The sequence below is a fragment of the Camelus ferus genome, chromosome 1, assembly GCF_009834535.1.
Source record: "Camelus ferus isolate YT-003-E chromosome 1, BCGSAC_Cfer_1.0, whole genome shotgun sequence".
Lineage (NCBI taxonomy): Eukaryota > Metazoa > Chordata > Mammalia > Artiodactyla > Camelidae > Camelus > Camelus ferus.
In genome coordinates, this window is record NC_045696.1 from 89,296,325 (window position 1) to 89,360,002 (window position 63,678).

A 63,678-nucleotide genomic window follows, 5' to 3' on the forward strand; every position below is an offset into this window, starting at 1 on the left:
AGATCCACTTTTTTTTTTTTTTCTTTTGCAAGGAAGCCGAAGTTGAGAAAGTTAAATGACTTGCTCAGATTTCCATAGCTAGAAGACGAGCTGGGGTTGGGACACAGGCTCATCTGGAAGCCACAGTTCTTGTGAATAAGTAACACACTAGCCTGGCTCCCCACAAACCCACATGAACATGAACCCCAGCTCTCCACTGATGGCTGGGCAGCCCTGTGTAAGTTTGAGTTCCCTAGTTCTATGGAACTCTGTGTGAACCCCAATTAGCTTATATGTGAAAAGGGTATGTCTACCTTCTGCTATTATTGTGATGATTAAGATAAGTGGTTTTTAATGCTCCCTTGCCAAAGAACACTCGGAATACACCTATAGTTAAACAAGTTGACTTTATTGCTCATTGGAGTGAGGGAAATGCACATCATGGTAAATCCTGGGGGTGTGTCAGTGAGAAGGTATCAGAGGATATTAAGAAAGGATTTGGGGTTTTGTTAGTTGATTGCGGGATATTATGAAAGGATTTGGGGTTTTGTTAGTTGATTGGGGGAAGGCATAGGAAGGCAGGGGTAATTCTATGAATGTGCATCTTCATAAATCTTATCCATAGAAGGGCAGACTAGAGAGAGGCTAAGGCAGTGGTCACTCTAATTGGCCAGGATAGCTGTGTGTCCATCGTGGCTTGGACAATGTTCATGTTTTGTCTGTGTTCAGACATGATTCAGGAGTAGTCTTGTTTTTGTCTTCATCCATCGTGGTCACAGAGGGGCCTTTTCTGATGATATTCTGTGAAGTTATTTGTGTTTATGTTCAACAGAAGAATATTGAGGCCCAGTGATTGTACCAGGCCAGTTCTTCCCTGAATATAAAGTATCTTATCATAGTCTTGGACTCAGGGGTGTGCCATCCATGGGGTTGTGACTTTTATTGTAGTCACCCACACTGCCAAGTGCTGGTCCTTTGAGTCATAGTGAGGCAGGTAGGGGAATTCTCGGGCGGAGACATCTGGAAGCATCTAAAAGACAGATACCCTTTCAAGCTGCAATGATCCATTTTCTTCTGCAGCATCAGGCATACAGGAAGCCATCGCCCTGAGGTCAAGGGTTTTTCAGCCTGTGGAGTATTTCAGAAAGAGCAAACAGGGGGCTGCAAGTTAGAGGACACATTCTGGACTCTGCCTTTGCCTCCTTCCTGCAGTAAATGCATACTGAGCACCTACTGTGAGCTAGATCTGGGCTAGATGCTGTGTGACATCCACCACCTCATGGAAAAGACAGACAAGCAATCAAGTTGAAAAACTGGGTGAAAGAAAACTATACAATGTGGGCCACCAATAGTCTAAGCAGTGGCTCTCAAACTTTCTTGAATATTGGAATCACCTGGGATCTTTAAAAATACTGAATCCCATTGTACTAAGTTAATCGGTCTGGGATGCCACTCAGGGCATGGAGATTTGAAAAACTCCCTGGGTGATTTAATATGTAGCAAAGTTTGGGAACCACTGGTTTAGTACATCCATCCTTACAGTTTGGGGTGGGGGTGGGGGTGTCACACAGCTGTCTAATCATTTGAAAGCTGTGGTCCCTCATTCCAGATATTTGTATGTAGATGCAAAATTTGGAAGAGAATTTCAGGGAGCTGATAGATCCTAAGAAGCGAATCTGGGAATTCCTTGCGCGGGGGCGGGGCTAAGGAGGGCCTCGTGAAAAATCCCCAGATACAGAAGGATCCAATCCCAATCAGGGTGACATGAGCTCTCCGTGTCCCCTCCAGAATGGCTCTGGCCCTTCTCTTTCACAGAAGCCTCGGCGTTAATGTCACCAAACCTAGTTCCCGCAGGGCGGTAAACAACCACCAAGCGGCCGCTGTGCGCACGTGTGCCAGTGTGCACGCTAGTGTACACGCCAGCGTGCACGCGCGGGGCCGCGGGCGAGCGTGCGTTTCCGTTAGGGAGTCCTGAACGCCTCCGGCAGCCGCTGCAGCAGCGCGCCCGGCACCCCCTCCCGCCCAGTCCCCTCCCCCGGTGGCTCTTGGTCGCCCTCTTCCCTCCCCCCCGGCAGCGTCGATCGCCTCCGGGTGCGCGGGGCAGCGCTCTGCACGCGAACCCCTCCTGCAGGCGCCCAGGCGCGAGCCAAGCGCCGATCTCCGGGCGCGTTTGGCGCCCCCTCCCAGCCACCGGGCGACGATGAGCGGAGGCGCGGGGGTCGCGGAGAGCAGGTGAGCCCAGCCGCCGGGCTGGGGGCCGGGGGGTTCGGAAAGAGAAAGGGCAGAGTGGGGGTGGGGGTGGGCCAGCTGGACCCAGCATCGCCGCCTGGGGAAAGGGCTTTGCCCCCTTCAGCACCCTCCACCGAGGGCTCTGCTTTGCCCTTTCTTGGGTGGGGCGAGGGCTCCACTCCCGCCCTGGCATCCCCGCTCTGGCCGCACAAACAAAGCGCCCTTCCGCGGCGGCGCCTGCCCCGCGCGAGCACGGAGCCTGGGAGGAGACGCGCCCGCCATCCCTGACTCCGACCCCCTACCCGGGGCGGGGACGGGGCCCAGGCGGCTGCACTTGGGTTTGGTAGGTGGCACCGGGGTCGCGCGCAGGTGCTGGCGCGGGAGGCGGCGGCGCGCAGCTTGGAGGCCCCGCGCGCCCGGCCCGGAGGCGGGGCTACGGGCGGTGCTGCTGCCCCCTGCCGCCACCGCCTCCCTGCCGCTGCTCCCGGGCAGCGCGGCGGCGGCGGCTGCAGGTGGGCCCACATCCTCCAGGAAGCAGCTGCGGGCGGCGGGTGGGTGTGGAGGAGGGCAGGTCGCCCTGCGGCTCCCGCTTTGCTTTCCGCAAATGGACTGGCGCTGTTTCCGCCTCCTCGGTTGACTCCCTGCCCCCAAGGCCCGTCTTCTGCTGTCCTCGTCTGCCCCCAGCCCTCCAGCTTCAGCCCTCTGGAGCGTCTGCGTCCTCCGCACCTGGAGGATTTGGGAGGTTTCTCTGAACACCATGGGCTCTTTGGCCCCTCTGCTCTCAGGCTGTGTTGAGAGCAGGATTATTTCCCCTCTTTGGCCATGTGTGGAGCCCTCCCCCGCTGCCCGCTGGTCAGCCACTCTACTCCCCTAAGGGGTTGCTCACGAGATAAACATTGCTTGGAGGGTTTCTGCTATTACTGTAACTGCAGCCAATGCCTCTGTCTTCAGCGCCCCACAGACTTTTAAAAACAGCTACTTTTTACGTGGGTATGTCTTTTAAGAGCTGGTTTGGGGATGCTCTAACGAGTTTTCCAGAGGTCCCCACTGTCATCTGCAAAAGTAGGCTTTTAGCATTGGATATAATATTTCAGCCGAAGACACGTGATAGATTGTTTGTGAAATACATCCTTTAGGTAATCCTCTCATTGCGGTAGGTGCTTGCAGGAAGTCCACCCAGAGCAGTGCGGAAACGCTCAGCAAAGATTTGAGACTCAGCAGAGAACTTACTTATGGGACAGTAACTGCAAAATAAATTTTCCACAGTAACAACTAGGGGAAGAAGAGAATGCCGAGGGTTAAAAAGTTCATAATTTTTTTTCGTGAATCATTGAACATTAGGCTCAGCTTCTCTCAGGGAAGAAGAAGGGTTTTTGTTTGTTTTGTCTTTTTGAGTTTTTTCTTGTCTATTCTTTAAAGCACTGTTGCAGTCAGGAAGACAGCCTAGGAAAGTCTGTTGCAGATAGGTTTTGCGGTTTAATTTCTTGAAGTTAGAGCATGAATAAAACCACACTAGGACCCCCCACCATGGAATATCAAAAACATTTCTTTAGAGATGGTCACTTAACAGCAACACTTGCAAATGACTGTTAAAGAGAACTTCGAATCAAATTATGGCTAAAGTTAAGTTTTGTTCTTCAAAACAAACAACAACAAAAAAGAGGAAGTGAATTGAAATATAGTGTGTGAAATTAGCAGTTATTTATATAGACAGAGCTAACTAAACTCAGCTGCCCCGCCCCCTGTCCCCAGAACTACCAGCCTTCCTAGTATTACTCTAAGATATGGCCCCTCCTCACCCCGCGAAAACTCGTTAGTCCACCATCCCAGATCTTTCTGGCCTCTTCAGAGAGCTTGTTGCTAATGTGTCATTTACACATTTCAGTGTGGCAACAAAGTCCATAGCATTTTGTGTCAAACAACAAAGGAGGTGCAATTCTCAGTAAATTGTAAAGCACCCTACGGATGTTTGCTACTGTTGCTTGTGATTTCTAGTAGCTGCACAGTATGACACTCTTGATACTTAGCCATTCCCACATTTTTGGCCATTTAAGCTGTTACTACAGGTTTTTAAGTACTGAGGAAGTCTCTAACTTATATCTAATTATCACATTCTTTCTGTCATTTATTTGTCCAATGAACATTCTTTTCTCCTTGCAAACAGTGCGTAGATGCTGGGAATGTGGAATCCTTGGCTGCAGGTGCGCGAGTGCACACACACACACACACTCACACACACTCACTCACAGTCCTCTTATTCCTTTAGTTCCCAGGGGTGACAGGCTTATAAACAAAGCACAGCAGAGAAGTGCAATAAAACCATGAACCTGGATGTATATCTGACACTGCTCACTCAGGGAGGGGAGTAGAGAAGAGATCCCTTCTACTGGGCTGTCATGGGAATTCTCACCTCCCCCACCCACCATCCCCACCCCAGGCCAGCTCTCCTTCTTGTCCACCCTGGGCATTTCCGATTGCTTTCTTGTCCCCCTTCTTCCTCTCCTTCCTCTCCTTCTCCTCCCCTCACTGCTGGAAGTATTCCAGCTGCCTCCTTTCTCCCTTAAACCAGTTTAGTTCCAGCCCTTTTCCCTCTTGACCCCACTTTCCTCTGGAGTACATCATACAGAGGTTTCATTGGCCGTTAGTTACAAGGAAGAAGGAGGGAGTAAACCTTGAAACTGTTCCCCCTAATCCCTGCCACCCCACAGCTGCCTTTTGGGCCATAGCCCCCAATGTGGTCACCTCTTCACCTTGCCCCCTACCCCCGAGGGTCATTCTCCAGTCCCATCCATGGGCTGCAAAGCTAAGGCCCTGGATACTTTTCCTTTCCAAGATGCTGAAAACCCTTCTTTTGTATGTCTATTCAGTCGTACCGAAAACTTAGCATCTTAAGTATACAGCTTGATGAATTAGTACAAAGTGAGCACATCTGTGTAACCCCGACCCAGGTCAACCAGAAGCCCCCTCGTAGTCCTCTTACTGTCATGTCTGTCTTCCCCAAAGGAACCAGAAGTTGGTTTTCCTTGTTTGTAAACTTAATAAAAATAGAATCATACAGCATATACCCTTTTGTGTCTGTCTTCTCTTGTGCCGTTATGCTTGTGAGATTATCATCCCATTATGTTTGTGAGGTTAGCCCTCGTGCTTGCGTGTGAGCAGTTTTTCATTCTCATGGCCCACAGGGTTCCATTATATGACTATGTCACCTTTTATTCACCCATTCTCCTTTTGATGAGCACAGTAATTGTTTCCAGGTTTTGCCTATTACACATAATGATGCAGTGAATTCTTTGGCCTTTTGGTACCCAAAGACCTACCTGTTTCACCTTTTTTTTTTTTTTTTTAATTAATGGTGTAACTGAAAAAAGGAACTGAGAGGCCAGCTGAAGGAGTCAGCTGGAGAGCCGGGCTTGTGCATTTTTTATCTTTGTTGGCACTAAGTGTTTCTGAAGCATAGGAGATGGTGCTCTCATTCAGGGACCTGAACACAGAAGAAAAAAAAGCGGTGGGATGGCTTCCGTCCCGGGCAAGCTGACTGCAGGTGGTGTTCTTTGGGATGCTTAGAACAAAAGAAACCAGCCTGGCTTGGGAAGTGTCCTCTGGGGGCACTGACACTGGCACTCATGGTGCCCACATCTGTCCTACCCCACCACCTGTTTACACCCCTCTTCACCTTGCAGAGTCCCTGATCCTCCCCAGGGCCTGAAGTCCTTCTGTCCCAGCCGGTCTGAAAGGGGCTGTGTTGTTTGTTGGCTTTCAGAGCTTGATTCTGAATGAAGGCAGTTTCCTTGGAGTGTGCTTTAAAGTTACCTAGTTCCCTGAGGGGGTTTTGTCATTCAGCACCAGGACTTCTTGGAATTCTTGGTCTGGCTTTTGTGACCTGGGGCCCTGAGATTCTCTTTAGGAAGATGCTTGGGCCTTTTGGACTCCATGCAGCCAGTGTCCGACCTGTGGCACAGGGTCAGGCAGTCCCCGTGTAAGAAGTTGAAGACAGCAGATTCTGGGACCCTGCATTGTTGACTTCCTCCTGGGCTCTCAAGCTTCAGATTTCTCCTAAAGTGGAAATACAGAGACTACTCAGCGAACTGAGTGATCGCCACTCAGTGTCCCAGGATTGCCGTCATTTTGGTTACAGAGTGAAAGTTTCTCCACCCCCCCCCCCCCCCGTCTCTCTTCATCTCCTGCCTCTCTTTCCTTGACCACACTTACTTTTCTTCCGTTTCTGGACCTTGATCAACTCCTTCCTGTCTCATACAGAGCTGTGTACCACCCCTTACTCCCACCCCCACCTTCATCCTTACTCTCTTGTCCATTCCTGCTTATCCTTTGTGGCTCAGTTTAAATGTCACTTCCCCAGGAAGCCCTCCCCAATTCCTCAATCTCAGACAAGTGTTCTTGGAGCACTTCCTGTCTCAGATACAAGAAGACGGTCTTCCCAGTTGCTCAAAGGCACAGACCCAGTTGCTTTGTTCACTCTCGCCTAGCGCATAACCCGTTCATGTTTGGCAAATGAATCAATTGGTAGGTAAACCAAGAGGCCTGAGACAAGTTGTAAAGTTGTCTCTGTAACTTGCTGTGTGGTCTTGGATATTTATTAACCTGACTTCTCCTAAAGTCCATATCCCCGTCTGTAAAATAATGCGTCGGGCTGGCAGATCTTGTAGGCTCCTTTCCGTTTCATTTTTTGCTGAGTCTAGCGGTTAGGTCCTGTTTGAGGGATGGTAGCACTCTTTGAAAGTGCAAGCTGGCCTTAGCTTCATGTCTTAACCGGCCTTAGTTTCATGCCTGTGTTCTTAGCGTAAGAGCTCTGTTCTTCCCAGTTCATCACAGCCCGCTGTGGGCTGGAACTTTAGCTTATATTTGCTTTTACTTTGCTCTTCCTGCATCATATATGTTTATTTTCTGATCTGTCTCCCCTTCCTTGGAGGCAAGGTTCATGTGTCACATGTTAACTTTTATATCCCCTCTGCCTAGCACAGCACCTATGAGGTAATTTCAGTTGATGAAAAGAGATCTGTATTAAAGCAAATGTTACTTCCGTTGAGGTTATGCTCTGGGAAGTATAGCTACTTCGTGAGTATGCAGAGTAACTCTTGTTTGTGACTGACATAAACTTTTCTACTTTCTTTTACCCATTTAACTTCTGGCCCATTTCCTAGGTTGATAGGGGCTAAAATAAGTAAAACACTGCTTGGTTTAATTCTGGTGGAAAGTTAAAGGAGGATTTGGGGCTCATTATGGATTTAATTATGCCTAATAACTTCATATTAGTTACTGTAAGGCTATAGTTGAGAATACCTTCACAGACGGTAGGAACCTTAGGAAGAGAGACTGGTAAGTAAGGTTTGTCGTTATCTGCTTGGCAGAATTTTAGGCTTTTTGTTGTGAAATGGGTTCTGCAGTCCACCCAAGATGGACAAGGTTCTTGGATAAGTTACCCAAGGCCTCTGAGCCTTATTTCCTCATCTGTGAAATGGGGATAATATTAGTTCAGTGTCAGGTGCTAAAAAGGTTGTTGCAGTGAGCCCACTGATGCACATGAGGCCCTTGGCTTGAGTTCAGCCACACAGTAAATATTTAATAAATATTAACTATTATATTGTGGTTTTATTTTTACTTCAACAATTGTTAGATCTTTACCTGGAGAATTATTACTTATAGAGCCAGATTTGAGTGAAATCCTCCTGGCACCTACTATCCACCTGTCCTGGCTGCAGTCTGGCTGGGGTACAGAGAGGTGGGAGGGAGAAAGAACCCCTCAGGTCAGATTTTACTGCACCAAGATGCGGGGTTTTTCTCCTCCCACTAAGGGAGAGGGGCCTGTAACAGGTGGGGCCTGGGAGCTGATAGGCATGAGGCAGCATTGAAATTACACTTAGTCATCCTGGTTGAGTCCAATCAAAATGTAAGGAATTTTAGTTGCCACTAAGTAAGTGTCCATGCCCTTTCCCTACTGATTTTCAGCCCCTAAGTTACATGGTGAACTTTGGAATGAAGGCCTTCTTCTCCATGGTGGCTGTGGTTTTCCTTGTAACAGACCACATGGGAAAAGCAGAATGGAGGAGGATGTGGGGAACTGGCATCCATGCAGTGTGTCAGGCAGGAAGAAAAACTTTCCCTACCTTTCTAGGTTCTTCTGAGTGGTGTAAGAATTAAATTGATGCGAGACAGATTAATAAAGGAGAAAATCACACAAAAGTTTAATAACAGGTATACATGGGAGAGACCCAGAAAAACTTGAGTAACTCTCCAAAGTTGCCAAAGCCCTCACCTTAAATTCCATCCTCAGCTAAAGGCTTTGAGCATGGGAGAGTTAGTGGTGGGAGGTTACCAGGAAGAGCTGGGTAAACTGGTAAGGTTGTTATGCAGATTGAAGTCACTGCCTTCTCCCCATTGATAAGAGTACAGATTCAGACACCCTTACAAATGGAGATTTCCCTTACAGATGTAAATGCTGTAGGGTACAGAAGGGTAACTCCTACTTGGTTTTCAGAGCTTTCCCCTTGCCTGCTGTTTCTTAGAAAAAACCAGGATAAAGTAACATGCCAAAGAGATGTATTTTTAGGATGGCAAATTCTGCTGTACTACAAGCAGCTAGGGCCCTGTGATTCCCCTGGGGTTGCTCCCTCCACCTGGCTGTAACCCTGCGGCTGCCCTGTGGGTGGACTTCTCCCCCTCCTCGGATCAAAGCCTCTTCCCCCATAACTGTTCGGAGTTTTGGTACAGAGAGCTGGCCTGCTACCGTGCAGCCTCAGTACATGGAAAAAATAAAGGTTTTCCATGAAGGTTTTCTGGGCTTTAGCAGTTCTGCTATCTAGGCAGATGTACACACATCTGGAAATAAAGATAAGCAGCTGTAGAGAGGGGAATACGAAAGGGCCAGTTAAGAGAAAAATGCATTTTTGTCTCAACACAGAAGTGGATTTTTGGCAGACATGTTTTGTATAATAAGAATGGCTAACTCTGAATACGTGTTCTCATAATTATTTTAAAATTGAAAGGTGGGACTGCCTTTTAATTTTAAAGAGGTACAAGTCTGGAGAAAAAAGATGCAGTGGTTGGCCAGTTCTTTTATGCATTTCATTGGGAACCATATTTTAGCCTTTCTTAGTGTCTTGAAACATTTCCTGATTTGGGGTTCACTACCACTCTCTGACCTCTTGAACTGAAGTTTAGGATTATGAAACAAGAGGATTCAGGTCTGAAAATGAGAATATATGTTTTTTCCTAGAATCATGGAGCTTGGGAAATACCAAATACTTGGGAATGGTTTACCAGAAAAAATCTTCAGTCAAGAAGGTCTTCAAAATCTGGAGGCTCTGGACTTACTTGGGTGAAGAAGAGAAAGGAAAGAGCAAGCAGTTGGTCTCCTGCTTTTGTGCTCTTCTTCCTCAGTTTGCTTTCACTACCAGGTTTGGGATTTGGGGGTGAAGTGATGGAGAGTGAAGGGAGACACAGTACCAGGCAGCTATGGGGCTTTGAAGTCATAATGGCCTAGAGTCAAGTGTTCCTCTTCTGTTTGTTAGCTGTGTGATCTTGAGGAAGTTAATGAACCTCTCTGAGCCTCAGTTTGCATTTGTAAAATGGCCTTCATAGGCTTATTGGGTTGATTCAGTGAGAAGATACAGAAAGGTTTTAAATATCCGTAAGTGCAAATAACACCATTGTTGTTTTCTTCCCGCCTTTTCATTTATTCATCAAAGATTCTGATTCAGAGGGCCCAGAAAAACAGTTTTCAGAAGGCATCCTATGGAATTCTAATGTCCTCAGTCCATGCCTTGAGAAATGCTGTTCATAAAGGATGACTAGTGGTTTGGGCATCAAGGGAGAGGGCAGGGCTGTCACTTACATGCACACACAACACCAGGGGGTACCCCAACATCACAGTACATGTGCATGGAGTGCACATGGTTGGAATGCGTGACCTGCAAGTCCACAGGCAGTGACCCTTTTCGGGGGAGGGTTCAGAGAATAGTGTGTGTGTATGTGTCTATGTGTGTGTGTGATGCAGGGTGTCCTTGGGACACTGAAGAGCTTTCACTCTGGGGAAGCACACAGAGTGGGAAACAAGGGAGCCAGGTGGAGGTCGTTGGGTGCCAAGCCAGGGAATTTAGGCTTCAGCCAGGAAGTGGTGAGAAGCCACAAAGGGGTCTCTGCAAAGACATGACCAGCTCATGCAAATCAAGGTCACATGAGGGATGAACCGATAAACCAAGAGTAAGATGGTGATTAGGAGAATATAATCAGCCAGCCAGATGAGAGGCAGAGAGAGCTTGAACTGAAGCAGAAATAGTGGACTTGGAGGAGGGGACAGGTTTGAGAAATGTGTAGGAGAAGGCTTAGGAGGACACGATTGCTGGCTGGGAAAGAGGAAGCAGGACCTAGTGATGACTTGGAGGTTCTAGTCTGGTGACCTGGTGTTGTGATTCTCTGCAAAGGCAGGTCAGGAGGAGCAGGTTTGCATGGAAAGGGAGGGCAGTGATTAGTTAAGTGCTGATAGTATTTCATTTAAAGTGTTGACATGACCCCCTCTCCCCACCGTGCCCCCAGGCCTTGGGCACCTGGGACTCAGGGAAGAGGCCTGGGAAGGGGGTAAAGATTTAGGACTTGAAGCCTTGACATGAAAAGCAAGCACTGGGGCATCCTGAGGAGGGTGCAGTGAAGTGGTTCTGGGACACATCCATTGCTGGGAGGCTGAGGCCAATGGGGCACGTGGAGAGGGGAGAGGCTATGGAGACAGGGGAGGGGGTGAGGGGGGAGCAGACCAGGTGAGAGGGACTGGAAGCCATGGGGGAGCCTGTCACCTGCTTCATCTAAAGAGATAGCGGCCACTAAGGACGGAGAGGGCCCGATGGGTCTGTCGGGCAGCAGTCCTGGATGGCTCTCGCTCAGTGGTTTTGGTAACGTGAGAGAGCAGAAGCCAGGTGGCTTAGGGTCTGGGAGAGGCTGGGGAGTGGGAAGCCGCGACTGTAGGCCCTCCTGTGAGACCAGCATGAGGAGGGCGAAAGGAGGCTAGGTGGTCGGTCGTGAGGATGGAACGTTCCGTAGGCGAGGGGAGGACCGCCCATTGAATTGAACGGGAGCTGTGGGAGCCCTTCCTTTCTCAGGCGCGCTGGATCTGGGGGAGGGGCCGCAGGGGCCGGAGGGGCCGGGTGAGAAGACCTGGGAGCCGGAGGAGGATGCACAGAGGGAGCCGGCTGGAGGGAGGGGCTGGAGGCCCGCGCCGAGTGGGCGACGACGATGGATTGCAGAAGGCGCGGCAGAGCCAGGCCGCGTGGCGGGGCACGGAGGTGCCACATCGTGAAACTGTGAAAGTGTGTGCTGGCGTTTCCGGGGGTGTGACGGGACAAGAAGGGGTTCAAGTGCACGCTTGGTAAGTTCCATCTATCCGGGTGGTTTGGAATCAGGCGGCAGGTGGAGATGAGGGGCAGGCGGAGGATTGAGGAGGGAGAGCGTTGTTTAACGGGTAACATTTCTGGAGAAACATAGTATGATCATTTTGAAGACTTTCATAATTATTTTGTATAAAATTAGTATCCATTTATAAAACTGTTTTTCTGTTCTTGTTCTAGTGATGATCACAGTGCCTCTTCAGAAGAAAAAGGTATGGTACTCCAAGTCAGTGCTGAGTCATCCAAAACCTTAACCTGTACTGCGAGAAACATTTGTGTCTTTAGAAAATGATTTCTTTATTCATTTTATATGTTGGCTGCAATTGCTTTATTGCATTCAGGCATTCACCGACTTATAGAAATGAGTTGAAATAATCAATAGGCTAGGATGATGGAATAATGGCAACTTTTCAGAATTTTCTCTAAGATTATCTTTTCAAGAGGTATTCAAAGTGAAATGTAAAGAATTGGGTGGGGCCTTTGTAGTTTTTTACAACTTAAGAATAGAAAATAAATGCTCTTACATCTCTCTCCTTTTAAACTCTAGTTCTAATGTTCTTTTTAACTTTATTTTAAATTCAGTAAAGTAAGATTAGAGAAGCATTGTCACCTGAATTCAATCAACGTTCCATGCACAGTGACTAGGTCTTTTCTTTAATGCTTGAGTGTGGTAAGTCTGTAACCGTGTGTAGAGATGGATTTCTTGCTCTGGCTTGTTCTCTTTATCCTGCACTGCATGCACAGCTAGCCCAGTGTCTTACTGGGGGGTGGTTCTGAGGTCACTTTGGGCATTGACCTGTGTCACTTGGCTGCAGAGTGGCTTAGAAACTCCTCAGCTCGTCTCTGGGCCACTGTCTTACTTTTGCAAGTTTCATATCCCTCCTGTGGTTCATTTTTCCAGAGCAGAATAATGACAACCTGCCTAAGAAAAGTATTATGATGAAAATTTAAAAGTTTTTGTAAAGTGTGTCTGGAACGTGTGGTGTAAGGGGATGACGTGAATCTGTCACGAATGGGGTTGGATCTGGCGGGCTTTCTGCTTCACGATGCTGACCTAAACCTCCCCCATCCCTCTCTTTGCTTTTGCCTGTTTCTGTCTGGCTGAGATGCCTCTCCCTTCCCAACATTTAACTTCCAAGTGTGTTTCAGATCAACCAGATTCAAAGACTAGTGCTGAATCCCTCACATTCAGTGAGTGGTCTCAGCTTCTCTCTTGGACCAGCAAAATATCAGCCTCACTTCATTTTGTATTGTCTTGATTTCTTTCTCTATCTAATGCATGGCTACTCCTTGTCCTCACAATCTCATTAACCCATAGACTCTTTGCTGGGGTGTGGATTTTCTCCGAATTTCTACAGAATGCCCACCACACAGTGGACACTAAGTCAATGTTCATTAAATTGAAGGGACAGTAGTCTCTGACTGTGCCCTGGGGGAATCAGTCAACCAGTAACTAAGCCTCTGTTGTTCACCAGCCCAGTGGGGGTTGATGGATATTCCAAACAAACAAGTGGAAGAGTGCTAGGTCCAGGTCTAGAGCAGTCTACTTGAGCAGAACATAAATAACAGACAAGGGGTATGGTAACTGAGGAGCAGTCCATCCCTGCACAGGAATGCCCTTGCTCTATTTAACACTGTTGGTAACCTCTGCGAGTTACCCCTTCTTCTCCTTTATCTCTAATGTCTCCATTTCCCCGGCACCCACACTGGCCTGGACTCTCACCACTTCATACCTGGATCTCTGCAGTGGCCTCTTAATGCCAGGCTCCCTGAAGTCTTGTGCATCCTGATCATCAGTAACCCCCAGTGTCCACCAACATCTTGGGGAACACCAAGGCCCACTCCAGCTTGAAGCGCTCATGTAATTCTGTGTCTCCATGTCATTGCCTGTAGGAGAACCATCCCCCCAGTCCAGCTCTTCCTAATTGCATTCAAGGTCCTCCCTGGTCTGATCCCACCTTATCTGGCCAACTTCATGTCCTTACTGTCAACTCATTTGGGTCATTTCACTAAATTGTTGACAGTTGTTTTCCTGAATTGACTGTTGATTGGGGAGGACATGGATTCTTTGGTGTAGTAATACCACTGTCTGCCTTTCAGTTACAAAATCTAAAACCAGGTTTGTTTTTGTTTTTTTTTTCCCCTTTCTGGTGTCAAGTTACTTAATTGCCAGGGATGTTTTTAGGGAGCTGCTGAGTTGATCAAACAAAGAAACAATGCCACTCCTTTGGTACAAAATAGAGACTGCCAGGGACCCAACGAAATGTAATGAAAAGTTTGTTGGCTTTTCTGTTTGCCTTCTATTGGAAAAGGCTTAAGGTTTCTTTGTCTAAATCTTGTCTCCCCTGAGACTATGGCGTTGTTTCCCATTGCTCACGGGGCGTCAGTTTGACATGCAAGACTGCTTTGGGTCTAACGTGGTCGTTGAATGGCACAAAGGGCTTCTGTTATTTGGGACTTAGCTTTTACAAAAATGAGCATAATCTTCTATTTTATCCTTGTGTTTATCCTATTAAACTTTATTTCTTTCTCAAAATTTAGATTGCCCTAGCCCCAACCTAGATACTTCAGAGGACTCTAAATCAGGTAAGGGATATGATTAATATTGATAAATGCCCAAATGAAATTTTTACAAAATAACCAATTCATAGCAAGGTAAATTACAATTTATTTATTTATTTAGTACTGTTTTACTTCAAACAATCTGAGTGAAAGGTAGGGACTTTCATCTTTCTATTTGAAAGGGCTGAATAAATTTTAAGCTTTCATGATTACCTAGCTTAGTGAAATCAGTGACTTTAAAAAGTTTGATGATAAACGCGGTACTTAGTGAAACTGAGAATTTATCTTTGGCTGGGGTAGTCCCAGGAGGCTTCTCTGAGGAGATGATGGCTGGATTGAACTCTGAAAGATGAACTGGGGTCACAGGGCAAAGGCCAGGAGAAGAGTCGTCTCAGTTCAGAAGACTCACAGGTGTAAAGGGCTGAGTGAGGGAGAGTGTAAGTGCTTGTTCGCAGAGACTGAAGGGCAGATGGCTGGGGTGCGGGAGTGAGGGGAAGGGTGACGGGGCCAGAGTGCGTCTGCAGGGACAGGCGGGGGCTAGATGATATAGGGTTAAAAAACAGATTCTCCAGAGAAGATGTACAAATGGCCAAAAAACACATGAAAGATGCTCCGTATATTTCAAGGAAATGCAAACCAAAACCACAGCAAGTTACTACTTCACACCCTCTAGGATGGCTGTAATGAAAAAGGGAGGTGACAACAAGTGCTGACAAGGATGTGGAGAAGTTAGAGCCCTCATTCACTGCTGATGAGAACGTAGAATGGCACAGCCCCCTGGCGACACAGTTTGCCAGTCCTCAAGTGGCTACACATAGTTACCATTTGACCCAGCATTTCCTCTCCTCTTATATACCTCAAAGAAGTGGAAACATATCTCCACACAACCAGAGGGAAGGTGACTTGAAGGGGTTGCCCCAGCCAGGCTCCATCTCCCAGGGACCTGAGGCAGAGGGTGGGCCTCACCTGGGGCTGGTCCAGGCAGAATTACAGCCCTGCAGAGGTCCCAGACTGCCAGAGGGAACCGACAGGATAAAGAGGGGCCTTGGTAGGGGCTGCATGGTTCTTTAAAGCTGGGCAAAGCATTCATTCATTCACACTTTCATTCATTCATTGAGCATCTGTGTTGGGACGGGTGGCGGAGGGTCAGGTGATGAGACAGTCCTCCCGGGCTCACAGACCAGCAGCTAAAAAAGCTGTTTGGCGGAGGGGTGAATGGGGCAGGATGGAACACAAAGGAGGCACAGCTAGCCTGACTCGGTGGGGCGGAGGGAGATTGTCAACAGGAGTGACTTTTGGGCTGGCTCTTACTGGATACCTAGGAGCTCTGGAGGTGGAGTCTGGGGGAAGGATTTCCAGGCAATGGGATGGCATCTGTAAAGGCATGGAGGAAGGAGTGGGATGATTCTAGTCCAGGGGTTCTCAACCCTGGCTGTGCTTTTCCGTCATCTGGGGACCTTTAAGAATATACTGCTGTTCAGGTCCCACCCGAGATCAGTTAAATCAAAACTTCCAAGGAAGGGCCGAGTCCCAGGCAGGGGTGTGTTTAGGAAGCTCCCTAGGTGATATTGGTGTGCAGCCAAGGTTGAGAACACTGCTCTCTGCTTCCAGCCCTGCAGGACCAAGTCCATGTCTTATTGCCTTTATTTCCCAGCACCTGTTCCTACAGAAGCATGGCCTCGCCCTCCACCCAGGCACTTCTCATGCAGGAACCTGCCTCCTGCTCCCCCTCTCCCTCCACATCCAGACAGTCACCAGCTCCTGGGCCTGGAATTGCTGAAGTCACAAGAAGCATGTTTGCAAATGTAACAACACGGTTAAGCGTGCAAATTCGGGCCAGCCTGCCCAAGTGGAAATCTTAGCCCCAGACTTCCTGGGCAGCGGGTAGTAGGGTGCTGGTGGTCTTGCGTAAGTAAATTCACTGACCTCAGCTTACCTCACTGGGAAGTCATGAGGGCTAGTGTGTAAATGTATGTAAAGCTCTTACATAAATATATGTGAAGTGTGTATATATATATGTAAAATGAGTAAATAAATGTAAATGAGTGAATACGTGTAAATGAGTAAGTATGTGTACAGCGCCTGGCACAGTGAACACTCAGAGAAAACTGCTATTAGCTGCTATATTACTGTTCTCATTTTTATTCTCAAATCCTTTCATTCCTCCATGGAAGTATTGCACGTCCTTGGTTTTGGTCGTCAGCAGTTGTGTGTAGGGAGGGATGCTGTTAGGATAATACCAATAGCTTTCTGTGTGTTTACTCAGGGAACCCCGGGCCTGGGTGTGGTGAAGCTGGGGGAGCAGTGGCGGCGCGGGGTGGAGGGTGAACTTGGCCGGGTGGACTACCTGGGCGCGTCTCTGGTCGGCCAGGGCAGGTCCAGGGCGGCCCTGGAGGTGGAAGTCGACGTGCCCCCCCAGGGCTCTCAAGGTGTTCGTAGTTGGGGGTGCGGGGATGGAGAGGAGCGGAAGGCCCGTGGAGGGCACTTGGAGAGGCAGGAGGAGAACCAGGACAGACACCAGGGGAGGGCACCGGCAGGAGGGGATGGTCCGTGTCTTTCCCTGGGGGAGTCATGGGACTCGGGGTTAGCGGGTCTTTGGGGCCATGAAAGAAAGGATTCCAAATTCTGTGGGAACAGAAGCCTGATTGCAGTGGGTGAAGGTGCTGATGTCGGGGTGTGGGAGGGCAGGGAGCATTCCTGGGGACCACTCTTTCCAGAAGCAGTTGAACAATATAGACTGTCCTCTGCTTTGGGAAATGGCAGTTACACTGCAGAATTCTGCCCTGTTGTATGATTGAATTTGTGCATGGAATCTCCTAGATGCACAAGTGCAGGGCAAGATGGGAGCAGCAGGGGGCAGGTCAGGCCTGGTGGGACTTGGGTGACACCCAAATAAAATGATTATTGCAGCCAGAGTGTGATTTGAGCTCTTATTTAAACAATTAAATTATGTTTTGTTCAGTTCCAAAGAAGGATAAGCCCTCTATGTAAACCAGACTAGATTTGGACTCAGTGAGAACGGATTATAAGAAGAAGTTAGTTGAGTTTGGATCTGTTTTATTATGTGTATAATTTAAGAAAATAGTTCCCACTTCCTTTTCATTGTGTGCTTCTCCCGGCATATGCTCTTTTTTAGGCGAGGACAGCTGTTCTGAGAGCAGCTCTGAAAGCGAATCAGGTGAGTTATCTATGTGTGTGTTTCTTTAATTACAGAATCCTAGGTAAACATAGAAACCTTTATTTTTATTTTAAAGTAATGGCCACATCGGTTATATTGCTTGAGGACACGTTAATTGCCAGAGTCTTTTGTGTGGAATACTGAAAAAGTACGTACATGGTAAATAATTTCTGGTTGGCAAGCAAAGTGGCAAAACAGGATGAGCTGAAGAAGAAAGACAGGAAATGGTTGCTATTGGTGAGGAACAAACATTTTACCTGCTCTCCCATTAGCCTGTGTTTTCTCTTAGTTGTCACATGAATCTGATTTAGACCTTTTTTTTTTTTTTGTAGATAATGAGGAGCCAAAACCAAAACAAACAAGTGAGTGTATCCTTCCTTCCTCTGTCATCTTTTGTGTTGTTGAAAGGAAGAAAAAAGGGTAGGCTTTGAGATTTTTAAGTTGCAAGTTGCTTGTTTCATGATCTTTTTTTTCATGGAAAATTGAGTTAAGCTTTAGGAAACAAATAAGCATTTTGAAAATTTGAGTTCAGTACACTCGGGATAAAAGGGGCGTGTTCTTGATCTGCACTGATGCCAAGGTTCTGCATGAGCTGTTCTGCTCTGAGGATTCCCAGAGGAGAAGAGATTGAGAGATGGCCGAAATCTGCAATGTCGCCACGGCCACAGCCTCGGCTTCCTTCCGTAGTGGTCGCCGCTCACAGTTCATCACAGGGTGAACAGTTTGCTGCTGAAAGTGTTTTACCATTTGTGGTTTAAAGTTTCTGCCTTGCTGTCCTGGCTGTTTGTGAACCACTTGAGTATGAAGCCACCACAGAGACATGGATCCTAAATATAAATTTGATTCGGGTCTAAAGTTTTGTGAAAAACTTAAAAAAAAGTGAGTGACTAAGCTTATATTTTAACTGAGTTTATTTTACTGTAGGATTCCACCCCTGCCCCCCACCCAGTTCTTAGAATATGATCTGCCCACGAACACAAATACTATAGCAAGGCAGTCAGAGGGTGCCTTTGTAATATTTTAAAATAAATGAAGTCTCTTCACTGAGAAGTCTTGTATTTAATTTAATTCTCTGCAGTTTCCCAGTGGGGAACCCGGGAAGGTAATTGTAAGCTCCTTGCAATCATGTTATGTATTGATAAGAACCTATAATTATTTCTGTATCACACTCGTGGAGTAGATGTCACATTCTGATAGCCATAAGGGAAAAATGTACACCAGCCCTCCTCCCAGTCCACTTTGTACATTAAGGATTAGTTCATCTTGCAAAATGTGATCAGGAGTCCAGCCTCTGTGGATTAGATTGGGATAGAAATTAAATCAGAAAGCTGTGTATTGGGATCCAGTCTTTGCTGTTCCTGGTTAACAACTGAGTAAATGGCCATAGGGACACAGAGTCCAGAGGCAGGGCCCTCAGGGTCCTGGAAGCCAGGCCTGGGCTTCCAGGTCCTCGCCAGGGTAGCACCCAGGTGGAAGGCATTCTGAGTCAGTGAGGCTCAGGACAGGCTCAGCATTGGTGGGAGGCTGGGGTCAGTGTGGTGAGACAGGGCATGTGCAGGGCAGGGACTTGCTGGGCCTGGCCCTCAGCCGAATTAGGCACCTGGATGTTCTCTGGCAGCGACAGTGAGTAGGCTGAGCATGCTTGTCCTTGGAGCCCAGGGCATCCAAGGGGCCCTGCCTTCCCCCAGGTTTATTCTCTTTGTTAAAAGACATTTTACCCTCTGTGTTGTGGGTGAGATCAAAGAGGCACTCCCCATTCACTTCCATCCGCAGGTCTGATAGAAGGACCAGGCAGACCACCCTGGCTCGCTTGCTTCTCTGGGCTGGCTGGTGATGCAGGCCCACCCGTTGTGCTCATGATTGGATATGCCTTCTACTCATAGGCATGGGCTTGGGGTCACCTCTCTTGTATGGACTAAAGAGAAGCTGTGGTTTATGTGTTGGAGAGAACTGTATCGGTCCTTCTGCTGGGAAGACCCGTAGACTCTATCTGCTGGGCGGTTAGGATTCTCTAACCTCTTTCCCTTTCTCTGTTCCCAAGGCAAAGGGCAAGACATAGAAACATGGGATGTGGATGCAGTGCAATGTGGATGACAGCCATTAAATAATCTAGAATTTTACAGTGCTTTTTAGGACAGCGGCTGAGGAAATATGATTGAAGGATTTTGTGGTGTAGGACTTGGGTCAGTATTTCAGAACCTTCGGCTTTATAGTATTCTGAGTCCAGAATTCTGAATACTTTTAGTCTCTACTTGCCATTTCATCTTAATGCTGTTTTTTTAAAAGCTGGTTCTCTCTTGCAACCCCTGGTCCCTGTATAATGCCCTAACAGCAGGCAGCTTGTGTAGCCGGGGCTGGAGCACCATCCTGGGGGAGAGCCTGCACCTTCTGGGTGGTATTGGTGGCCTAGGACCTTCTACATGTGTTGAAGATGCCTGTCTCAACAACAGGCTGACCCTCCCAAAGGCTGTTCAGATCTTTAACATATAAAACCAAACACTTAACACATTAGGTTTTACCCCATGTGAAGGGTTATTGTTTACTTTAGAATTCCTGAATTTTTTAATGAGTCCCACCATCGCCCTAGCAAAATAATATTTCATAACAGTTCGCTAGTACTCACTGAGTGCTTGCTGAGTGCCAGGCACAATCCTTGCCTGTAATTTAATTTTCTATCTTTCTAGGGGTGGTATTATGCTAATCTCCATTTAATAGATGAGGAAAGTAATGGACAGAGAGATTTAGTACATAACTAGAGAGCCCAAGCTCATGAGCTAGTGGCCAAGGCAGGTAATAGGAAAATTCATTGCTGTTCTCGTTCATAATTCATTTTGTAGAATTCTAGTCATTCAGAAAATGAACACTGACTAGGCCCTGGGGTTATAGTCCTCATGAAGCTTACATTCTAATGGGGAGAGAAACAGGAATCAGAAAGACTCAGCCAAATAGTGTGTGAGGTTGTGGGGAGTGCCCTGAAGGAAATGAAAGGGGAAGAGAATGTGTCAGGCAGGCCCTGCTGTCAGGAAATCCTCTCTGATAAGGTGATCTTTGAGCAGAGACTGCAAGGATGTGAGGGAGTGAGCAACGTGAATATTTGTTGTGAGTATTTGTTTGAGGAGACAGTGCAAAGGCCCTGAGGCAGGAGCATGTGGAGAATGGCTCAGAGTGACTGGAGGGTTGTAAGTGCAGGGAGATGCAGTAATGAGGAGCCAGCGGAAGGAGTCTACATGTTAAGTCAGAGATAGTTCTGGTTTAAATGTGCCCAAAACCAGATGTTAATTACTCTCTTAAGTCCAAGCTAATCTCTAACTTGAAAGTCACCTGGGGGGCTGATGCTGATCAATCACTGTCTTGGGGATAATGACTCCAGCTTAGGTGTCCCAACTCCGGGCCGCCACGAAGGGCTCCTCCTTGGGGGCTGCAGCTGTCCAGATGGAACGCTGGCCTAGGTGGGGAGTAACCAGTGAAGAGGTTGTTTATGACCACCTGAGCCCTTCTTGTCTTCATAGATGGGGAGCTAGGAGAGTCTTCCACCGAGGAGGCGTCCACTCAGGGTAAGAGCGAGGCAGTGCCCTTGCCATCTTGTTTTCTCGGATCCATCCTGTTCTCCCTGTGCCTGTGGTGTGGGAGGAGGATGTGAGGATCAGGCTGAAGGATGGTGAGACAGCAGTTGCTTCTACATAAAAAGATCAGCTAAAGACCTATGTGCCAAAATGAGCTGCGTGGAAACTTAAGCTTGTTTTCATGCCCCACCCAGCCCTACAACAGGACTCACAAATGTGATAACGGGTCATGTGTCTCTAAGTCCAGTGATGGAGATGTTTAAATAAAGTTCCTGTTGGCTGTGAAGCTGGAGGTGGGGGCTTAGGTGATTTACCCTGTGATTAACTTATGCCAATTCACGAATGATTGTATCTTTCACAGTTGAAGAATGGGAGGATAAAGGATTGCCCACAAATCATTTTAATTCAGGTATGAACTTAATATATTCCTTTAAATATTGTTGCTAAGGGGCTTGTACCTTTGAATTTTGTAATCTGGTCATATCATATATATTTATTAAACATTTTTTGTCTGAAAATGCCAATCACATTCCTATAAGTAAAACTTTTTCTCTGTCATTTAGAATTTAATAAAATCCAATCTCACTGTGAACACTGTAAAGCTGAAAATGTAAGTCTCTTTTAATTATAAAGTATGATTCTTTAATTTGCTTGATTTAAGGAAACAACATTTACTTATATATCATATATGTGCTTTTTCTCCAGAAACACAATGAACCAGTGACCCCCAGGCTCCTTTCCCGGGGACAGTTTTTGTAAGTCATTGTGGATACAGAAGACGACATATTGTTCATCCTTTTAATTTTCTATATAAAAATAACCCTGAGTAGGGGAAGCACAAAACAGCATAACTTAACTTCACACATTTTATGTAATTCCTTGGATTGTTTTCTTTGATACTGATGTTGCTTCAAAATGTTACTGAGTTCTCTTTGTGCTTTTGAATGAAATTAAAAACAAATAATTGCAAGAAGTCCTCTCCTACCCAAGCAGCAGGACTGAACAGGTGCTCTTATCTGTCCAATGCAGACTGAAGGTGGACACGGAGGGCATTTACCAGTGCACGGAAACTGGTCTGATATTTGAAGTTAACAGAAAAGTTGACATCAAGTATTGTGTCTTGTCCTGGAGCAAATATGCGGACCTGGTTGTTAAGCCCTGGGTTGTCGGTGGACCCTTGTTTGATGTTAAATGTGACCCTACCTGTCTTACCTCCATTCAGTTTCCACATTCCCTCTGCTTGGGTCGTAAGTACTAATTTGCTAACAGTTTAATCTGTGCGTGTGTGTGAGAGAGAGAGAGAGAGAATGTGTGCAACCCATACAATGCCTGGAACACTGACGCACCTTCATGTCTTCACAGACTGCGACACCAACATGATGTTCAAAGTCTTGCATGTTAAAAGTACTGGGGCCTCGTTAGAATACACCGTGGACCACTCTGCAACCCATGTCAAATGGCGCGTGAGCTCTCTTTCTCCTGTGGGACCTGTTATTCAAAGCGAAGAAACGGTGTTCCACCACGGGGCCGTGATTCTGTACAAAGCCATTGACCATAATCCATCCTTGTCTTTTCGAGTGTACATAGCAACCAATAATGAGTCCTTCATCAAGGTAAAGCCAATGAAATGAATACTAAATGTTGAATACTTTGTTTTCAGACATGACACGACATCTGGGTGGGTCCTGTCCCTGTTGCTTTGTGTCCCCCCTCAGCGGCGGGTCTGATTTGGTGCTCCCACAGAGGTCGTAAAGTCCGTGGCTGGTGTGTGTGTGCTGAGTCCTCAGATCCAGGGAGTATGATTGTTTGTACATGTAAACAGTGTTGTGAAGATAACAAATGGGGAAAGAGCTCTTCAGAGCTGGGGCTGGCCCAGGCAAGCAGGCCTGGCCTTGGAGGAGATTGCCTGGTGGACAGCCTAGGCCATCTGTTTTCTACAGCCTTTTTGCTGGGGACCAGGGACCAGGGGCCAGAGTGGTGACATCAGCAGGGAGCTCGTTACAGTGCCAAGTCTCAGCCCCACCCAGCCCTGCAGACTCAGAGGTGACTGGTGTGCACGTGGAGCTGGAGAAGCACCGGCCCTGGGATGCACTGGGCATCGAGGGTAGGGTGACCGAAGGTTTCTTCTGGGCCTAAAGCTCCACCAGTAAGATGGGCCTCTCAGGGTAACTCACTGCAGAACAATTTTTTGGATAAAAAATTGACCCATTGTTCATGGGTTCAACATTCTGGTTTTTGAAGCAACAAATATTCATGAAGCACCTCATGTGTTTAAGGCAGCCTGGCCTGAGGGAAAGGGTTTAGATATTCACCATGGAACCAGTTTTCCAGAACACCGAATAAGGCTGTGACGTTCAGCCCATTTTCCAAACAGTATTGTTTAGAACAAAGGGAACCGAATCTCCTTTCATAGCCCGACTTAGAGGTCGGCTGAAATATAGCAGATAAAGCAGTGACACAAGATTATACTTTCAGATTCGAAATCAGGGTTTGACAGAAGTTAAATGAGCATTAGAGCTGTAATAAAGTGTGCTAATTTAAGAGTTGTAATTTGAGCTACAGAATCTCTATCAAACGATCTACTCCCAGTGGTCTTTGGTTGTAGTATTTTCACACTTTAAAAATGTTATACTGATTATAATTAGCCATATGTATTAAAGTATAAAAACTTTATTAAGTAATGGGTTTTTAGTTTCTTCCTAAGAAGGTAAAACATGCTTCCTGTAATCTCATTAAGGTAATACTTTCAGTTGGGAAAGTAATCTTCAAAATGGTATGAGAATAATTTAAAGTATAATTAGCATAGATTTGGAATAAGTACTGTTGTTTAATGAACTTTATATTTTTTTAAGTAAATTCAGTTATTAAAAGGGGATTACCCCTCTTCCTAGGAAGCTGGGGTGGGGGCTGATTACATCAGCACATGTAGAGACGTTTGCCGCCAGAACAATGGGGAGCGTGGCACTGGTAAGGCAGGATGTCCTTCCTGGCTGATGTTTTATTTTTACACTTTTCTTCATGGGTTGATTTTTTTTCCCCCTAAGTAGAGAAAGATTTCCTTGAATTCTGCCTCAGGAAACCTAAATTTCATGTTCAGCTGTGACAGCTGCTTTACCAAGGGAGCCTGGGCCAACGCTTACTTTAACCTCTTGGGGGCATTTGAACAATACATGTAAAGTCAGCGCCCCCCGTAGGCCCACGTCAAAGGGGTAGTTGTGAAAATAAGGATGGAAACATATAAAGTGTGGGACAGAGACACACTGAGTAAGCTGGAACCCTGTAGAGTAAAGTAGCTGCCTTCTGTCCACAGGTGCACTGCTAGTGCTAACTGAACTCACATCCTTCAGGAGCAAATGGTCGGTGCCACACAGGGTAGAAGGGTTGCTTTTGGCCGTAGTGCTTTTGCAGAAAGATGTTTGGCGATCTGGGAGCCTGAAGTACAGATCAAAGGCGCCTCAAGCCTCTGTGGCCTTTTTTCCCCCTTGTGAGCACTGTGAAAGCTACTTCAGGGCTGTCACTTTGTAGTCAGAAGTGAAGATAATGCAGGCTGGCACGTGCCCTGCCTATAATCTGACATTTCTTACTGTTGTTGCTGATGGATTTCAAAACCAAAACCTGTTTCCACCTTTAGGATATTTCCAAGTCTATAAAGCACTCCTCTAAGAAATTCATGAAAGTCGACAAGCCTCCTGTTTGCCTGAAGTTGTTGCAGAATGGGAAGAAGTACAGACTGATTAGTGAGCCGGAAGCCGAAATCACCCCAGAGGTAGAGCTCTTAAAACCACCTCAGAGGGGCAGCGGGGATGTGGATCTCTTAGCTGTGGTGTTTTGCAGATACTACAAATAATGTATTTTGTTCTCATTTTTTTATTTCCCACCTTCTAAGAAAGCAATTGTGTTTTTCTCATCTTGTAGCTTATTTCAAAGATCCTGTTGAATTTTAGGATGCTGCAGTCATTGGGAAAATAGACTCCCCAGTCTCTTTCCCTTTCAAAAGGTTTTCCATTTTCTTGAATTTTTAATTAAACTCTTCAAACAGTGTTAGCTTCAAAGGAATACAAACCTTAAGTTTAATTTGAAGTCACACAGAGCATTAAAGGTTAATGGAAGGGAGTTGCTAACAAGGGATATTGGGCTTTTCTTACTGGAAGGCATTTGAAAAATAGAGGACAGATTGTCATCAAATTTGTCTGTAAACACCATGACATTTGTAAAGTGACTTTGATTTCTCAGAAATGACTTGGTTATTTTGAAAACTTATTTTCACAGTGTGCTCTGAGCATATATGCCACAGCTTGTCGAGCCTGGACCTCTGTGTGCAAATTCCTTTGTATGCCTCCTTTTGTTTGTCTGTTTATTTTATAGTTTATGAAAAGCTGAAAACATGTTTTGATTCCATTAAGTTAAGATGGGAGGCAAGAGAGCTAATTGCAGTGGGGTCCATGTTGCATCATTTTATTGTATCATCAAGGCACCCAGTGCCCTGTAGAAGCAATCACAAACCCTGATCAAGCTGTCGAGTTGATCAGACAGTCTTCTATTACCTTCCTTTCTGGTTTTAAAGGGTCTCTTCGCACCCTTTGAATTATTTAAGCCTTACAGCTACATGGCTGAGGAAACTGATGCAGGCGGGCAGTCTGCCCAGGCCACATACCCGGGCAGCGGCAAGTTCGGCCCAGAGCCCCAGCTGCCTTTGGCTTCTAAAGCCGCCGTCTTCCCACTGGGATCTGAGAGGTTAATTCTTGGCCCTCCCAAGCTGATCAAGCCCTGGCCGATGGTACAGCAAGACAATCACAAGAAGCAAACTGCAGCCTTGTCTGGGAAGTGGAATTAAATTAGAAGAGTTTGCTTAGAGCAGTGATTCTTGGCCTTTGCTGCAATGGAATCCCCTGGGGAGCTTTAAAAAAAAATTCTGTGGCCTGGGTCCCACCTCCAGGGACGCTGACTTAATTGGTCTGGGAAAGGCCTGGGCATTGGGTTTGTTAAAGCTCCCAGGTGCCTGTAATGTGTTGCCAAGTTAAAGAACCACTAGGAGAGGGAATAATACCTATTGAATAGGTGAATCTGTCCAGGAAGAGACCAAGGTGGTCCCAGGAGTTCTTTTTCACAAAAGATGTTGATAGCTGGGGGACTTTAAATAATCTGTGTTTTACGACTCACTGTGTGCTCTCTCTCTCAACCAAATCTCTGGCCTATAAGATGGGAATAATCTCCCAGGTTTTCTGTAAAGATCATACAAAGTGATGGTTTGTGGGTACTCTGAAAATTTTTAACACTCTGTGTAACTATAAGGTGTTCTTTTCAGTTTTATACCATTAATGATTTGTTTAACTGACATTGATCAGGAGTGCCTATTACAAGTCAGCCTGGGATGAGAGCTAAGAGTTAAAAAAGAAGTAAGTCACAGGCTTTTTTTTTTCCCCGTGGGGGTACTGGGGATTAAACCCAGGACCTGGTGCGTGCTAAGCATATGCTCTACCACTGAGCTATCCCGCCGCCCCTAGTAAGTCACAGTCTTTTCCCTCAAAGATGCCAGTGTAGTGAGGGAAGTACTCCATTCATGCAAAGAAATAATTTTAACGTAATGTGGTATTACTATAGAGATGGGCAGGAGGTACAGTGGGCTTTTCCAGGGAGGCTTTTCACATGGGGGAAGTTTGCCTGGGTTTGCAGATGCCTGAGAGGTGACAGGAATGTGCGGCTGGGCTGGAGGCCCCCGGGAGGCTTTGGGGAATGGGAACGTGGAGGACTTTGGGAGGACTGGGGCCAGGGGAAGGAGTTGTCTCAGCATTATGGACCCTAGTGTGTGACCCCTGGAAGGTTGTGAGGATAATGCTAGTGACTTGGAGCAGAAAGAGAGGGGGGCAGGTTAAGACCACCGGTTTGGGGGGTGATGCCCAGTGCAGTTCAGTGTTATTTATTAAGAATGTACTTCTCAGCCAGGCTTGCTAGCCAGTCTGGAGAGGAGCAGAGGAGGTGGGAGGAGGAGGCAGTCCATGTAGAGGTTAAGAGCTCACACTCTGGAGTCAAAAGATGTGGATTCAAATTCTGGTTTCATCACTTCCTGCATGTGGACTTGGGCAAGTTCATTTGCTTCTCTGGGATTCTTTATCCATGAAATAGTCATAAAAGGATTTGTCCAATGAGGAACTATGGGTAAAACCCTCCACATAGTTCTGTGAATGTTGAGTCAGTCGCAGATTGGAGCATGCTCCAAGGAGAGGATGGTGAGGAGTTTAAAAGCACCTGGGAAAGGGTGGCTGATGGGTGAGCCCACGTTCCATCTGAAGAATCAGGAAAGGGCTGACAGATGGGGCCAAGGGACTAGAAAGGAAGCTTCAGTAAGGTAGAAATGCAGTTTGGAGTAAGAGTGGGAAGGTCTAGAAGGAAGAGAGTAAGAGGACAAGTGATTGAGTGGTGGGATTTCCAAGGTCACGATTTCAGTGGGGTGGTCCAGCAAGCACTAACCCTTTTAATGGTCATTATTCTTTATCTGACATTTTATGTTGTTCATTAGTGCAACTTTTAAATGTAAGAATGTCACTTTTTTTTTTTTAAAGGAAATTGAATTTGTGGATGGTTCACTTTTAAAATTGAAAAGTTATATTGAAGTGTATTTGGAGCAACCGGTGGAGTTTAAGTTACTTTTGGTGGAGATGGATTCCGAGGAAATTGTATGGAAAGCAAAACTGAGAGAGTGTGAGTGTTTCATGTTTTGCATCTTGAGTTAAAACTCTGGTTTGGTGGGGTTGGGGCGGGGCGGGGCGGGGCGGGGTGGGGAGGTGGGCAGGCAGACGGGGCAGTCGTCCATCCCATCACTGGGACGTGACAAACTTCGATTAAAAGAAACGAAGGCCCCAGCCACTGGGACAAAAGTGCCGGCTCGGGTTCTCAGGCCCTCACCGTCCAAGTCCCCAGAGAGCGGGTGCCTAGAGCCCATATTTGCTCTCACGTCTTTCTCCTCCAGATGCGACACCCAGTCAGATCGGTTTGGATTTCTGTCCTAGTCCAAGAAGGAAGCTTTTCTATGGGTGTGATTCTTATTGTCAGTATTAGACCCTTAAATTAGCCTTTCATCCAAACTACAGTTACTTAGCCGGGAAGAGTCCTAGGCGGGACTCTGCATTGGGGGTTGTATTATTTTTCTCTTGGTATTCATTAATTTGTCAAACAAGTGAACCTGAAAGATGTTACTTTTTAATCACAGCAAATGCCACAGTAATGAAGGTATTTAACATGTCGCCACCCGAACAACTGATGTTCTTCTAGACTGAGTCTCTCTCGGGGTAGTTTTAGAGACCACTTTATAAGGCCTCTTTGTAACCTTGTGTAATCACAGTCTGCATGCTAAGGTGGCCCTGGTCTGCATTATCTGGGGGCTCTATCCTACTGGTTAGCAGCACCTGCTCATCACTTTTCAGGCGCCTTCACTCCAGAGACCTATCAAAGGCCTCCTGAGACGTCGGCACGTCAGAACGGGGGCTGAATTTCACACACGGCAGGTGCTGTCCAGTCAGAATGAAGTATCCAGAAAGAATTCCCAAAGTACAGGGTTTTCCAAACTACAGAAGGCTAATATATATGTATGAGATTCTTTTACGTGGAGAAAAATAAACTTAAAATGTTTATTTTTACGGCTTCCTTGTCCACCTGGCACACAATGCCAGTGTTCTGATCGCAGTAGTTCTAGATTTGAAGAAATGCAGAAGAAATGACATTTCACCTGGCATGTGGGTAGGGCACGTATCATGACGGTGGTTTGCAGATGACTGAGGTTTGGGAAACACTTGTCTCACAAGACATGTTGGAAGGAGTCCTTGTGATTTATCTCAAGAGTCCAAGCCCAGTGCATTTGCGTACGTACCAAGTTAAAACTCCACACTCATATTTGAACTTTAGGGAGATTGCCAAGACCCTAGGGCTTCCGTGTTTTCACAAATCGATTGCTTTAATTCAAATTTCATACCACTTTTTCCAGTTGATGCTTATGGTACTTTCACAGGTGACTGGATTCAGCAAGATCGGAATCGGAACATTTCGAAAAGCAGCACAAGTGGTGAGTGCTCATAACTGGACATTAAACTTCTGTTCTTTCCATCCACTAGAATTTTAATTTTGCTGTGCAAATACGGTAACATCAAGGATCTGTTAAGTGTTCCATAACTCTTAAATAGTCTAAACACCTCTGAATCCATTTTCAATTGGTTTCTATTTGTATGATGATTTTTTTAAATCCATTTTGAAGATGGGTGGATACTAACAACCATAAGGGAAAGCCAATTTGTTGCTGTTGTTTTTTAAAGGTAACAGGCGTCGAAAAATGAGTAGCAGCTTACCTGATGAAGTGGTCTATGATAAAAGAATGAAGCAGATTGACACTTCAGGTTTGTAAAAATGTCATCAGTGGCTCTAAATCATTTTCCCTGGTCTCCCGCCTTGACATTCATCCAGCACATGTGCTTCTCGGGTCAGTCTTCCTGGAACACATCCCAGATGTGCCTCCCAGATACCTTCTCCCTGTGTCCCAGCTTCTCAGGCCTGGGTAAGGGTCCCCTTTGGTCTGCCCCAGCCTACTTTTCCAGCTTGACTGCCCGCTCCTCCCCTTCACTCAGTGGGATGAGAACGGGAGGAGGGGAAGCTCCTGCAGCCCCTAGGGGCAGGACCACGGCCTGGCCATCTGTGCATTTCCCATAGCACTGAGCGTGCAGCCTTTTATGCAGAAGATAATGAATGTGCATGTGTGCAGTCACCGGTTTCACAGTTATTAGCTACATTTAGGGGAGGGAGCCGCCAGCTCAATTATTGGAGACTAGAGTCAACCTAATTTTTTCCAATTAAATGGCAGAGACCAAAGCTCGATAGTTGTGAAAATACAATAGAGATTTAGACACGTAACAATGGTGCTCTGAGGAGCCAGAAGATGGAGTATGTGCCTCAGAATTCAAGTCCAGAACTCACAAATTTGAGTTTTAAAAACCCAAACTCAAATTATATGAGACAAGGTCTCAAGGCTTTGGGAGCCTCATGTAACTCCCCAGATTAAATCTTTTCAACAAAATACCCTTTATTTTACTATTGTAAGAAAGTGTGAATCTCTAAAAGCAGATAAACTCTCTCTATAGACTGAAATAAGATCTTTCACTTCCTAGAGCAGGCGGTGGTGAGGATGACACGTGTCTGATTTTACTGCGTGTCACTAGAGACTTTTTTTTTAATTTTTATTAAGTGAACATCAGAATAAGTGAGGCTCTGGAATTATTTTGCCTTAACTTAACTTACTTAACAGTTATTTTAACTTAACCAATTTACTTAACCAAATTGGGATATAATATTTTTCCAGTTTTATTGAGATATAATTGACAAATAAAATTGTATAGATTTAAAGTATAAAGGTGATGTTTTGATGTATGTATACATCGTGAAATATTTACCAATCAAGTTAATTAGCACATCTACCACCTCACATAGTCACCTTTTTTTTTTGGTGGTAGTGAGAATGCATAAAACCTACTCTCTGAGCAAGTTTCAAGTATGCAATACAGTATTATTAACTAGAGTCACTGTGCTATAGATTAGATCTTCAGGACTTACTCATTTATAACTGAATGGGACACAATTTTGTATTAAATTGATACATAGGAAAAGTTTTCTTTTCTTGAAATTATTTGGCTGTTTTGAAATTAGCTCCAATAACAAGTAGCTAGAAATAGAATTCAAATGATCAGATGCTACCTAGAAAGATTAAGGATTTCTAACCACTTTAGAGTTGACAATATGATGTCAAATAAATTAATAAAGATTTACTTTTGTTTAGGCATTTCTGCAACATGTTTTGAGCTGTTGAGTCTCTATCTTGGTGTATCAGGCTCAGCATATCACCATGTTGCTTTTTAAAATATGGTCAGCTCTCTTGGGAAGGGTGTAGCTCAGTGGTGGGGAGGGTGTAGCTCAATGGTAGAGTGCGTGCCTAGCATACACAAGGTCCTGGGTTCAATCCTCAGTACGTCTATTAAAATAAATAAATAAATAGTAAAATAAAAACCTAATTACCTCCCCCTTACAAAAAAAAATTTCCCCTCAAAAAAATAAAATAATATTCAATATCTTGTAATAATCTTTAATGAAAAAGAATATGCAGATGAATATATGTATGTATATGCATGACTGGGACATTATGCTGTACACCAGAAGTCAACACATTGTAACTGACCATACTTCAATTAAAAATATTAAAAAGTAAAAAATTTGAAAAATATGGTCAACTCTCAACCTTAACAGAATCACTTTGAGATCTTGTTAAGTTTAGGTTAAGAGTCTGATGTGGTAGTTTCGGGGACAGCCCAAGGACTGGCCTTGTTAATAGACTCCCTGGGGAGTTTTCCTGGCAGCAGGCCGAGAGGTGCACTCGTCTAGGCACCGGGAAACCTCTAGAGGGCAGGGGCACCCCTTTAGAACCCATCCTCCAGTCTAGAAGGCTGGAGAGGAAACTGTGAAGTGGGTTAGGGTCTAATATGTATGTTTGGTTTACATGAATAGACTGTTGGCTGTAGATGAGCGAAAGTGTTGTGGTCATGGGAGAGGGGCAGAAGGGACTCTTCCCTCTCTCTGCCTTCCACTGTCACCTCCAAGTGTTTGTAAGACCTTGAGGATCCTTAAAGGAGACTCAGCAGCCAGTGAGCTTTGCTTCACCATAGCACAAACCAGCTAAAACACGTGAACGTAGAAAATCTGTCTTACCGACAGGGCTAATATTTTTATGGAGCCAATAGTTTGCACTGGCAAACGTATATCCTTCCAAGATTATGACCCTGTTTCTTAGCAACAGATAGTACAGATACCCTCCTGTGACTTTTCTGTGGATTGTGCTTTTCCCCCCAATGCCAGGAGATGGCAGAACGGAGACTACAGGTCATCTCCCTTCCTGCCTCTTTAGTGACCACTTAAAGGTAGCATTTTGTATGTGGCTTTAACACTTAAAGACACAGAGGTGGGCAAGGGTAACAGCTGTATATTTTTCTTTTTGAGCCACATAAATTATTTTCGGTGTCTTGATTTTTTTTTTTAACTCCAACCTAATCTGTGCTGCTTTGTAAAACAATTTCATTCCCTGAATTATTGAATTATCATTGTGAGCAAGCACTGTGCCCCAGTTTCATGTTATAGGAAATTGTTCCCTTCTGTCTTTAAAAATAGTTTGGAAAGCAAGAATTTTTTTGTCACTTAAATATATCTTAAAAGCAGTTATTAAATTTTCAAATTGTGGTTTCTTTTTTTATATAAAGAGAATGTATTTTCATTGTGAATTCTTCATCTGCTTTTAGATGGGGCAAAGACTAAAGCCTTGTTAACAGACACTCAGCTGATAAGCCTTGCTGAGAAGCTGGGGCAGGAGTGGGTAAAAATCGCCATTGCCAACCTGAAGTTGAAAATTAGCGATATTGATGCTATCATGGAGAAGAAAGAAGACGTTACAATGAATAAGTTTCGGATGCTGAAGAAGTGGCAAGAAAAGGAGCAGAGTAACGCCACAGCTCAGAATTTATGTAACTGCTTGAAAAATGTCGATTCGGTTGAGGTCCAAGATGTGCTGAGAGGTAAGCAGGAAATTATCTTTAATTAGCCACTTTCTTGGAATCTAGCTATGTCTTTGCAAATAGCATATTTCTACCATAGAATGTGTTGCTTGCTTATTTATAAGCTTGGGTCCACATAATTCTGCAAATGCAGCAGTAAGCACGTGGGTGACCATAATCTTACTAAAGGTGGTTTGTGCATGGAGTCAGGGAGCGTTTAAATCTCATCTCAAGTGCTGGCTAGGTTTGTGACTAAGCAAATTCTTTTTTTTTAATTGAAGAGAAGTTAATGTACAAAATTATATAAGTTACAGGTGCACAATATAGTGATTCACAATTTTTACAGGCTATGCTCCATTTATAGTTATAAAGTCTTGGCTATTTTCCCTGTGTTGTACAATATATCCATGACTAAGCAAATTCTTTACCTAACTTTAAGCCTCTATGTGCCTATCTGTGAAATGGATGTAAAACCCTCACTGCCCTGTTGTGAGACTGAAAAGAGGTAATGCAGGTAAAGTTCCAGGCAGGTAGTGAGACGCAGCAAGGGGTAGATAATGTCCCTAATGGAGACCTAGCCGGTCGCATTGGGCCGTCTGTGGTGCTGAAGCAATGCTCGGGGAGGCCACAGGGTGGCACTAGTGAACCTTCAGTAGCCAAGAAGGAAAGGGGAAGAGCAGAGCCCCAGAGAGGGCTAGACGGAGTTGTTTCTGGTCTCGATCCAGAAAACCGCACGGTTCCTTCCTTTGTTTTTAAGCACTTCTTTTTTTGTGTGGCTTGACTTAGCACATTGTTATACCCGTGGTCAAACCAATTCACAACTTTGATTATTGTATATTGTTATCACGATTAACAAATGTGGTGTTACTTCTCAGAAGTCTCGGCAAGTCAGAGAGATTTTTATTTGGAATTCTATTCAGACTTTTTATTCCTTAAAGCACGCAAAAGTGTGTCTGTGCCCTAAAAGGTTATACAAAAAGTACAAGCGTGCGCTGACCTCTCAGGAGGCTGTCCAGCGTGGTGGGCGAGCTTTCTGAACTCCTACACCAGAGTTTGGGTGCAGAAGCTGCAAGCAAATAGAATAGCCAGTTTCAATATCAAATTTTTTTTATTCTCTTTCTTAGATGTGTTGAAATTATGTAAATCACTGAGGCCCACATTTGGAAATCTACTGATTTACACACAGGCACATCTGCCTTTTGACAGCAATGGCTGCTGTGCTGTGATAAAGAATTATCACAGCCTTGTCCGTCAGAGGAAGGCTTGGAGCTCTGACTCCCTCCCAAACCCTGTAGAATGTATTGTTATTGTTTTGTTTTGTTTTTATCTGCTCCTGACCTCACCAGACACTTGACATGAAACTGTAAAAGGATTTGCGACTTTGTTTTTAACAGTAAAAAGGATCATAAAAGTTTAGTATCCCCTAATTAAATAGGAAAAAAAATCTTCTTAGTTAAAAACAAACAAACAAACACCAAAATTTACCAGTGTTTGATGCCCTCATGTAGCCGAAATATCTGGTTAATTGGCTGAATTTTGTACTTTTATCGGGATGTTTCAGTGTCTTGTAACCACAGCCTTTGAAAACCGCATAGGTATCTTCAGCTCAGGAAAACCCGGCCACTTCTAGGAGTTCCTTTTTGAAATGGATGAGTAGTTTTCTTTAAAAGCATGAACCTCACCCCCCACCCCCAACAAAGAATCCCTGAATTTGTTTCTCTGTTTTGTTAGGTTTCTTGCAGGAAACGTGAAGTTTGGAAGACGAGCTGGAGAAGGAAACCTCTGGAACTTTCAACTGCAAAGACCATTTCTGTGGTAATTGGGTGTAGAGTTGATGGGACCTGGAACTTCACAGCCTGTGGGAGTAGCTCCTTTCACAGGCAGCCGCCCTCAGCTCACATTATTCAGGGGCAAAGGGAATGTGGAATATTTTGAAACCTGAAGAAAGAAAAAAAACTCTATAATATCAAGGGTTTTTTTGGGTTTTTTTTGCACCTCCTGTTCACACATCCCACCTGGCTTCCCCACCCATAAAGGGTGCTTAAAATGACTCAACTCAGTCAGGTGAGAAATGTGGTAATTTTCCTTTTGTAGTCCGTGAACTATGAAACTCATATCAAGTGTTTGAAATGTTTTTAGCAATTAAGTAGTGGAGTACTTAAATTGCACCAATTTAGTTTAGCTTTTTTCATAACGACATAATAACGAGAGAGGTTCCTGTGCTTCTGGCGCCCACGCAGACAGACATTCACGTGCTGCTGGTGCAATATGTCTTTTTATGTGGGATGTGATTTCTGTATCTCACAGTACTAACCAGTCTCGCTAGTGGTCTGTTAAACCATGAAACCAATCACGTTACCGAGTCCTAGAGTGATTAGAAAGGAGTGTAATCCTCTCCCCATCAGTGTTGGTGCAAACGCTCAGAAGTGATGGCCTCATCTCACTGGGGAAGTTCTGGATCCATCATCAGAGTCCCTGCAAGTTTCATCAGCCTCTGAAATCACCGGGCCGGACACTGCATTTTTTGACTTTGACCCTGGATCATTTATTTTGGGGAGGGTGGGGGTGTGGAAATGCCATTCAGAAAGAGCCTTAGCCGGGACCAAGGGAAAACTGTCATCTCTTCTCAAAGAGGACTTGTCCCAGGGAATAATGGGCCACATTGGCTCTTGTTAATGGGTAAAATTTCTTTTTTTGTGTATATATAGACATTGTCACTCTCCCAGAATCATGCATGTGGTGATTAACATCTTGGCTATGTTTTGTTAACTTATTTGAGGAAACTATAAATTACCATTAGTCTTCTGTAGACATTAGCTGGAGAGTAAATGAAATCTCAATGAATTAATCAGAGAAATGTACTTTATAGCTTCGCCTGTGAAGAACAAATTCACTTTATAGGGAAGAATGTATTTCTAATTGTCAGGGATACTGTGGAATTCAAATCAGTGTCACTTCATGAGTTTTTTTTTTTTAATAGTTCTATATTTTAGGAAACAGACTTTTAACACTCAGAAGTGTAAAATACTTAAAGGACTTTGAATTTTTTAAATGTTTATTATTTTTTATAAGTTGTTTCCCAAAGAAAAGCATAGTTTCAGAGGTGCTTTGATATAAGCTGGGTTCCTAACAATTTTCAACCTTTTTCCTACTGTAGGTAAAGGGAAGAACAATAAATCCGCATCTGTACAGTGCTCATGTGATTTCTTTTTATTATTATTTACTTACAAATTACTTTTAAAGCATCATATCCTTTGATTGCTCTTACCTTGGCTGTCTGGGCGTGAGTTAGTTTTGCTCCCAGTCCTCTGGTTCTTGGACTGAGGCCGAGTGCATGTAAACCCGGGCAGACTAACCCGGGAGTTGGCACAGACACAGGGGAACCCTTCTCGCTCTAGGAACGATTTAGACTTTCCTCCTGCTGGTTATGGGAAGGTACGTTTTTATTTAAAACCAGATGGATTCGTATTAGTTCCTTCCCCAAAGCATCTCCGTAGCGGGATTTTCCTGCACGTTTGGGACACATTTTGTTACTGTTTTGAAATGCTTTGGGGGACGAGCTTTCTCCCCTGCTTTGTCATGTGGAAGTGTGTTTTCACTCCTTTTTATGAAGAGGCCACACTATTTGCTGATTTGCAAGTGTGTCCTCATGAGGACAGTGGTTTTCAGCAGTCGGCCCAGGCTGTCACCGTTGCTGGAAGTCCCTTCTGGGGAGAAGCAGTGCAGTGCTTGCTGATGGGTGGGATCCCCCCCCGGGTAGCCCGGGTCTCACTGCTGGGATTGCGCCTTTTCCAGCCCACGTATCAGGATTTGAGCATTTCTGACAATCACCCTGTGGCTCCTGATATGAAAACAGAGGCCCTGGGGTTGAATTCTGAGTGCAGGCTTCTTCCTGCTTTCTGACGGGGAGGGCCAGCCTGGAGCTGCCAGTGCATTTAGATCCAGTTTATTCCAATCATGATGTCATTCGTAGTTTGATCTTTAGAAGAGGGGAGGTGATCTTTGCCTTTATAGCAAATTGGGAAGTCTAACAGATGGTTTTTTTACTTGTAAAAACTTAAGTTCCGTGGGGCCTCGGGGGAGTTCAGTTTTTTCCCTAACTGTGGGAGCCTTTTGTGAAAGGAAATCTCACCTGGAACCTGCACTGGTAGAGCGTTCAGCAGTGGAGCTGCTCTGGTCGGGGGTTTCTGAGGGCTAATGGGTTATCGGGGCGCCTGCTGGACCCCTGACCTGCTCCTGTCAGGGGCAGTGTGGGAACCAGCAGGTGAAACGACTGCTTGGGTCTCTTGGAGCTACTGTCCAGGAATTTTCTTCTAGGACATCTGCCCCGGGAAGTAAACCTCTTTCCAGTTCATCAGTGTGGTGCGTTTTGATGGTACAATGCTTCTGAAGGATCACATCATCCCAAACCACAAATATGCAAATTGTTTAAGTCAGCAGGCAGGCTTGCGGAGGCCTTGCAGTGCTGCTTGCCCTCTGCAGTGAGGACAGCCAGCTGACAGCCGGTGCTCCCTGAGCCTGGCTTCCGGAAGAGGACAGTGACTGCAGAGCCCCCACCTGATCGCAAGGGGCACGTGCCTTGAGCAAGAGATAAATCTTTGGGAAGACAGGCGAAGGGATAAATTAGGAGTCTGGGATGAACAGATACACACTACTATATGTAAAATGGGAGGTGGAGTGGGTATAGCTCAGCAGTAGGGCGCATGCTTAGCGTGCATGAGGTCCGGGTTCAGTCCCCGGTGCTGCCAGTAAAATAAATAAATATAGAACTTTAATTACCTATCCCCCACAAAAATTTTAAAAAATAGATAAACAGGGACCTACTGTATAGCACAGGGAACTATATTCAATACCTTGTAATAACCTATAATGGAAAAGAATCTGAAAAAAAAGTATAACTGAATCACTTTGCTGCACACCTGAAACTAACACAACATTGTAAATCAACTATACTTCAATTTAAAAATTGAAAAAAATAAGGAAATTAACCTTTGTTTTAAGCCAAAAACCAAACAAAATAGGCTTACGAATTTTGGATTTGCCTCTGTTGTAAGTATGTGTAATTGTTTTTGGCCAAGCAAGTATGTGCATTTTATAGTTTTTAACTTTTTTTGGTTATTGGGAAAATTTGATCTTTAAATACTAAAGACTTTCTTATTTTTCCTGGAGTAGGAGAAGAAATGAGAAACATGGGAGCCCATGAAGATTTGCCTTTCCCTCTCTACCACTTTTGAGTGCCAGGGCCTGAGAACACACGTACACGGGCAACATGGTGTTTCCTATATTTGAGGCTCTCACAAGGGAGTGTGGGGGAGAGGGGGAGCAGAAAGAACTGTGATGCTGTTTGCAGGGTGATGACGAAAGTGACCCTTGACTCACTGTGACCTTAGCACGAGAGGCGAAATTGTACCGTGGTTGCGTGCACGGGCCGGAAGCAGGGCACCTGGGTTCAAGTCATCTATCACTTTATTGTGTAAGCTTATACGGTTTCTTGTTTCCTCTATAAAAAGGGGAAGAGTTGTTGGGAGGATTCTGTGCATTTGTGGTAAACAGTTGTAGAAACGTGCACAGCCCTTGGTAAGCGGGGAGTAAGCATTAGCTCCTGTCGCGTCTAAAACAGGTTACGTGAGTGTATTATCTTTGATGTTTCATGTCTCAATTTACACTCATAATTTTAATATCATACTCAAAGGTACATGTGTGTAAATAAAGCTTTTGACCCATTCTTACCAAATACATCGCAACCAAAAAGTTGATACAACTCAATGTTTGAAAATTGTGGTTGGTTTTTTTCCCCTTTCATTTAAGACAATATTCTTAGCTCCATTTGTGACAACAAAATACCGTGGACTGGCTGCTTAAACAGCAGACGTGGGTCTCTCACAGTTCTGGAGGCTGGGAAGCCTCAGATCAGGGCGCCGGCGGGTTTGGTGTCTGGTGAGGGCTCTCTTCCTGGTTTGCAGCAGGCCACCTTGTCACTGTGTCCTCACATGGGGGTTGGGGGAAGATCTCGCCAAATTTCTGCTTATATGAGGCCACTAATCCCATTATGAAGGCTCTACACTTAGGACCTAACCTCCCAAAGGCCCCATCTAATACCATCCCACTGGGGATCAGGGCTTCATTCAACACATGCATTTTAGGGGAACACAAACGTTCAGTCTATGACAATATTGTAATGCGCTTTACCTTAAATTAGGAAGCCAAAATTATGCTAGCTAGAACAACTGTCCTCAAACAAGGACAACAACTGCATAGCCCAGGGTGAAATGGCCAAGGGGACTTCCAGCTTCTGCCCGTGCTGGTCTCAGACAAAGATGGTTTTCTTCCTTTTTATTTCCATGTTTTCTTTCCTCCTTAGGATGTCGGAGGCCCATGTGCATCTCTTGAGTTGTCCAATACCCACCTTTGATGTCTGGTGAGACCACTCCCCAGAACTGGCCTTTTCCCCCAAGCTCTGGGCCCTTAGTGTGGAAACGGTCTGCTGCTTTTCATGTTAGTTCTCTGATTCAGTCATTCTTAGGTGTGGGAAATACTTTCACTGTTTATTTCCTTTTTTAAAAAGTAATTTGTTATCAAATGCCTCTAGTAGGCTAGCACTGGGAGCTATTTTTAGGAGGACCTCAGTCTTACTACTTACTTACTTTGCTCCCACTCTCTGTTCTGTGAAGACAGGACCCTGCCTTTTGTTTTTTTAATTGAAGTCTAGTCAGTTTACAATGTTGTGTCAATTTCTGGTGTACAGCACAATACTTCAGTCATACATATACATGCATATATTTGTTTTCATATTCTTTTTCATCATAGGTTACAACAAGATACTGAATATAGTTCCCTGTGCTATACAGTAGAAACTTGTTTATCTATTTTGTGTATAGTAGTTAGTATCTGCAAATCTCGAACTCCCAATTTATCCCTTCCCACCCCCTTTCCCCTTGGTAACAATAAGTTTGTTTTTTATGTCTGTGAGTCTGTTTCTGTTTTGTAAATAAGTTCATTTATGTCTTTTTTTCCCCTTAGATTCCACATATAAGTGGTATCGTATGGTATTTTTCTTTCTCTTTCTGGCTTACTTCACTTAGAATAACAATCTCCATGGTTTCCCCCAGTCCATCCATGTTGCTGCAAATGGCATTATTGTATTCTTTTTTTTATAGCTAAGTAGTATTCTAGTGTATAAATATACCACAACTTCTTTATCCAGTCATCTGTCAATGGACATTAGGTTGCTTCCATGTCTTGGCTATTGTAAATAGTGCGGCTGTGAACATTGGGATGCATGTATCTTTTTGATTCAGAGCGTCCTCTGGATATATGCCCAGGAGTGTGGGCCCTGCCTTTTGTCATCGTGTCTTGCACCAGATGGCCTCCTCTGCTGAAAACACACAATGTGCTGAGTGCCATGGAGGGACAGGGCGTCACTGAGGTCTTCAAGCAAACAATATAACAATTAAAAGAAAGTGCTGTTGAGCATTGACTAGATGCCCTGTCATTTAATCCTCACAACAGCACTGTGAAATAGGGGCTACAGTTTTCTGTATTTCGCAGATAAGAAAATAGCGAAGAACGTTCAACCAATTTGTCCTGGTCACCAAACCCAAAGGCTAATAATGTTCAAAAACTGCTCACGTTTATCGTGTACATTCTGTGTGTCCAGTGCAATGCTGGTGCTTTGCAGGACTGTTCCATTTAAACTTGTGCTGATCCTTTGAGACAGGGTCTAATATTATCTTTACCTCTTAGAGGAAGAAACAGGTAGGAAGAGGTCAAAACAAGGTGGTCATGTCACACAAGCTGGAAATTGCAGACCCAGGCTGAAAAGAAAAAAATGGAAAACTGACCTTGTAGTGAAGAAAGGGATTGGTTGTGAAGCTGTTTCTTGGGCCAGTCATGTTTTTGCAGCACATGTCATGGTAATTTCTAGAACCAAAGTGACGCCTGCTTTCCTTTGTATCAACCCAGCCCACAGCCTAGACAGTCGGCTTGCCTCTCCTTGTTGGGCACAGACAACAGACAAGTGCCATCCACGGGGAGGGGGTGGTGGCAACTCTGCAGCCCAGCCCCATCAAGCCATCAAGCATTTCTCATCCTGAACCTGATGCTTCAGGGCAACAGGCTCCTGTCTGAATCACTTGCTGGTCATTCAAGCTTGGGCAGGAATCCCTAAAGAAAAGGAGGAATGTGAGGGGTTCCAGCTTCTGTCTAATTGTACATCAAGTCAGGTGAGACTGAAAAACTAGGGTTTCCACACGGATGAGGACCTGATCACGTGCACCGCCCCCTACAGGTCACAGAAGGACTGAGAGCTGGTGGGAGAGGAGTCACATGAGGAAAGCCGGGGTGGGAAGGAGTCTGAAGAGTTCATTCCTTATGGCCTTTTCGTATTAAGGAGGAATGTGATTATCAGTGCGGTAAAATTACATGGCATTCTGTCAGGTGACTCTTAAAATTCATGTGGTTTCAAGAGTTAAAAAGATGGAATTTAATATTTGGGTCATTAAAAACACATCTCTTAAGCCAAAGCAAGGCAATTATCCAAGTGGTTCACAGAAGTTCTACACAATTTAAAGCAAATAGAGTTTTTCTTATTGTAATTGAGAAACAACTTCCCCCTGAGGGCCCAAAGGGTCACAAAAATTAGAATAATTTAACTAGAAGGCCTCTTAACGATGTTTTTCCCAGTTGGAAGATTTTACTATTTGTCTAATGCACAGTATGTTATGGGGCTGTGGTTAATAAGGAAAAACATTTTTATGGATTTTACTTTTAGATTCAGATGTTGAACAAAAATAATAAAGTGAACTTTCAAAAAATAATTCATTCAGTGGCCTCAGTATTAAGGCAGGTCTAAGTCTTACGAGTCTCCCTTTAAAATATGAGATTGAAGGAACTAGAAAAAGGGTAGGGTATAGCTCAGTGACAGAGCGTGTGCTTAGCATGCACAAGGTCCTGGGTTCAATCCCCAGTATCTCCATTAAGTAAGTAAATAAATAAACCTAATTATCTTCCCCCCAAATTAAAAAAAAAAAGAAAAAAAAACTACAATTAAAAAATAAAAGGAACTAGGAAACGGGTATGGATATTGCTGCATTCTTTCCAAGGTGATTCTGTTCAAATTTTATCACTTTTCAGTTTTCCCACAACGTGTATTTTAACACTCAAAGTATTCCAATCACATTAGAAAAATACGAGAATTACTTTAATTCAGTCGTTTTATTTTGAGAACAACATAAGGTATATCTCAAATCCACTTGACAATAAATATTTTAATAAATATGACATAAATAAATATAAGTTAGTTCACATGCTTTTATGAACACAAAATTATATAAATAAATATTTTAAAATAAATTATGCTTAGAGTGGTTTTTTTCCTACAGACACTTGGGTACTGAAATAGCTTATAAATTCTTGTTCTTCTATTAAAGGAAAAAAAAGAAAAACATGCCCTTTGAGGACATTTCCCCTCCTTAGTAATTTGCTCATAAAAACTTACCCCTAGGAAATATGAAATATATTCGGTCAAAGGAATTACGCGGGTAGAACGATCACACCCTTCACATTTGGGATGCTGACCGATGTAGACAAGCATGAGAACTCCTGCACCAGCCTAAGTGGGACCAGGTCCAGCCACCCCCACCCCAGATCTTAACCCACACCCTTTAGCATTTCTGTGGTTCCGATTTTTATAAAAATGACTGAGGCTGGGAGAGACCTCCAGTTTCTAGGAAGAATTCAGATAGCTCATCATTCTGTCGATGGTCACTGCACGAATTCTGAAGGCATGAAGAAGTATGCAGAGCTTGATTTTGGTCTTATAAAAATCCGGCTCTTCCAGGGAGGGTTTCTGTGGCACAGTCTCACTGCTGACATTCAGGGCCTAGGAGGATAAATATTGCATGTGACATAGACAGTATTCCGAAATTAAAACGTTCATCCGTAAAAGTGGGTGAAGCCAATACATGTCTCAGAGCCTGCAATCCACTCCCTCATTACATCTCCTGAACCCAGCACAAATCTACTCCCAGCCAGATGGCCAGGCAGAACCTGAGAGAAGAAATACTCATTATCCAAGCACATGTATCTTCTGCAAGCTCTGAAAAGACCTTTAGAGCTATTTAGAAAATCATCAGTGGGAGTTGCATTTTAGAAAGGAACGATTCTGTTAAGATGACATCTGCTGTGATATCTAATTAATTTTTATATGTCACATTAAGAAGCTACGACCTTTTTAGAACAGGAAGGTGATGGATTGCTATTGATTGGAAACTCTGTCAGTATCAGACCTGTTGACTAAAGACACCCATTCATGTGACCTGGCAACAAGTCTCCCAGCTTTAGCCCTTTACTTTGATAACACAATGCAAGACCCCACATTTGCACAATGATTAGTACTTCTGCTTGTTCCTCACAAAAAGCCTAAAAGAAAGGTAGGGCGGAGAAAGTCATTTTAAAGAGGAAGAAATTGAGGGGCAAATGGTCTGGGCATAGTTGTCTGATTACTGGTAGAACTGATTCTACTCTCAGTCCTGAAAATGAAATGTCATCTACATCTACAACTCCAGCTGGTGACATTCTTTGATACTTAACATGACGTTCACTGCCTTTCAAACAAGATTTGGAGCAACAACAATAAAAAGTGAATGAAATAAAAATAAATTTCTTTTTAGACAGTAATTTTTGACACCAGGTTTTTATCCCACGCTCTGGCCACTATAGTACTTACTCAGCTCTTCCTTAAGTGACTATTTCTATGTGGTATATTTGCATCATGTGCTATTGTGATTCAGAAAATTACAAAGCAAGTTCTTGTCTATGAGTAACATCGTGGAGGTGATAGGCCATTCTTTGATTTCATGGACATTTTGGTTCAGGATGGCTCATACCCAGGCACTAGCCCCGCTTATTTTCTCTAGCAGTATTTGCAGACATGCATGCCAGCCCTTCACATCCACATTTTACAGACTTTAGAGGAGGGTAGTGGAATTCCTTTGATGGGGGTTTAAATCCTGGCTCCACCACTTACAAGCTATGGGACCTCAGACAAGGGGCTAACCCTCTAAGCATGGGTTTCCTCCTTTGTATAGACCCCATGTGGTTGCTGCAGGAACCACATAAGGAAATGTATGAAGACCTTTGCTGAGAGCCTGGTGTAGACCACGTGGTCAACCAACAGGAGGCTGCTCTTCTTAATGTGACCGGCTCATAATGCCCTCTCTCTAGGGGGCGCCCTCAAGTCTGTCTCCCCCAAAGTGGAGCTGGCTTTAGAAGGGGGCATTTCAGGCCTCCCCTACTCCAGGAAGGGCTGATTGTATACCCCTTCATTGGGGACCCCGCTGGCTGCCTCAGCAGGAAGGCGTTCTCACTGATGGGAAGAGGCCTTACCTGCATCAGCTCAGCAATGGCTACCAGCATGTTCTGATCCAGAAAGATCTGCCTCTTAGGGTCCATCAGAAGCTTTGCATTCATGGCCTGGAACTCCATATGGTACATCTTCAAGTCCTCATAGATGCTGCTAAGGCACAGGGTCTGTGTAACATGACAAAATGAGGACAGAACCATTGAGATGGGCCAAAAACATGCCCCACCCCGTCCTTCCCCCACCATTGCTTTTGAGGAAAGAGTTTTATGTCTTACCGTCATAAAAGGGGTCTTTCCGGAAGCCAGGCAACTCCCATGCTAGAAGAAAGAAATAATTATATATCAATGGCATGAATTCATAATATGAACTGAAACCTATTTAATGTTTTTACTTACAGTTATTAAAGAGGTCTCTCTGGAAGCCAGGCAACTCTCATTCTAGAGAAAGAAAATCACACATCAAAGACATTAACCCTTAATATAAATTTTTCTGACTTTTCTTCTCAAACATATGTATTTTTTTTTCTCCTGGTAAAAAAATACACATAAAATTTACCATCTTAACTATTTTTAAGCGTACAGGTCAGTAGTGTTAAGTATATTCATACTGTTCTGGAAAACCACACCTGTTTTTTAAATTAATTTATTTGGGGCGGGTAGGGGAGGTAATTAGGTTTATTTATTTGTTTACTAATGGAGGTACTGGGGATTGAACCCAGGACCTCGTGCATGCTAAGCACGTGCTATACCACTGAGCTATACCCTCCCCCCACATCTGTTTTTATACATTTATTTTTTTCAAATCAAACTTCTGCTGTGGGACCTGTTAAAGTCCCATGATGATGGACCCCAGAAGCATGCACAGTTTGGGAAGAAGATGAGGTCTGATGCACAGCTCTTAACTGTATTACAAGCTTTGGGAGGAAAATCCTTTATACCGTGGCTAATTCCAGTGGTAAGCAGGCCTCCACTGTGCTGGTTTTATCTTTGGTGATATCTTCATGGTCAATCTCTTCAGAAGTGCAAGAGTAAAATTCTAGGGTTTGTCTGGCCTGTGAAACATAAAGAGAAACCCAGTTTATGGTAACAGTTAACATGGCACCCGGCTCCCCATGGTGGGGGGGGGGCGCCAGAGTGCCCGCTGCCCTTGACTCCATCTCTGACTTGTAGGAAATTCAGGGTTTTCATCAGACAACAGGTCATTTACAGTCTCTCTCCCTCCTTGCCTCTCTCCCTCCTCTCCTTTTGCTTAGGACATGTTTCTCTGGACGATGTTTTTCCATTATGTAAACACTATAAATCATTTCAACAGGCTGTGCTAACCAGCATCTACACCACGCTGTGACACTTGCTTCTGGTGAAAACTGTTGTTTTCCTTTTGCCAAAGCGCCTGTGTTTTATGAATACCTTCTTCAAGTATAATTTCTGCAGGGGGACTTTTAAGGCCACTACTTGATGGATATAACAAACAGGCAACCCTAAAGACAGGTGGAGATTTAATGTGCGGCATACACACACACACACACACACACACACACACACACACACACACACACACACAGATAATTGTCTTACAAGCATGTTGGAAAGCATTGTTGAATATAATTAAGAAATTTCTCTTAAGAAGTTGAGGACTTTTTGACTGAAGATCAAGACCATTTTTCCATTCAAGAAGCCTGATGTGTGCCAGGCACTACGCTGGGTACTAAGGAATGTGACAAGGAAGGAGATGATGTTATGCGCCCCCAGGATTCCAAGTTCAGCAGTGGAGACAGCCAAGCGCCCAAGTGACTAGGAGACAAGCTGGCAGGTGAGGGAGGCTGAGAAGGGTCAGAGGGCTCTGAGAAGGTAGTGGAGAAGGAGGCAAGGGCGTCCCCAGAGATGGGACATCTGCATCCACAGGATTAGAATGTTGACAGGCAGAGGAGGGGGAATTTCAGGCAGAGGGAAGCCATGAGTCAAGGCTTGAGAGTACAGAACATGCTGGGGAACAAGCGGTCAGATCCCCGTGTGTGGCAGGCGGAACAGCGCCCCCACCAAAAGACAGCCACCGCCCATCCCTGGAACCTGGGGGTCTGTTACATTACAGGGCAAAGGGGAATTCAGGTTGCTGATGAAATTAAGGTCGCTGACCAGCTGACTTTAAAATAAAGAGGTTATCTGGGAGTATCCGGGTGGGTCCAGTGTAATCACTCGGTCCTTATAAGTGGAAGGGGGGGCAGGAGAGTCAAGGTCAGAGTGATGCAGCACAAGACTCATCTGTTGGCTTTGAAGATGGAAGGGGCCCCCTCTACAAGCTGGAGGAGGCAAGAAAATGAATTGTCCCCTACAGCCTCCAGAAAGGGATACAGCTCTGCTGACACCTTGATTTTAGCCCAGTGAGACCCATTTTGGATTTTTGGCCTCCAAGGCTGTAAGATAATACATTTGTGTGGTTTAAAGCCACTTAGTTTGTAGTCACTTGTTACAACAATGATAGAAAATGAATACACTGTTCCTGGAGGGGTTTTAGCAGACTGAGGCAGCCACTATCCTGAGCAGGTTGTAAAAAGTTAGACTTGGAAATCTGGGCCCGCTGTTATAGTTCTTCAGGTCTTTTCAAGAGAAGCTGGAAAACTGGATTCTTATATGAAAGGTCTATTTTTTCAATGGCATCCAACTCAAACATCAAAATGAAATACAAACGACATGGACCAAACTCTACAGATCTGTGGGCTAGATCTGGCCTGCGAATCTCATGCATTTGCTACGTCTGTTTTCTGTGCAGCAGCCAGCTGATGTGTTCTGGCACATCTGACACACGAATCATATTTTTAAAAAATCAAATTGAGTTCTGCAATCTTTTGACCTTTGGTGCTGCATCTGGGAGTAGAAGAGTGAGCTTTTTCACATAAAGCATCTACGTAAATCGGAGCTGCTAGATTTTATCCATCTTGAACCTTTCTTCAGGAATCAAAGCGTTTATCTCTGCAGTTTCCACCTGGTGAGCTGCCTTTTTAATTAAAATTGATAGACCTGAAGAAGCAACTGGCAGCCCATTATGAAAGATTAGAAGGGGGAAAAAGAGTTCTTTAAGAAGGACTCATGGCACTGAGCTTACTTTAAGATATTCATAAAGCAACAAGATAGAAGTATTCCAGAAAGATTTACTAGGGAGCAGGAAGGCAAAAGGACATCTTTTCAAACATCAGTCTTTGGCAATTGCAGCAAAAGCAAGAGATGCTGGAGTGCTTTTAAAAGGCAAAAAAAATTTTTTTGCATTACAATATGAAAGCTAAAAAAATGGCTGAAGCTGTAAATAAAATTAGAAAACTCTCTCCCTAGAGAATGAAGCCTGGCCATGCACCGATCACAAGTTTTCTGAAATGTGTTGCTCCAACAACGAACCGAGTCACCAGACTGAAGGCTGGCCAGGAGTGTGAGGGGCAAAGCTAATTCATCTCTGTAGCCCCTGAGCACAGAGGCCGCCCCGAATAACAGTTTCCTGGATTGATAAGTGTGTCAGAGAAACAGTGTGGGCCTGACACAATTCCATCTGAGTTGGCAGGCTACAGGGAACACTGTAAATATCCACTTTCCTCTGTGTAGACACAGCCAAAACGAATGTCATTATAATTTATTACCACCCCTGCCTTCTCTGGAGACACAATTTCATTGAGACGCTTTAGCTAATAGTTGGACCATTTGTAAAGTTCCCTGTTCCTCTCTTGACAGCTCCTGATTAACTTCCACAATTTGCCGGCGGTTTCTTCAGGCGACCAGGGGTTCGGAGATGCCCCTTCACCAGAAAGGCTGCAAAGTGGGAGCAAAGATGTTGAAAAGCTCACCTTCTGAAGCGTGTCGCTGACGGCCCTGAGCAGGTTTTGGGAGTGGCTGAGGCACTGGAACATTCCTGGGCCCGCTGTGGTTGTGGGGAGGCTCCTGGCCAAACTGAGGTGGTCCAGGTGAATTAGGAAGACCAGGGTGGCCATGAGGAAGAGGCCTGGAAGGGAATCAAGGGGCAGGCTGAACTGGCCTGCCTCTACCTTCCATCTGTTCTGGCCATTTCCACTCATCCACTTCTGGGCACCAAAATCCCTCCACCCCTTTCCAACCTCCTTCAACATCTGAGAGATGAATCAGGTTCTTGGAGGGCAGCGCTCTGTTCTAGGAGTGGAAGCCAACTCACTGTGACAGCTTCCTTGTGGGTTCGGACAAGGGTGTTGGACAGAGTTCACCCAGAAAAAAGTCTCCATTTCAAGAGGTGGGAAACTGAGGCCAGGGGTGAAGCGAATGGCCCAGACTCACCACCCAGTGTTTTGGAAACAGCCTCATTTTGAAGCCGGCTAGGAGCTACCCTTTTAGAACTGGAGCTGAGGGATCCTGGGCAAGAAAACATCCCAGCAGACCTCAGCTTCTCATCTGTGAAGTGGGCAAAATACTTAACTCACGGCGCAATTTCAAGATTAAAAGAGACAATGTCCTGTGGAGCGCATGGTGAGCACGCAGTCTTTCCGCGTTTCCTTCTCCTCTGCACGAGATTGCCGACCCTCTTCCAGTCTCCGCACAGCCGGCCCCAAGTTTCTGCCTCCTCTTCCCCGCCCCTCCCCACCCGAGCGCCGAGCGCCGAGCGCGAGTCTCGGGCTGGTTACTCACTGCGCGGTGGGCACATGCTGAGCGGCGCTGCGGGGACACCGAGCTGGCAGTTGGACGAAGACGGATGGACGCCGCAGGTGAGGGCTGTGGTTGGGAGGCTGACCCAGAGGGTCACATTTTTATAATTGCCTGAGGCGCGGCAGGACTTTCCCGGGACTCTGGTCTCTTGCTTTCTTTCTGTCTCTCTCTACATCAGCTTCTCGGTGACACGTGGAGTCTGGCCGCGGGGCTTGCGGCGCTTTCGGATTAACTCTATGGGCGCCCGGCCGCAGTCGTTCCGGGACGGCCCCGCCGCCTCCTGCCTGGCCCAAAACGAAAGTAAAATTTCGCGCAAAGTCGCGGCACAGGGTCCCCGGGCAAGCCCGACACTTTGCCCTCCATCCTCGGACGCCCCCCGCCCCCAGCTATCCCGCCCCGCCGCCTTGCAGCGCCCTCTCCCGACGGAGGGCCGAGCATTGGCGCGCTCTCTCCATCAATATCCAGGATGTGCCCTGATTGTGACTCCCGCCTCGTTCTGGATGGGGGTGAGGAAATCATTCATTCAGCATTTATTTATTCAGATGATCCACGGTTCGCCAGGCCGACAGTGTGCCAGGTGCTGGGCATTCAGCAGTGAACAGGTCACGCTGGGGCACTCCCACACCAAATCTGACTCAGTGTGCTTTGTTCACGGGTACCATCTTAAAGATGAAAAGAGATGAAACCAGACTGGCTATGCAGTAACAACTCTTTTAGAGAATCCAGTTTCCTACAGTGTCCAGGAGAGAATCGTTACAATTTAGCGCAATGGATGTCCAGGGTCCTGGGAGGAGAAGCCAGAGAGAGGACACCTCAGCAGGAGTGATGGGGGTGAGGAAGCAGCAAAGGATCCCAGAAGCAGGGGGACTGCGACCTGAGTGCTAAAGGGTGAGTAGGCATTAGACTGCTTCCAGTAGGATGGGGTGCGGGTCCTAGGTTGGAGGAACAGAGATCAGAAGCACAGTCAGGGAAGGTAAAGGGGGGTGGCCATCTATGGGTCATGCTATCCGGGTGTGAGGTGGGAGAGGGTGATGGGGCTGAGCCTTGAGGGGACTGGATTCCATGCTAAGGAGTGTACATTCTGCTGAGGGTGGTGGGGCTCCTTCTAGGTTTTAGGCAGGAGATATGGTTAGATTTGTATGATAAAGAGATCTTTCAGCAGCAGTATGGAGGATGGATCCCAGGGGTCAGAAGCAGGAAGGCATTTCCATGGCCCCGTTCAGAATGGAGACCCGAGGGTGGACAAGAGGGAGCCTCAGGATGGGGAGGGACCAAGGCTTGGTAACTCCTCAGGTGTGAGGGGCAGGAAGGTGCTGAGAATGGCTGGATGGAGGTTGTTCACCCACCTGTACAGGGGTTACTGTAAGAGGAGAGTGAGTTTGGAGGAGATGCTGAGAAGTTCCATTTTGGACATGTTGGGTTTGAGGTTCCTGTGGGACTTTTCAGTTCACTCATTTCTACCACGAGTGTTAGTCACCCTGGACATGTGTGAAAGGGAGCGGTGTTTTTGGTCACCCACTCAGAGCCTCTGATGGGTCAGACTGCACTAAGGTCCAGGACTTCACAGGACCTCTGTGCAGATGTACTAGTCTTGGGTAGGGATGAGCCTTTTGGGATACAGGAGTGATGAGTGGGTGCTTCCTCTGGGTCCCTATTTGAGTTGGAATGGATGAGGTCATTGTGAGCCTTGAGATGCTACCATGAACACTCGACAGGGCCAACCTCTACTGAAAATGGAGTGATGAAGCCAATTAGGAGAAAGCTGTGTTAGCCTCTCGTCTGATTCAAGCTCTCTCCATTTTTGGCAGCATCATCTGCTCAAGGGTGATGAGGCAGCCACCACAGGGACTTTCAGGTGTGTGTAAAATGAGAGCAAATGGTTGATCTAGATCTAAGGCTCCTTCCAATGCTGTGGCCTGTGGATTACACCATGGGAAATGAAGACCAGTGCATTGTCAGAAACAACTGTGTCTAGCAGATTGTGTGAAAGAATGACAGGTGCTGAGCTATGTTGTTGCCATAGGGGTTTAGGATGGAGTTAAATGTGCTTAAGTTAGAATGAAGTCAAGTTTACCACAGCTGAGCTTTCTCCCTTGGAAGGGCCATGGCCAACTTAATTCTCTTCATCTGATGTCCTTACTCTGCCCAAAGTGTTGATAAGTAAAGACACTTTTTCTAAGCAGATAGCTCAAGATAGTTGTTTGCAAACTTTAATTGTAATTTTGTACATTCAGAGGGTCTTTCTATTAGTCATTTGTTTTCCATTCATTTTGAGCAATGAGCCAATCTGAGATCTCACATAATAGTTCCATCACTTGAAATCAAAAGTCAAAGTTCTTTTCAGGAATTTGGCAGAATGTATTAAGGCCCTGTATCAGGCCTCTCAACTGGAGGTGATCTTGTTCCCAGGGGATATTTGACAATGTCTGGAGACATTTTTTGTTGTCATAATGGGGGAAGGGGGTTGCTACTGACATCGGGTGGGTAGAGAAATCATGCCACGTGCTGCTAACCATTCTATACAGGATGGCTCCTCCCTCCCACCAATGACAAGAAGTTATACTGTCAAAATTATCAGTAGTGCTGGATACCTGCAATAGTACCGAATAGCAGCAATAGCTCAGGACACCTTCTTTCATCATTATTCTTCTTGGTGAGCAGACCAGTTCATAGCCATAGGCTCTGAACAAAAGACTTGGGACTGTACCTTTGGTGCCATAATTTAGAATGGCAGCCCATCCTTGGATGAAGTGAGATCCCGCAGAGGCTTGTGATCAGTTGAAACTGTAAATGTGAATCTGTAGGGAGGTACTGCAAATACGAGGGTCCTTCATAACATAGAGAGGACTCTGTGGTCAGTTTTCCTGCAGTTCTGTTCTATAAGGGCCAGTGAACTTGAGCACAAATCAGCTGGTGCTCTCATGCCATCTGATGGTGTGGATCCAGTATAGCTCTGCTCCCAAAAGGTGCTGTCAGGGGAAAAAACAGAGCCTTATGTTCCTTTTTGCATACAACAACCTAAGCACGACATGCTTGTGAGGCTGGTTCCATGGCGCAGTTTCTTCTTGGGTGGTGAAGTGTTTCAGTAACAGGAAGAAAAATAGTGAGCTGAGCCAGAAAGATGACTATAGCGTCTTAAGTACCTTTGCATCTACGATCAAATGCCCCAAGTCCTAGCCCCCTCTGCTGATGGGTAGCTGTGTGAGCTTGGACAAGCCACTGCCTCTCCTAATTTTCATATCGCAAAATGGAGACAGTAATCCTTGGTTGTCTAACATTTTCATGCAAATCAGATTGTATAATCACCAGGTAAATATTTCGTTGAGTGGTAGAATGTCATCACTATGAGATATCACTATACAAGAAGAGGTGTGGTTATTATTTTTGAGTCAAGGGGCACACTTGCCAGTTTATTCCACAGCTGCCTCTTTGCACTCTTTTAAGTGTTAAGTAGCCACTTCCCAACGAAAGGGGAAGGGGAGTCCTAAATATTCACAGCACCATTTCTAGAGGCAACGTCCATATGTTATCATGCTGTCTTGAAGAACCTCAAAAATATTAACAATGGTCTTCAAGACAGAATTCCAGGAAAGATGTTGTTATTGCTTATTGGTGCCCCAGAATAAAGATTTTTATGAATATTTTTGCCAGATTTTCTACATCTTGAGATAGTTTAACAAACAAACAAAAATGATACAGCTCCTGGGCATTGTAGCCTCATCCATGATGAGGTCACCTGGTGCTTAGACACTAAAAAGGAAAAAATGATGAATTTGACTATATAAAGAACAAACATCTCTGCAAGAAAAAGATGCCATAAATAACATTTAAAGATAATAGATAACCTAGCAAAAAACATTTGCAACAGCATATGATGGACCAAAAGCTAATCTCCTTAGTATATAAATATGAATATTAATAAGAAAAAAGCCAACAATCCAATGAAAAATGGGTAAAGGATAAGAATAGACAGCTTTAAAAAAGAAAAATACAAATTATTTACAAACATATGAAAAATAGCTGCACTCAAAATTAAAGAAATGCAAATTAAAATGACTAGATATGATTTTTAACCTATAATTTGGAGAACTAAAAATTTGATGATTTATGGGTATGTGGAAATAGGTTGCCATAGTCTGTTGGAGAGAGTGTAATCTAGTGCAGTCTATTTGCAGGGTCAGTTGGCAATAGCTATTAAAATAAAAAATATATATACTTTTGCTAAGCAATTCCACTTCCAAGAATTTGCCTGTGAACTGTTTGTACATATGCATAAAGACTGATTTCCATTAAAAGTATCATTTTTAATATCAGAAGACTTGAAACACTCTAAATGTCCATTAATAGGGAATTGTTTCAGTAAAACATGATTCAGCTTTTCTATGGACTTTTCAATGTAGCTATTAAAAAGACTGAGTTTGATTTATATGTGTGATAGGAACAATCTTCAATATATGAAATGTCAAGGTTCAGACCAGTGTATATAACTTGCTTCCATTTGTGTAAGGAAAAAGTACATACATATATACACATATATATACACATACAGATAAACACACACACACACACACACACACACACACACACACACACACAGTATAGGTCTACAGTCATAAGAGCATAGAAAATCAATGACTATTTCCTCTAGAGGAGGAGATTGGATCTTTGAAGTAGGGGGAAAACCTGCTTTTTATTGAATACCCTCTGTACTATTTGAATGATTTAACATGCAAATATATTGCAGTTTTATTTATTTATTTATTTTTGTTTTGGGTTTTTTTTTTAGGGGGTAATTAGGTTTATTTACTTATTGTTATTATTATTTTTTTAATGGAGATACTGGGGATCGAACCGATGACTTCGTGGATGTTAAGCATGTGCTTTACCACTGAGCTATACCCTCCCCCCAGCTTTATTTTTGTTTCATGTTGTTTTATTTGCATTTTCAAAGATCACCTATAGCAGGCGAAGAGAGCTGCTGGCCCATCGTGACAGCTCTTGAACAGGGAATTTCCTCTAAATTGCAGCATTCTTGGGGAATTTACTATACAAACTTGAATCTGTGAGTGGATTAACTCTCTATGGCTGAGGCAGGGGCGTTTGTGGCTGATTCTATCCATCCACTGTTCCATCTTCTACTGTTCTGAAGAATATGCTACATGTGTGCCGTGCACATTTAGATCTTTTAATTCTGTTGTGCACTTAACGTTATTTCACTGGCTGGAGCCTTGCCAGCCTCTGGCCTGGCAGAGGCGAAAGACCACGGGCTTTGCAGTACTTACTGGGTTAAACTCCCCCGTCACTTTCTAACTGAGGAATCTGAGGCATTTTCATTGACTTCTCTGAACTCCTATAAAATAAGGAGAAAAACAGCCAGTTGGTGGGGTTGTTGGGACAATTTACTGGGATAGTGTACCCACAGTGAGACAGCGGGAGGAGCCCTGTAACACGGAGGCATTGCCCTCAGCATGTTGCTGGTGTCCTTTTGTGGCATTGGTTTCTAAACAGTGACCAATGCGGCTTTGAATAATCCCTCAAGGGCCCTTCACATGCCATGTGCTTCAGTGGGGAGCAGGGTTGGGGCTAGTGTCGTGATGCTGGATGGCCCCTCATGTGGAAGGAAACAGAATATTCCTAGTTAAGAGGATCCTTTTTTGCTTCTCAGAAGAGAATGAAAATTTCTCAACAAACACGACCTGAAAGCTGGTACTAGTGCTAGCTGAAGTCCCCAAACAGCCATTTTGATGGTATTATATAGTCATTATTTATTTCTGTTCAGTTTCCAGTGTTTTCCCTCCCTCCACATTTACATGATCTTCTATCAGAGATAAAGTTCCTTCTGCCCAGAGAACTTTCATTTAGACTTTTTTTTTAAGCACAGGTCAGCTGGCAGCTGGTTCTCTCACCTTTCATTCATCTTAAATGTCTTCATTTTGGCTCAATTTTTGAAATACATTTTTGCTTGGCAGTTATTTTCCTTCAGCACTTTGAAGCTGTTACTCCAGTGTCTTCTGGTTTCCGTTGCTCCTTTGAAGGTGATTTGGGAAGATACTCTGTCTGCTCTTACGATTTTCGTTTCGTTTCGTTTTGTTTTCCCAGCAATTTGGTGATGACATTCCTAGGTGTGTTTTTCTCTGTGTTTATACTGCCTGAGGTTTGTGTACTTCTTGAATATATAACTTGATCCCTTTAAATCAGTTTTGAAAAATTCTCAGTCACTAACTTTTCAAATATCGCTCCTATTGCTCCCAACTCAACTTCCCTGGGGAGCCCTCCTGGAACTCTAGTTACACATATGTTTGACCTTTTCACAATGTCCTACATGTTTTTCATGAAATTTTCTACCTTTTTTGTTTTTGATGTGGATGCTTCTATCTGGATATGTTCTGCCAACTGATCTTCCAGGTCACTAATGCATTCTTATTTTACAATTTTTTTTTTTTTTGGTCAGTAAAGGTACTGAGGATTGAACCTAGGACCTCATCCATGCTAAGCATACGCTCTACCGCTGACCTATACCCTCCCCTGCTAATGCATTCTTCATCTTTCCAAACTGTTGTTAAATTCATTATTTTGCAGTTTTGGAATTTACACTTGGCTTTTTTTTTGATGTATAGTTGATTTACACTGTTGTGTTAGCTTCTGGCATACAGCAAGGTGATTCAGTTATTGATATGTATATATATTCTTTTTCATATTCTTTTCCATTATGGTTTATTACAGGACATTGAACATAGTTCCCTGTGCTATACAGTAGGACCTTATTGTTTATTTTATACATAGTAGTTTGTATCTGCTAATCCCAAATTCTTAATTTATCCCTCTCCTACTCCCCTTCCCCCTTGGTAACCATAAGTTTGTTTTCTATGTCTGTGAGTCTGTTTCGGTTTTGTAAACAAGTTCATTTGTATGATATTTTAGATTCCACATATAAGTGATATCATATCATTTTTTTAAAAGCTTTTAAAATTTTTTTGGGGGGGGAGTAATTAGGTTTATCAATGTTATTTTTTAACAGAGGTACTGGGGATTGAACCCAGGACCTCGTGCATGCTAAGTGTGCACTCTACCACTCAGCTATAACCTCCCCCATCACATGATATTTTAGATTCCACATATAAGTGATATCATATGATATAAGAGATCATATGATTTCTGACTTACTTCATGTAGTATGATAATCTCTAGGCCCATCCATGTTGCTGCAAATGGCATTATTTCATTCTTTTTTATGGCTGAGTAGTATCCCAGTGTATAAATATATATACCACGTCTTTATCCAGTCATCTGTTGATGGACACTTAGGTTGCTTCCACATCTTGGCTATTGCATATAGTGCTGCTGTGAACATTAGAGTGTAAGTATCCTTTCAAATTAGAGTTTTCTCTGGATATATGCTCAAGAGTGGGACTGCTGGATCATAGGGTAAGTCTGTTTTCAGTTTTTTAAGGAACCTCCATTCTGTTTTCTATAGTGGCTGCACCAATTTACATTCCCACCAACAATGTAGGAGGGTTGCCTTTACATCCTCTTTAGCATTTGTCATTTGGACTTTTAAATGATGGCTGTTCTGGCCAGTGTGAAGTGATACCTCATTGTAGTTTTGATTTGCATTTCTCTAATAATTAGCGATGTTGAGCATCTTTGCATGTGCCTATTGGCCATCTGTATGTCTTCTTTGGAGAAATGTCTATTTAGGTCTTCTGCCCTTTTTTGATTAGGTTGTTTGTTTTTTGTTATTAAGCTGTATGAGCTAGGTTTTTATACATATATAGATTTCAGTTTTCTGATGAAAGTATCCATCTTGTCATCTATTCACTTGAACATGCTAATCATAGTTATTTTACATTTTGTGGCTGATAATTCCAATATCTAGATCATCTGTTTCTATTGTGTATTTTTTTCTCTTGTCCCTCTCTCTTCATTTGCCTGGTAATTTTTGATTGAATGCCAGACATTGAGTATAAAAAGTTGTATAAACGCAGTGATGTTAACTCTGGCAGGCAGGCAGATTTTAAGCAGAGCACCTTAAACCAATCAGGGAATGAGATGATTTGGGGCTGAGTTTTAAACCTTGACAAAGGCTGGTCTGTATCTATTTACCCTTATTTCTAGGATGTCGTCCCAGCAGTTCCAGCTGAAAGCAGGAGGTGTTTACCAAGGCCCCTCTGCTTTGGTAGGCCCTAAATGCTAATGCTTATTTATCCAGCACCGTGTACTGTCATTAGCTCTGTTCAGTTTCTCAGTCCCCTAACGGCTGCTTTTTGTTCTGTCTTTTTAACTTTTAGCCTATTGTGCTTACTAATCAGCAGCCATGTGGAGGGAAAAAGCAAACAATTCTATTTAAATCACTTCTCTGCACTTTCTTTCCCTCCAAGATCTTGGCTTCTCAAGTGCTGGTTACTTTGGTGGCCCTGAGCTTCACTATTTGTTTCTCCAGTGAGTATGCCAAAACCTCTACTCACCTTTTCCACTTTTTAACAGCCACTTTCTGCTCAGCTCCTCTGTCCTGTACCCACTATGCGTATGAGTCAGCAGATGACTCAGTGGGGACTGTAGATTCTTAGGCTGATCTCAGTGAGTTTTCCTTCTTTCAGAGATCTTGACTCTTCAAGCCCTGGCTGCCTTGGTGGCTCTTTAATGTTTTAAGACATTAAAAAAATTTTTTTGTTTGGCTCTTCTGGTTGTTCTTATGAGGGGATTTTCTCGCTACAGGCTAGCCTGCCATAGCTGGAAATAGAAACCAAATAGCCATTTTAAATACAGGGTCTGTTCAGAGTTCCAAAGTTGAAGCTCAACTTCATTCAGAGTGGTTGTGACAACTGATGGTGCTCTCCTTTTTTAAAATAATATACTGTCCTTGGTACTAGAAGAGCTGTGATGGACATAGAATAATGATAATGACCTATAAGGTAGGCATTACTATTATTATCCTTCTTTTTACAGATGAGGAAACTGAGGAACAGTGTGTCTAAGTCAGTAACTGAAAGTCATGTCGCTAACAAGTAGCAGTGCTGGGATTTGAATCCATGTGGTTGAATGCTTGAGGTCATTCTTAACGGAAGCGTAGAACTTTAAACAAGTTCCTATTATTGAGAAGATAATATGATAATCCTTCTCTCCCCTTCCCCCTAAATCTATAACAAGCAATGAGAAACACACAGAGAGACCTTTATGCCATAGCATCCTTCTGGAGCTCCTAGAATCCTTCTTTTCCGTTTGTATCCCCTGCAGGCCTTGCACAGAGCTGGGCATGTGCAGATTCACGATAAAACATTTTGATTTCCAGATCAGAGCTGAGGTCTGAGGTTATATTTTGTCATTTGTCCCTGTTGATTTTCTTGTGTTATTGTAAGAATTCAGCAACACATCTGGCACTTGTGAAAACGAAATCTGCAGTTACACAGTACGGTTGTGCAGGCAAAGAGACAGTCTGGGGCAAAAATCGATCCTATGCTTTGCTTGTCAAGCTGTGATACGCACTGCAGCGGGGAGGAAGGGGAGCCTTTTCCTGATTCAGGTTCTGGACAATGCTAAGTTAGAACTTTTCTCTAATCTATCTCACAGGAGGAATTACCCATCTTTTCTGGCCAAAACAGTTGGACAGGAAGATATCTAAACCCAACTGTTTGTTTTCATATATCTCTGTTTGTTTGGGACCCATTGTGTGGCAAACTTACAGGATCTGATAACACTGCTCTCGGAGTAGGGAGAAAGAAATAGGACAGGAATACACTGGGCAAAATTGAACTTCAGAAAGGGAAGAGTTGAATCAGTTTTCTGTTCCCAAATGCTACCTTTGGCATCAGACCAAAGCTTTTTGTTTAGTAGACTTCCAGAGAAGAAACTCCAGCTGAAAGCAGGAGCCAGGACCTCCTCTGATAGCCTACAATTTTATTTCCTCTGTTGTTTTCACAGCATGAAATACCCCAGTGTTTCTCTCCTAAACAATGACACAAATTTACCCAGTGTCAAGAAACTCCAAAGAATTTAGAACACATTCCATGTATTTATCCCACTGGTGGTAATATCCTTTTAGACAATGGACACAGGACAGTTTTGAGTAGTGTCTCTCTAGAAGCTGAGTACTAATGTTTCCACACCCAGTAAATATCTAGCTCTATAAAAAGATTAGGCAAATGTATTCTCATAAAGCAATTGAAATGGGTCTGTTTGGGATTTGAATAGAACAAAACCAATTTCACGCAACAGTTTTAGGGCATCTATCTGATAATCAACTTTCTACAGCTGATTTCATTTACCTTGGGATCATCTCAACCAAAAATTCTGGGGACAGCCAAACAAAAAACTCACTGAATTCTAAGCAAAGTTCCAGCAGATCTGTCAAATTAATTGGAATAACTTCTTTGTTAAGTTGCTCAGGGACTTTTTAAAAAAAAAAATTTAAACATTGATCTCTTTTGAGAGGCTATGACCAAAATGTAGTAGATTGATGATTATGAGACCTGTTTATGATAATTAATTACAAAGCTGTTTATGTTAATTCCCTCTCTTGCTGGAGAAAACAAATCCAAATTTGAGACATTGGCCCTTAAATAAATCTTTTCCCTTGAAATAATAAAGAAAAATTATACCGTTATTTAAATACGGTATAAAGGGCAGAAAACACCGTTTAGAAGACCCTCTTCTTTCCAGGTGGAAACCAAATCGGCTACTATTTTTAGAATACTGAGGCTCTGTGTGGCTACAATGATTGAGTGACTTCAGCTATTCAAACAGTTTTATTCAACAGGGAAGCTTGGTACTTTTTTCTGACTGTGTTTAGGGGAATTTGCACCCAATTATTCCTCTGGCTAGGCGTGATTTGGGGAAGGGCGATTTTGCTGATTACTGGTAACAGCTGCTGACAATGGCTACATGCTATGTTCCAGGACTGTACTAGGCAATTTTATATTATCATTTAATTTAATTCTCACAGCAATCCTGTGAGTTAGATACTATTACTAGCCCTGATTTACAGATGAGAAAACCGAGCTTTAGTGAGGTTCATAATTTACCTAAGACTGGAGAGCTGAGATTTGAACACAGCAAGTCTTTGCTACTCTGTTCAAATAGAGTGGGGCGAGGGGGATGGATGAGGGGTAGTGGGAGGGAAGTGTAAATTAATACAACCTTTTGGGGAAGCAGTTTTGAAATATTTATCTAAAGCCTTTAAAAATACCACATATTTTGACCACATAATTACACTTCTAAGGGTCTAGTTTAGGGCATCGATCAGAGACTTAGACAATGACTTGTACAAAAATGTTCACTGTAACATTATTTATAACAATTTACAATATAGGTTGAAAATGGTCTCTCCTCATGGTAATAGGCACATAATATAAACTATGACAAAGGCATAGCTGGAATGTCATGTATCTTTTAGTAATAATATTAAAAAGCATACTTTGGGGAAAATGTTCAGAATTTGTTGTTAGTTGAAAAAGAGATATAAAACTATATGTGTATACTATGATCATAATTATGTTTAAAATGGAAGGAAATCCAGCAAAATGTCAAAAATGCCCATCTCTGGATAATGGATTATAGGTAATTTTTATTTTCTCTTTTATGCTTTTTGATATTTAAATTTTTTTCTAGAATGAGTACAAATTACTTTTATAATCAGAAGAAAATGCTGTTATTAATTTTGTGTAAGCTAAAGAATAGTAAATTAACCAACATTGCAATTTCCATCATCAGAAAAATCACCTTTTTCCTTTTAATTACAAAAAAAATTTCTTTTGCTCTAAGTTAGTCTTTTTTTTTAATTGAAGAGTACTTGATTTACAATGTTGTGTTTATTTCTGGTGTACAGCATAGTGATTTAGTTATACATATATATTCTTTTTCATTATAGGTTATTACAAGATATTGAGTATAATTCTCTATGCTATACAGAAGGACCTTATTGTTTATCTATTTTATACATATTAGTTAGTAACTCTATCATAGTCTTATTTTTTGCCATGCAACTTCTAAAATACCACTCCAGAAGAAATCGTCATTGCAGGCAGATACCTTGGGCAGAGTGAAGTCCTATGTTTACTCAAACCTAGCCCTAAACGCTGTTTGTAGGCACTCTCTGTGGGCGCATTTAAATCTCCTGGACCTTCCCAGCAGATGGTAAGGAGACACCCAAAGGTGGGGCTCAGGGAGCTGGGATCAAAGTGCCTCAGAGTTGGAGAATGCGGTCACAATGTATCCTCTGAAACTGATGCTTAATCCAAATAATAGAATAGAGCTCCTACAAAGTCAAGTTACCTTCAAAGAAAAGTTGTGAATACATTCGTTTGTTTATCCAGGGAACATTTATAGACCACCTTCCATGTTAAAAATTCCGTGTTAGGAGGTCTTGGGAAAGTTAGCATATAAGTCAGCCATGATGAGCCCACATGGCTGCCTGAGTTTTTGTAAAGATGACAGAGGGTCTCCAATCAGGGGAGCCAAGAATCTCTCAGCTTAGGTAAGAGGCTGGCAAAAGGAGCTTTCAAATCTGATTGAAGTGAGGAGGTACGGCAAAACCTCATAATAAGACCTGCATGATGAACATAAGGAAAGCTTGAGTCGCCTCCCATGTACGTAGTCTGACCTGTGTTCCATCCTTGCCAGACCCTAGTTGTAAGTGGGAAAGCGGGGCTGCAGGGGAGGAATGCAAGTGTCCATTAGGCAGTATCTAATGAACAGAATACTGAGAAGTGGTAAGATACAACTAAAGCTGGTTCTACCTTTCTCCTTCTCTTTTGTAATATTCTCAGACTAGAATCTCAGATCCCTTTGACCAATATCGTAACCAATGGGAACATCTCTCCACATGCTGGTCTGATCCTTCTCTGGTCTGACCTGGCCACCTCTCCGCCCACGTTTCCCATGACTCTCCCTCTTGTTTCAGTTGCTCCAGAGACACCAGCTTTTTGGCCATAACACGCCAGGTGTGTTGCCAGGTGTATTCCCACGTCAGGTGTTTCCCCCTTCCTGTTCCTTCTCTGTACCACTGTTCCCGTGGCTTTCACATGTCTGATCACAGTCCCTTCTCATAGTCCCTTTCCCACCATCGGCTATAAAACACTCTATTCTCCCACCCCTCCACTGCCCCTTGGGACTCTCCAGGCCCCTCCTCAGTTTTATTTTGCTTTCCTAGCATTTACCACTATTTGACAATATATTATGTGTTTAGTTGTTTGTTTATTGTCTGCTGTTCAGTATTAGAATATAGTTCCCTGTGCTATACAGTAGGATAGGGTATTTGGACTTTGCCCATTTTATACACTATTGTATTCCCAGCATATAGAACAGAGTTTGGTACATAGTAGGTGTTCAAAAAGTAGTTATTGAGTAAATGAATGAATGAATGTACTTTTCTGGAGGGCAGTTTGGGAATGTGTGTCAAATCATAAAATGATACATACCTCTGACCTTGCCGATTCAACTTCTTAGATACGGGTGAGAAATGATATGCATAATTAGGTTAATCACAGGATTTATTGTAACATGCAGAGTGAGAATCTAAATACCCATTAGTGGGATGTTGTGATATAGGCAAACTAGTTGACATTGTTATATGTAGATCAGTATTTATCAATACGAAAAAATATTTCCGACAGATTAGAGGGTGAGGAAAATTGACTCTGAAACAGCAAATATGGAATGATTGCATCTTAATAAGATTCTGTCATACTTTGTATGTATCCGTGCATAGAAAATGTGAGGAGAAGTATTCACCAAAATAATAACAGTTCTCTTGGTGGGTGGGAGTGGGATTTGGAGTAATTTTATTTGTGTCTGTATACTTTGTGTATTTTTTAAAATAAATGAACTTGTATATTTCTGAAAAAAATTTTAAACAAAGCTAATAAAGCTGCTTGGTAAGTTAAAAAAGTTTTTTCTACTTTGGAGTTTATTCTAGTCCACCCTGCGTCAGAGCAGCCCGTGGTTAACTCACCTGCTGCTATTCCAGGCAAAGGTACTGCAGCTTTACCTCCCGCTCCCACAGGGGTGCTTCACTGTGCTTCTCGGGTTACAATTCCTTTTCTCCAGCACCCCGCCATTTCCCTAATTTAGATTCTTCCCTGGTCACTCAGACAAGATAGCAGTTGCCCCCTACCAGGTCTTCCTGCCCCCTCCTCTCTCTCCCTTCCAGTGGAGCAAACCACAGTGGCTCCCCGTGACCCACAGCAGAGTCCAGGCTCTCAGCCGGTGGTCCCGGGCCTTCCACACACAGTCCAGCTTCTTTTCCTAACTTCATCCTCAACCACTCCCTTCTCCTGCCGTTTCATCTGCCCAGGGTCTTTGGCACATTAATGCCTGTCTTTCTTTGTCTCTGGAATTCCTTCCTCTCTTCCTCCTCTTTCTCTTAAGGCCCATCTCACCTTCAACTTTTCCATCCAAACCCTAGAGAATGATCTTCTAGAAAAACCACAGTACTTAAAATCTGTACTGATCTTTGCTTCTTAGGAAACTGATTTCTATTAATTTATGAATTGTGAACGTAGGGCCGGTAAACTCTTTGAAGGCAGGAGGTATTTTGTATGTTTCCTTGCATTATGCGCACGATCTATTTGCTATTCATTTAACAGGTGTTTGTGGAGCACCTGCTGTGCACTTGGCCCTGCGCTAGGTTCTTGAACGGAGCAGGGAACACACGGGAGCTTCTAGTCCAGGAAGCCACTCGGAAGGGCCTTACTCGTTTGACATCTCTTGAGTGATAGTCTTCCTGCCAAACTGCACATCTACGAGTAATATTTTTTTCTGTCCCTTCAACAAGGGACTGGTTTGTAAGGAAGAGGGATCAGTAACTAACACCTATTTTATCAATAAGGACTAACAAAAGGGCTTTGAAGGGAAATAGTCTCTTCTCTTGGTCCTTTAAGCACCACTAGCCTAGACTCTAGAAGGACACTGTCTCCAGATTTCTTTTTTTTTTTAAATGAATTCTTTATTTAAAAATTATTTTTATTTACTTGGGGGGCGGGTAATTAGGTTTATTTATTCTGATGGAGGTACCGGAGATTGAACCCAGGACCTTGTGCATGCTAAGCACACGCTCTACTGCTGAGCTAAACCCTTCCCCTCTTCCTCAGATTTCTTGATGAACAAAGTCTGTTGAACCAGGCAAGCTTCCTGCTGAAGAGAGAGGGTAGTGATCATACTGGGAGGTGAGATCCTGAATGTTCCCAGACCTTTGT

At 44.0% G+C, this 63,678-nt stretch overlaps 2 protein-coding genes across 5 annotated transcripts; one reads left to right on the plus strand and one right to left on the minus strand.

The window, feature by feature from the left end:
• The first annotated feature begins 1,832 nt into the window (after positions 1 to 1,832).
• Positions 1,833 to 35,670, plus strand: LOC106730349 (NACHT, LRR and PYD domains-containing protein 1b allele 5). 3 transcript variants are annotated; one of them, XM_032485375.1, is made up of 18 exons: positions 1,833 to 2,211; positions 9,440 to 11,581; positions 11,781 to 11,812; positions 14,142 to 14,186; positions 17,299 to 17,340; positions 17,673 to 17,702; positions 20,850 to 20,894; positions 21,265 to 21,312; positions 21,467 to 21,513; positions 21,609 to 21,658; positions 21,933 to 22,150; positions 22,266 to 22,516; positions 24,535 to 24,669; positions 27,464 to 27,602; positions 28,906 to 28,959; positions 29,207 to 29,287; positions 32,225 to 32,497; positions 34,208 to 35,670. In XM_032485375.1, exons 2-18 carry the CDS (start codon positions 11,388 to 11,390, stop codon positions 34,225 to 34,227), a joined length of 1,704 nt encoding a protein of 567 aa, XP_032341266.1. In that variant the 5' UTR covers positions 1,833 to 2,211; positions 9,440 to 11,387; the 3' UTR covers positions 34,228 to 35,670. The 3 variants fall into 3 exon arrangements, with proteins under 3 accessions (XP_032341266.1, XP_032341275.1, XP_032341280.1); XM_032485384.1 differs by lacking the exon at positions 9,440 to 11,581 and having other exon boundaries at positions 1,847 to 2,211; XM_032485389.1 differs by lacking the exons at positions 1,833 to 2,211; positions 9,440 to 11,581; positions 11,781 to 11,812 and adding an exon at positions 12,183 to 12,270.
• Positions 35,671 to 41,153: 5,483 nt separating this feature from the next.
• IL12A (interleukin 12A) lies at positions 41,154 to 48,604 on the minus strand. Of its 2 annotated transcripts, XM_006190436.3 has the most exons (7): positions 48,473 to 48,604; positions 47,665 to 47,819; positions 44,776 to 44,889; positions 44,234 to 44,275; positions 44,114 to 44,155; positions 43,862 to 44,005; positions 41,154 to 42,356 (listed from the first exon to the last, which is right to left on the minus strand). In XM_006190436.3, the coding sequence occupies exons 1-7, from the start codon at positions 48,486 to 48,488 to the stop codon at positions 42,201 to 42,203; spliced, it is 669 nt and encodes a 222-aa protein (XP_006190498.1). In that variant the 5' UTR covers positions 48,489 to 48,604; the 3' UTR covers positions 41,154 to 42,200. The 2 variants fall into 2 exon arrangements, with proteins under 2 accessions (XP_006190498.1, XP_032341293.1); XM_032485402.1 differs by lacking the exon at positions 48,473 to 48,604 and having other exon boundaries at positions 47,665 to 47,968.
• Between the last annotated feature and the right edge of the window lie 15,074 nt (positions 48,605 to 63,678).

Coding starts and splice junctions, on each gene's coding strand:
- IL12A (XM_032485402.1), bottom strand. CDS start 47,943: ATGTTGAAGGAGGTTGGAAAGGGGTGGAGGGATTTTGGTGCCCAGAAG. Junction 44,276..44,775: donor TACCACTGGAATTAGCCACG/GTATAAAGGATT, acceptor TTCTTTCTCTAG/AATGAGAGTTGCCTGGCTTC. Junction 44,006..44,113: donor GAAAGACCCCTTTTATGACG/GTAAGACATAAA, acceptor CATGTTACACAG/ACCCTGTGCCTTAGCAGCAT.
- LOC106730349 (XM_032485375.1), top strand. CDS start 11,388: ATGCACAGAGGGAGCCGGCTGGAGGGAGGGGCTGGAGGCCCGCGCCGA. Junction 14,187..17,298: donor TTCAGAGGACTCTAAATCAG/GTAAGGGATATG, acceptor GCTCTTTTTTAG/GCGAGGACAGCTGTTCTGAG. Junction 28,960..29,206: donor TTCGAAAAGCAGCACAAGTG/GTGAGTGCTCAT, acceptor TGTTTTTTAAAG/GTAACAGGCGTCGAAAAATG.